Here is a 72089-nt window from a genome sequence, read left to right as displayed (position 1 = left end):
GGAAACAAGCATCCTGGGAATGGTTTCGGGCTCATAACCCTCATCAACCAGACTATCTTAAATTCAGTGGCAAAGTGAGCAAGGGACACACGTCTGGGCGTACCGTTCCAACTTAGGGCGAAGAAAGCAAAACCAAAGGGGATGATGGACGGAGTGCTGAACATTGCAAGCACTCACCCCCAGTCAACCGATCTGGGTTTAATCCATCATCATTCTTTAGCTCACTCCTTTACCCCAGTTCAGTCATGTCCCTATGCAAGTCATTCTGACCCTGTGCCTCTTGGGAACAGTCCAGCCCGAACTGCGAAGCCATGTCTTCCCTTGACCGGAAACAAGCATCCTCGGACCGGTTTCGGGTTCATAACCCTCATCAGCCAGGCTATCTTGAATTCAGTGGCAAAGTGAGCAAGGGACCCACGTCTGGGCATACACTGCCAACTTAGGGCAAACAAAGCAAAACCAAAGGGGATGATGGACGGAGTGTTGAACATTGCAAGCACTCACCCCCAGTCAACCGATCTGGGTTTAATCCATCATCATTCTATAGCTCACTCCGCCACCCCAGTTGAGACATGGCCATATGCAAATTAGTCTGACCCTGTGCCCCTTGGGAACAGTCCAGCCCAAACTGCCTTGCCATGTGTTCCCTGGACCGGAAACAAGCATCCTGGGACCAGTTTCAGGTTCATAACCCTCATCAGCCAGGCTATCTTGAATTCAGTGGCAAAGTGAGCAAGGGAGCCCCGTCTAGGCATACCCTGCCAAAGTAGGGTGAGCAAAGCAAAACCAAAGGGGATGATGGACAAAGTGTTGAACATTGCAAGCACTCACCCCCAGTCAACCGATCTGGGTTTAATCCATCATCATTCTTTATCTCACTCCTCCTCCCCAGTTCAGAAATTGCCATATGCAAATCAGTCTGACCATGTGCCTCTTGGGAACTGTCCAGCCCGAACTGCCAAGCCGTGTTTTCCCTGGACTGGAAACAAGCTTCCTGGGACTGGTTTCGGGTTCATAACCCTCATCAACCAGGCTATCTTGAATTCAGTGGCAAAGTGAGCAAGGGAGCCACGTATAGGCATACCCTGCCAAAGTAGGGCAAACAAAGCAAAACCAAAGGGGATGATGGACGGAGTGTTGAACATTGCAAGCACTCACCCCCAGTCAGCCGATCTTGGTTTAATCCATCATCATTCTTTAGTTCACTCCGCCACCCCAGATAAAACATGGACATATGCAAATCAGTCTGACTATGTGCCTCTTGGGAACAGTCCAACCCGAACTGCCAAGCCATGTCTTCCCTGGACCGGAAACAAGCATCCTGGGACCGGTTTCGGGTTCATAACCCTCATCAGCCAGGCTATCTTAAATTCAGTGGCAAAGTGAGCAAGGGACCAACGTCTGGGCATACCCTGTCAACTTAGGGCAAACAAAGCAAAACCAAAGGGGATGATGGACGGAGTGTTGAACATTGCAAGCACTCACCCCCAGTCAACAGATCTGGGTTTAATCCATCATCATTCTTTAGCTCACTCCGCCACCCCAGTTCAGACATGGCCATATGCAAATCAGTCTGACCATGTGCCTCTTGGGAACTGTCCAGCCCGAACTGCCAAGCCATGTCTTCTCTGGACCGGAAACAAGCATCCTGGGACCGGTTTTGGGTTCATAACCCTCATCAGCCAGGCTATCTTAAATTCAGTGGCAAAGTGAGCAAGGGACCCAAGTCTGGGCGTACCGTGCCAACTTAGGGCGAAGAAAGCAAAACCAAAGGGGATGATGGACGGAGTGTTGAACATTGCAAGCACTCACCCCCAGTCAACCGATCTGGGTTTAATCCATCATCATTCTTTAGCTCACTCCTTTACCCCAGTTCAGACATGGCCATATGCAAGTCATTCTGACCCTGTGCCTCTTGGTAACAGTCCAGCCCGAACTGCCAAGCCATGTCTTCCCTTGACCGGAAACAGCATCCTGGGACCGGTTTCAGGTTCATAACCCTCATCAGCCAGGCTATCTTGAATTCATTGGCAAAGTGAGCAAGGGACCCACGTCTGGGCATACACTGCCAACTTAGGGCAAACTAAGCAAAACCAAAGGGGATGATGGACGGAATGTTGAACATTGCAAGCACTCACCCTCAGTAAACCGATCTGGGTTTAATCCATCAACATTCTTTAGCTCACTCCACCAACCCAGTTCAGACATGGCCATATGCAGATTAGTCTGACCTTGTGCCTCTTGGGAACAGTCCAGCGCGAACTGGCAAGCCATGTCTGTCCTGGACCGGAAACAAGCATCCTGGGACCGGTTTGGGTTCATAACCCTAGTCAGCCAGGCCATCTTGAATTCATTGGCAAAGTGAGCGAGGGACCCACATCTAACCATACCCTGCCAACGTAGGGCAAACAAAGCAAAAGCAAAGGGGATGATGGACGGAGTGTTGAACATTGCAAGCACTCACCCCCAGTCAACCGTTCTGGGTTTAATCCATCATCATTCTTTAGCTCACTCCGCCACCCCATTTCAGACATGGCCATATGCAAATTAGTCCGACCCTGTGCCCCTTGGGAACAGTCCAGCCCAAACTGCCTTGCCATGTGTTCCCTGGACCAGAAACAAGCATCCCGGGACCAGTTTCAGGTTCATAACCCTCATCAGCCAGGCTATCTTGAATTCAGTGGCAAAGTGAGCAAGGGAGCCCCGTCTAGGCATACTCTGCCAAAGTAGGGCAAACAAAGCAAAACCAAAGGGGATGATGGACGGAGTGTTGAGCATTGCAAGCACTCACCCCCAGTCAACCAATCTGGGTTTAATCCATCATCATCCTTTAGCTCACTCCGCCACCCCAGTTCAAACGTAGCCATATGCAAATCAGTCTGACCCTGTGCCTCTTGGGAGCATTCCAGCCCGATCTGCCAAGCCATGTCTTCCCTGGAGAAGAAACAAGCATCCTGGGACCGGTTTCGGGTTCATAACCCTCATCAGCCAGGCTATCTTAAATTCTGTGGCAAAGTGAGCAAGGGACCCACGTCCGGGCGTACCGTGCCAACTTAGGGCGAAGAAAGCAAAACCAAAGGGGATGATGGAGGAAGTGTTGAACATTGCAAGCACTCACCCCCAGTCAACCGATTTGGGTTTAATCCATCATCATTCTTTATCTCACTCCTCCACCCCAGTTCAGACATGGCCATATGCAAATCAGTCTGACTATGTGCCTCTTGGGAACAGTCCAACCCGACCTGCCAAGCCATGTCTTCCCTGGACCGGAAACAAGCATCCTGGGACCGGTTTCGGGCTCATAACCCTCATCAGTCAGGCTATCTTAAATTCTGTGGCAAAGTGAGCAAGGGACCCACGTCTGGGCGTACCGTGCCAACTTAGGGCGAAGAAAGCAAAACGAAAGGGGATGATGAACGGAGTGTTGAACATTGCAAGCACTCACCCCCAGTCAACCGATCTGGGTTTAATCCATCATCATTCTTTAGCTCACTCCTTTACCCCTGTTCAGACATGGCCATATGCAAGTCATTCTGACCCTGTGCCTCTTGGGAACAGTCCAGCCCGAACTGCCAAGCCATGTCTTCCCTTGACCGGAAACAAGCATCCTGGGACCGGTTTCAGGTTCATAACCCTCATCAGCCAGGCTATCTTGAATTCATTGGCAAAGTGAGAAAGGGACCCACATCTGGGCATACACTGCCAACTTAGGGAAAACAAAGCAAAACCAAAGGGGATGATGGACGAAGTGTTGAACATTGCAAGCACTCACCCCCAGTCAACCGATGTGGGTCTAATCCATCATCATTCTTTATCTCACTCCACCACCCCAGTTCAGAGATGGCCATATGCAAATTAGTCTGACCCTGTGCCCCTTGGGAACAATCCAGCCCAAACTGCCTTGCCATGTGCTCCCTGGACCGGAAACAAGCATCCTGGGACCAGTTTCAGATTCATAACCCTCATCAGCGAGGCTATCTTGAATTCAGCGGCAAAGTGAGCAAGGGAGCCCTGTCTAGGCATACCCTGCCAAAGTAGGGCGAACAAAGCAAAACCAAAGGGGATGATGGACGGAGTGTTGAGCATTGCAAGCACTCACCCCCAGTAAACCAATCTGGGTTTAATCCATCATCATTCTTTAGCTCACTCCGCCACCCCAGTTCAAACATAGCCATATGCAAATCAGTCTGACCCTGTGCCTCTTGGGAGCATTCCAGCCCGAACTGCCAAGCCATGTCTTCCCTGGACCAGAAACAAGCATCCTGGGATCGGTTTCGGGTTCATAACCCTCATCAGCCAGGCTATCTTAAATTCAGTGGCAAAGTGAGCAAGGGACCCACATCTGGGCATACCCTGCCAACTTAGGGCAAACAAAGCAAAACCAAAGGGGATGATGGACGAAGTGTTGAACATTGCAAGCACTCACCCCCAGTCAACCAATCTGGGTTTAATCCATCATCATTCTTTATCTCACTCCTCCACCCCAGTTCAGAAATTGCCATATGCAAATCAGTCTGACCATGTGCCTCTTGGGAACTGTCCAGCCCGAACTGCCAAGCCATGTCTTCCCTGGACCGGAAACAAGCATCCTGGGACTGGTTTCGGGTTCATAACCCTCATCAACCAGGCTATCTTGAATTCAGTGGCAAAGTGAGCAAGGGACCCACGTCTGGGCATACCCTGCTAACTTAGGGCGAACAAAGCAAAACCAAAGGGGATGATGGACGGAGTGTTGAACATTGCAAGTACTCACCCCCAGTCAACCGATCTGGGTTTAATCCATCATCATTCTTTATCTCACTCCGCCACCCCAGTTCAGACATGGCCATATGCAAATCAGTCTGACTATGTGCCTCTTGGGAACAGTCCAACCCGACCTGCCAAGCCATGTCTTCCCTGGACCGGAAACAAGCATCCTAAGACCGGTTTCGGGTTCATAACCCTCATCAGCCAGGCTATCTTAAATTCAGTGGCAAAGTGAGCAAGGGACCCACGTCTGGGCGTACCGTGCCAACTTAGGGCGAAGAAAGCAAAACCAAAGGGGATGATGGACGGAGTGTTGAACATTGCAAGCACTCACCCCCAGTCAACCGATCTGGGTTTAATCCATCATCATTCTTTAGCTCACTCCTTTACCCCAGTTCAGACATGGCCATATGCAAGTCATTCTGACCTTGTGCCTCTTGGGAACAGTCCAGCCGAACTGCCAAGCCATGTCTTCCCTTGACCGGAAACAGCATCCTGGGACCGGTTTCAGGTTCATAACCCTCATCAGCCAGGCTATCTTGAATTCATTGGCAAAGTGAGCAAGGGACCCACGTCTGGGCATACACTGCCAACTTAGGGCAAACTAAGCAAAACCAAAGGGGATGATGGACGGAATGTTGAACATTGCAAGCACTCACCCTCAGTAAACCGATCTGGGTTTAATCCATCAACATTCTTTAGCTCACTCCACCACCCCAGTTCAGACATGGCCATATGCAGATTAGTCTGACCTTGTGCCTCTTGGGAACAGTCCAGCGCGAACTGCCAAGCCATGTCTTTCCTGGACCGGAAACAAGCATCCTGGGACCGGTTTGGGTTCATAACCCTCATCAGCCAGGCCATCTTGAATTCATTGGCAAAGTGAGCGAGGGACCCACATCTAACCATACCCTGCCAACGTAGGGCAAACAAAGCAAAAGCAAAGGGGATGATGGACGGAGTGTTGAACATTGCAAGCACTCACCCCCAGTCAACTGATCTGGGTTTAATCCATCATCATTCTTTAGCTCATTTCGCCACCCCAGTTCAAACATGGCCATATGCAAATTAGTCTGACCCTGTGTCTCTTGGGAACAGTCCAGCCCAAATGGCCAAGCCATGTCTTCCCTGGACCGGAAAGAAGCATCCTAGGACCGGTTTCGGGTTTATAACCCTCATCAGCCAGGGTATCTCAAATTCAGTGGCAAAGTGAGCAAGGGACCCATGTCTGGGCATACCCTGCCAACTTGGGGCGAACAAAGCAAAACCAAAGGGGATGATGGACGGAGTGTTGAACATTGCAAGCACTCACCCCCAGTCAACCGTTCTGGGTTTAATCCATCATCATTCTTTATCTCACTCCGCCACCCCAGTTCAGACATGGCCATATGCAAATCAGTCTGATCATGTGCCTCTTGGGAACTGTCCAGCCCGAACTGCCAAGCCATGTCTTCCCTGGACCGGAAACAAGCATCCTGGGACCGGTTTTGGGGTCATAACCCTCATCAGCCAGGCTATCTTAAATTCAGTGGCAAAGTGAGCAAGGGACCCACGTCTGGGCATACCCTGCTAACTTAGGGCGAACAAAGCAAAACCAAAGGGGATGATGGACGGAGTGTTGAACATTGCAAGTACTCACCCCCAGTCAACCGATCTGGGTTTAATCCATCATCATTCTTTATCTCACTCCGCCACCCCAGTTCAGACATGGCCATATGCAAATCAGTCTGACTATGTGCCTCTTGGGAACAGTCCAACCCGACCTGCCAAGCCATGTCTTCCCTGGACCGGAAACAAGCATCCTAAGACCGGTTTCGGGTTCATAACCCTCATCAGCCAGGCTATCTTAAATTCAGTGGCAAAGTGAGCAAGGGACCCACGTCTGGGCGTACCGTGCCAACTTAGGGCGAAGAAAGCAAAACCAAAGGGGATGATGGACGAAGTGTTGAACATTGCAAGCACTCACCCCCAGTCAACCGATTTGGGTTTAATCCATCATCATTCTTTATCTCACTCCTCCACCCCAGTTCAGACATGGCCATATGCAAATCAGTCTGACTATGTGCCTCTTGGGAACAGTCCAACCCGACCTGCCAAGCCATGTCTTCCCTGGACCGGAAACAAGCATCCTGGGACCGGTTTCGGGTTCATAACCCTCATCAGCCAGGCTATCTTAAATTCAGTGGCAAAGTGAGCAAGGGACCCACATCTGGGCATACCCTGCCAACTTAGGGCAAACAAAGCAAAACCAAAGGGGATGATGGACGAAGTGTTGAACATTGCAAGCACTCACCCCCAGTCAACCAATCTGGGTTTAATCCATCATCATTCTTTATCTCACTCCTCCACCCCAGTTCAGAAATTGCCATATGCAAATCAGTCTGACCGTGTGCCTCTTGGGAACTGTCCAGCCCGAACTGCCAAGCCATGTTTTCCCTGGACCGGAAACAAGCATCCTGGGACTGGTTTCGGGTTCATAACCCTCATCAACCAGGCTATCTTGAATTCAGTGGCAAAGTGAGCAAGGGAGCCACGTCTAGGCATACCCTGCCAAAGTAGGGCAATCAAAGCAAAACCAAAGGGGATGATGGACGGAGTGTTGAACATTGCAAGCACTCACCCCCAGTCAGCCGATCTGGGTTTAATCCATCATTATTCTTTAGTTCACTCCGCCACCCCAGATAAAACATGGACATATGCAAATCAGTCTGACTATGTGCCTCTTGGGAACAGTCCAACCCGAACTGCCAAGCCATGTCTTCCCTGGACCGGAAACAAGCATCCTGGGACCGGTTTCGGGTTCAAAACCCTCATCAGCCAGGCTATCATAAAATCAGTGGCAAAGTGAGCAAGGGACCAACGTCTGGGCATACCCTGTCAACTTAGGGCAAACAAAGCAAAACCAAAGGGGATGATGGACGGAGTGTTGAACATTGCAAGCACTCACCCCCAGTCAACAGATCTGGGTTTAATCCATCATCATTCTTTATCTCACTCCGCCACCCCAGTTCAGAGATGGCCATATGCAAATTAGTCTGACCCTGTGCCCATTGGGAACAATCCAGGCCAAACTGCCTTGCCATGTGTTCCCTGGACCGGAAACAAGCATCCTGGGACCGGTTTCAGGTTCATAACCCTCATCAGCCAGGCTATCTTGAATTCAGTGGCAAAGTGAGCAAGGGAGCCCTGTCTAGGCATACCCTGCAAAGTAGGGCGAACAAAGCAAAACCAAAGGGGATGATGGACGGAGTGTTGAGCATTGCAAGCACTCACCCCCAGTAAACCAATCTGGGTTTAATCCATCATCATTCTTTAGCTCACTCCTCTACCCCAGTTCAAACATAGCCATATGCAAATCAGTCTGACCCTGTGCCTTTTGGGAGCATTCCAGCCCGAACTGCCAAGCCATGTCTTCCCTGGACCAGAAACAAGCATCCTGGGATCGGTTTCGGGTTCATAACCCTCATCAGCCAGGCTATCTTAAATTCTGTGGCAAAGTGAGCAAGGGACCCACATCTGGGCATACCCTACCAACTTAGGGCAAACAAAGCAAAACCAAAGGGGATGATGGACGAAGTGTTGAACATTGCAAGCACTCACCCCCAGTCAACCAATCTGGGTTTAATCCATCATCATTGTTTATCTCACTCCTCCACCACAGTTCAGAAATTGCCATATGCAAATCAGTTTGACCATGTGCCTTTTGGGAACTGTCCAGCCCGAACTGCCAAGCCATGTTTTCCCTGGACCGGAAACAAGCATCCTGGGACTGGTTTAGGGTTCATAACCCTCATCAACCAGGCTATCTTGAATTCAGTGGCAAAGTGAGCAAGGGAGCCACGTCTAGGCATACCCTGCCAAAGTAGGGCAAACAAAGCAAAACCAAAGGGGATGATGGACGGAGTGTTGAACATTGCAAGCACTCACCCCCAGTCAGCCGATCTGGGTTTAACCCATCATCATTCTTTAGTTCACTCCGCCACCCCAGATAAAACATGGACATATGCAAATCAGTCTGACTATGTGCCTCTTGGGAACAGTCCAACCCGAACTGCCAAGCCATGTCTTCCCTGGACCGGAAACAAGCATCCTGGGACCGGTTTCGGGTTCATAACCCTCATCAGCCAGGCTATCTTAAAATCAGTGGCAAAGTGAGCAAGGGACCAACGTCTGGGCATACCCTGTCAACTTAGGGCAAACAAAGCAAAACCAAAGGGGATGATGGACGGAGTGTTGAACATTGCAAGCACTCACCCCCAGTCAACAGATCTGGGTTTAATCCATCATCATTCTTTAGCTCACTCCGCCACCCCAGTTCAGACATGGCCATATGCAAATCAGTCTGATCATGTGCCTCTTGGGAACTGTCCAGCCCGAACTGCCAAGCCATGTCTTCCCTGGACCGGAAACAAGCATCCTGGGACCGGTTTTGGGGTCATAACCCTCATCAGCCAGGCTATCTTAAATTCAGTGGCAAAGTGAGCAAGGGACCCACGTCTGGGCATACCCTGCTAACTTAGGGCGAACAAAGCAAAACCAAAGGGGATGATGGACGGAGTGTTGAACATTGCAAGTACTCACCCCCAGTCAACTGATCTGGGTTTAATCCATCATCATTCTTTATCTCACTCTGCCACCCCAGTTCAGACATGGCCATATGCAAATCAGTCTGACTATGTGCCTCTTGGGAACAGTCCAACCCGACCTGCCAAGCCATGTCTTCCCTGGACCGGAAACAAGCATCCTAAGACCGGTTTCGGGTTCATAACCCTCATCAGCCAGGCTATCTTAAATTCAGTGGCAAAGTGAGCAAGGGACCCACGTCTGGGCGTACCGTGCCAACTTAGGGCGAAGAAAGCAAAACCAAAGGGGATGATGGACGGAGTGTTGAACATTGCAAGCACTCACCCCCAGTCAACCGATCTGGGTTTAATCCATCATCATTCTTTAGCTCACTCCTTTACCCCAGTTCAGACATGGCCATATGCAAGTCATTCTGACCCTGTGCCTCTTGGGAACAGTCCAGCCTGAACTGCCAAGCCATGTCTTCCCTTGACCGGAAACAGCATCCTGGGACCGGTTTCAGGTTCATAACCCTCATCAGCCAGGCTATCTTGAATTCATTGGCAAAGTGAGCAAGGGACCCACGTCTGGGCATACACTGCCAACTTAGGGCAAACTAAGCAAAACCAAAGGGGATGATGGACGGAATGTTGAACATTGCAAGCACTCACCCTCAGTAAACCGATCTGGGTTTAATCCATCAACATTCTTTAGCTCACTCCACCACCCCAGTTCAGACATGGCCATATGCACATTAGTCTGACCTTGTGCCTCTTGGGAACAGTCCAGCGCGAACTTCCAAGCCATGTCTTTCCTGGACCGGAAACAAGCATCCTGGGACCGGTTTGGGTTCATAACCCTCATCAGCCAGGCCATCTTGAATTCATTGGCAAAGTGAGCGAGGGACCCACATCTAACCATACCCTGCCAACGTAGGGCAAACAAAGCAAAAGCAAAGGGGATGATGGACGGAGTGTTGAACATTGCAAGCACTCACCCCCAGTCAACTGATCTGGGTTTAATCCATCATCATTCTTTAGCTCATTTCGCCACTCCAGTTCAAACATGGCCATATGCAAATTAGTCTGACCCTGTGTCTCTTGGGAACAGTCCAGCCCAAACGGCCAAGCCATGTCTTCCCTGGACCGGAAAGAAGCATCCTAGGACCGGTTTCGGGTTTATAACCCTCATCAGCCAGGGTATCTCAAATTCAGTGGCAAAGTGAGCAAGGGACCCATGTCTGGGCATACCCTGCCAACTTGGGGCGAACAAAGCAAAACCAAAGGGGATGATGGACGGAGTGTTGAACATTGCAAGCACTCACCCCCAGTCAACCGTTCTGGGTTTAATCCATCATCATTCTTTAGCTCACTCCGCCACCCCAGTTCAGACATGGCCATATGCAAATTAGTCCGACCCTGTGCCCCTTGGGAACAGTCCAGCCCAAACTGCCTTGCCATGTGTTCCCTGGACCAGAAACAAGCATCCCGGGACCAGTTACAGGTTCATAACCCTCATCAGCCAGGCTATCTTGAATTCAGTGGCAAAGTGAGCAAGGGAGCCCCGTCTAGGCATACCCTGCCAAAGTAGGGCAAACAAAGCAAAACCAAAGGGGATGATGGACGGAGTGTTGAGCATTGCAAGCACTCACCCCCAGTCAACCAATCTGGGTTTAATCCATCATCATTCTTTAGCTCACTCCGCCACCCCAGTTCAAACGTAGCCATATGCAAATCAGTCTGACCCTGTGCCTCTTGGGAACATTCCAGCCCGATCTGCCAAGCCATGTCTTCCCTGGAGAAGAAACAAGCATCCTGGGACCGGTTTCGGGTTCATAACCCTCATCAGCCAGGCTATCTTAAATTCTGTGGCAAAGTGAGCAAGGGACCCACGTCTGGGCGTACCGTGCCAACTTAGGGTGAAGAAAGCAAAACCAAAGGGGATGATGGACGAAGTGTTGAACATTGCAAGCACTCACCCCCAGTCAACCGATTTGGGTTTAATCCATCATCATTCTTTATCTCACTCCTCCACCCCAGTTCAGACATGGCCATATGCAAATCAGTCTGACTATGAGCCTCTTGGGAACAGTCCAACCCGACCTGCCAAGCCATGTCCTCCCTGGACCGGAAACAAGCATCCTGGGACCGGTTTCGGGTTCATAACCCTCATCAGCCAGGCTATCTTAAATTCTGTGGCAAAGTGAGCAAGGGACCCAAGTCTGGGCGTACCGTGCCAACTTAGGGCGAAGAAAGCAAAACGAAAGGGGATGATGGACGGAGTGTTGAACATTGCAAGCACTCACCCCCACTCAACCGATCTGGGTTTAATCCATCATCATTCTTTAGCTCACTCCTTTACCCCTGTTCAGACATGGCCATATGCAAGTCATTCTGACCCTGTGCCTCTTGGGAACAGTCCAGCCCGAACTGCCAAGCCATGTCTTCCCTTGACCGGAAACAAGCATCCTGGGACCGGTTTCAGGTTCATAACCCTCATCAGCCAGGCTATCTTGAATTCATTGGCAAAGTGAGAAAGGGACCCACGTCTGGGCATACACTGCCAACTTAGGGAAAACAAAGCAAAACCAAAGGGGATGATGGGCGGAGTGTTGAGCATTGCAAGCACTCACCCCCAGTCAACCAATCTGGGTTTAATCCATCATCATTCTTTAGCTCACTCCGCCACCCCAGTTCAAACGTAGCCATATGCAAATCAGTCTGACCCTGTGCCTCTTGGGAGCATTCCAGCCCGATCTGCCAAGCCATGTCTTCCCTGGAGAAGAAACAAGCATCCTGGGACCGGTTTCGGGTTCATAACCCTCATCAGCCAGGCTATCTTAAATTCTGTGGCAGAGTGAGCAAGGGACCCACGTCCGGGCGTACCGTGCCAACTTAGGGCGAAGAAAGCAAAACCAAAGGGGATGATGGAGGAAGTGTTGAACATTGCAAGCACTCACCCCCAGTCAACCGATTTGGGTTTAATCCATCATCATTCTTTATCTCACTCCTCCACCCCAGTTCAGACATGGCCATATGCAAATCAGTCTGACTATGTGCCTCTTGGGAACAGTCCAACCCGACCTGCCAAGCCATGTCTTCCCTGGACCGGAAACAAGCATCCTGGGACCGGTTTCGGGTTCATAACCCTCATCAGTCAGGCTATCTTAAATTCTGTGGCAAAGTGAGCAAGGGACCCACGTCTGGGCGTACCGTGCCAACTTAGGGCGAAGAAAGCAAAACGAAAGGGGATGATGGACGGAGTGTTGAACATTGCAAGCACTCACCCCCAGTCAACCGATCTGGGTTTAATCCATCATCATTCTTTAGCTCACTCCTTTACCCCTGTTCAGACATGGCCATATGCAAGTCATTCTGACCCTGTGCCTCTTGGGAACAGTCCAGCCCGAACTGCCAAGCCATGTCTTCCCTTGACCGGAAACAAGCATCCTGGGACCGGTTTCAGGTTCATAACCCTCATCAGCCAGGCTATCTTGAATTCATTGGCAAAGTGAGAAAGGGACCCACGTCTGGGCATACACTGCCAACTTAGGGAAAACAAAGCAAAACCAAAGGGGATGATGGACGAAGTGTTGAACATTGCAAGCACTCACCCCCAGTCAACCGATGTGGGTCTAATCCATCATCATTCTTTATCTCACTCCGCCACCCCAGTTCAGAGATGGCCATATGCAAATTAGTCTGACCCTGTGCCCCTTGGGAACAATCCAGCCCAAACTGCCTTGCCATGTGCTCCCTGGACCGGAAACAAGCATCCTGGGACCAGTTTCAGATTCATAACCCTCATCAGCGAGGCTATCTTGAATTCAGCGGCAAAGTGAGCAAGGGAGCCCTGTCTAGGCATACCCTGCCAAAGTAGGGCGAACAAAGCAAAACCAAAGGGGATGATGGACCAAGTGTTGAGCATTGCAAGCACTCACCCCCAGTAAACCAATCTGGGTTTAATCCATCATCATTCTTTAGCTCACTCCGCCACCCCAGTTCAAACATAGCCATATGCAAATCAGTCTGACCCTGTGCCTCTTGGGAGCATTCCAGCCCGAACTGCCAAGCCATGTCTTCCCTGGACCAGAAACAAGCATCCTGGGATCGGTTTCGGGTTCATAACCCTCATCAGCCAGGCTATCTTAAATTCAGTGGCAAAGTGAGCAAGGGACCCACATCTGGGCATACCCTGCCAACTTAGGGCAAACAAAGCAAAACCAAAGGGGATGATGGACGAAGTGTTGAACATTGCAAGCACTCACCCCCAGTCAACCAATCTGGGTTTAATCCATCATCATTCTTTATCTCACTCCTCCACCCCAGTTCAGAAATTGCCATATGCAAATCAGTCTGACCATGTGCCTCTTCGGAACTGTCCAGCCCGAACTGCCAAGCCATGTTTTCCCTGGACTGGAAACAAGCATCCTGGGACTGGTTTCGGGTTCATAACCCTCATCAACCAGGCTATCTTGAATTCAGTGGCAAAGTGAGCAAGGGAGCCACGTCTAGGCATACCCTGCCAAAGTAGTGCAAACAAAGCAAAACCAAAGGGGATGATGGACGGAGTGTTGAACATTGCAAGCACTCACCCCCAGTCAGCCGATCTGGGTTTAATCCATCATCATTCTTTAGTTCACTCCGCCACCCCAGATAAAACATGGACATATGCAAATCAGTCTGACTATGTGCCTCTTGGGAACAGTCCAACCCGAACTGCCAAGCCATGTCGTCCCTGGACCGGAAACAAGCATCCTGGGACCGGTTTCGGGTTCATAACCCTCATCAGCCAGGCTATCATAAAATCAGTGGCAAAGTGAGCAAGGGACCAACGTCTGGGCATACCCTGTCAACTTAGGGCAAACAAAGCAAAACCAAAGGGGATGATGGACGGAGTGTTGAACATTGCAAGCACTCACCCCCAGTCAACAGATCTGGGTTTAATCCATCATCATTCTTTATCTCACTCCGCCACCCCAGTTCAGAGATGGCCGTATGCAAATTAGTCTGACCCTGTGCCCATTGGGAACAATCCAGCCCAAACTGCCTTGCCATGTGTTCCCTGGACCGGAAACAAGCATCCTGGGACCGGTTTCAGGTTCATAACCCTCATCAGCCAGGCTATCTTGAATTCAGTGGCAAAGTGAGCAAGGGAGCCCTGTCTAGGCATACCCTGCCAAAGTAGGGCGAACAAAGCAAAACCAAAGGGGATGATGGACGGAGTGTTGAGCATTGCAAGCACTCACCCCCAGTAAACCAATCTGGGTTTAATCCATCATCATTCTTTAGCTCACTCCTCTACCCCAGTTCAAACATAGCCATATGCAAATCAGTCTGACCCTGTGCCTCTTGGGAGCATTCCAGCCCGAACTGCCAAGCCATGTCTTCCCTGGACCAGAAACAAGCATCCTGGGATCGGTTTCGGGTTCATAACCCTCATCAGCCAGGCTATCTTAAATTCAGTGGCAAAGTGAGCAAGGGACCCACATCTGGGCATACCCTGCCAACTTAGGGCAAACAAAGCAAAACCAAAGGGGATGATGGACGGAGTGTTGAACATTGCAAGCACTCACCCCCAGTCAGCTGATCTGGGTTTAATCCATCATCATTCTTTAGCTCACTCCGCCACCCCAGTTCAGACATGGCCATATGCAAATCAGTCTGATCATGTGCCTCTTGGGAACTGTCCAGCCCGAACTGCCAAGCCATGTCTTCCCTGGACCGGAAACAAGCATCCTGGGACCGGTTTTGGGGTCATAACCCTCATCAGCCAGGCTATCTTAAATTCAGTGGCAAAGTGAGCAAGGGACCCACGTCTGGGCATACCCTGCTAACTTAGGGTGAACAAAGCAAATCCAAAGGGGATGATGGACGGAGTGTTGAACATTGCAAGTACTCACCCCCAGTCAACCGATCTGGGTTTAATCCATCATCATTCTTTATCTCACTCCGCCACCCCAGTTCAGACATGGCCATATGCAAATCAGTCTGACTATGTGCCTCTTGGGAACAGTCCAACCCGACCTGCCAAGCCATGTCTTCCCTGGACCGGAAACAAGCATCCTAAGACCGGTTTCGGGTTCATAACCCTCATCAGCCAGGCTATCTTAAATTCAGTGGCAAAGTGAGCAAGGGACCCACGTCTGGGCGTACCGTGCCAACTTAGGGCGAAGAAAGCAAAACCAAAGGGGATGATGGACGGAGTGTTGAACATTGCAAGCACTCACCCCTAGTCAACCGATCTGGGTTTAATCCATCATCATTCTTTAGCTCACTCCTTTACCCCAGTTCAGACATGGCCATATGGAAGTCATTCTGACCCTGTGCCTCTTGGGAACAGTCCAGCCCGAACTGCCAAGCCATGTCTTCCCTTGAACGGAAACAGCATCCTGGGACCGGTTTCAGGTTCATAACCCTCATCAGCCAGGCTATCTTGAATTCATTGGCAAAGTGAGCAAGGGACCCACGTCTGGGCATACACTGCCAACTTAGGGCAAACTAAGCAAAACCAAAGGGGATGATGGACGGAATGTTGAACATTGCAAGCACTCACCCTCAGTAAACCGATCTGGGTTTAATCCATCAACATTCTTTAGCTCACTCCACCACCCCAGTTCAGACATGGCCATATGCAGATTAGTCTGACCTTGTGCCTCTTGGGAACAGTCCAGCGCGAACTGCCAAGCCATGTCTTTCCTGGACCGGAAACAAGCATCCTGGGACCGGTTTGGGTTCATAACCCTCATCAGCCAGGCCATCTTGAATTCATTGGCAAAGTGAGCGAGGGACCCACATCTAACCATACCCTGCCAACGTAGGGCAAACAAAGCAAAAGCAAAGGGGATGATGGACGGAGTGTTGATCATTGCAAGCACTCACCCCCAGTCAACTGATCTGGGTTTAATCCATCATCATTCTTTAGCTCATTTCGCCACCCCAGTTCAAACATGGCCATATGCAAATTAGTCTGACCCTGTGTCTCTTGGGAACAGTCCAGCCCAAACGGCCAAGCCATGTCTTCCCTGGACCGGAAAGAAGCATCCTAGGACCGGTTTCGGGTTTATAACCCTCATCAGCCAGGGTATCTCAAATTCAGTGGCAAAGTGAGCAAGGGACCCATGTCTGGGCATACCCTGCCAACTTGGGGCGAACAAAGCAAAACCAAAGGGGATGATGGACGGAGTGTTGAACATTGCAAGCACTCACCCCCAGTCAACTGATCTGGGTTTAATCCATCATCATTCTTTAGCTCACTCCGCCACCCCAGTTCAGACATGGCCATATGCAAATCAGTCTGATCATGTGCCTCTTGGGAACTGTCCAGCCCGAACTGCCAAGCCATGTCTTCCCTGGACCGGAAACAAGCATCCTGGGACCGGTTTTGGGGTCATAACCCTCATCAGCCAGGCTATCTTAAATTCAGTGGCAAAGTGAGCAAGGGACCCACGTCTGGGCATACCCTGCTAACTTAGGGCGAACAAAGCAAAACCAAAGGGGATGATGGACGGAGTGTTGAACATTGCAAGTACTCACCCCCAGTCAACTGATCTGGGTTTAAGCCATCATCATTCTTTATCTCACTCCGCCACCCCAGTTCAGACATGGCCATATGCAAATCAGTCTGACTATGTGCCTCTTGGGAACAGTCCAACCCGACCTGCCAAGCCATGTCTTCCCTGGACCGGAAACAAGCATCCTAAGACCGGTTTCGGGTTCATAACCCTCATCAGCCAGGCTATCTTAAATTCAGTGGCAAAGTGAGCAAGGGACCCACGTCTGGGCGTACCGTGCCAACTTAGGGCGAAGAAAGCAAAACCAAAGGGGATGATGGACGGAGTGTTGAACATTGCAAGCACTCACCCCCAGTCAACCGATCTGGGTTTAATCCATCATCATTCTTTAGCTCACTCCTTTACCCCAGTTCAGACATGGCCATATGCAAGTCATTCTGACCCTGTGCCTCTTGGGAACAGTCCAGCCCGAACTGCCAAGCCATGTCGTCCCTTGACCGGAAACAGCATCCTGGTACCGGTTTCAGGTTCATAACCCTCATCAGCCAGGCTATCTTGAATTCATTGGCAAAGTGAGCAAGGGACCCACGTCTGGGCATACACTGCCAACTTAGGGCAAACTAAGCAAAACCAAAGGGGATTATGGACGGAATGTTGAACATTGCAAGCACTCACCCTCAGTAAACCGATCTGGGTTTAATCCATCAACATTCTTTAGCTCACTCCACCACCCCAGTTCAGACATGGCCATATGCAGATTAGTCTGACCTTGTGCCTCTTGGGAACAGTCCAGCGCGAACTGCCAAGCCATGTCTTTCCTGGACCGGAAACAAGCATCCTGGGACCGGTTTGGGTTCATAACCCTCATCAGCCAGGCCATCTTGAATTCATTGGCAAAGTGAGCGAGGGACCCACATCTAACCATACCCTGCCAACGTAGGGCAAACAAAGCAAAAGCAAAGGGGATGATGGACGGAGTGTTGAACATTGCAAGCACTCACCCCCAGTCAACTGATCTGGGTTTAATCCATCATCATTCTTTAGCTCATTTCGCCACCCCAGTTCAAACATGGCCATATGCAAATTAGTCTGACCCTGTGTCTCTTGGGAACAGTCCAGCCCAAACGGCCAAGCCATGTCTTCCCTGGACCGGAAAGAAGCATCCTATGACCGGTTTCGGGTTTATAACCCTCATCAGCCAGGGTATCTCAAATTCAGTGGCAAAGTGAGCAAGGGACCCATGTCTGGGCATACCCTGCCAACTTGGGGCGAACAAAGCAAAACCAAAGGGGATGATGGACGGAGTGTTGAACATTGCAAGCACTCACCCCCAGTCAACCGTTCTGGGTTTAATCCATCATCATTCTTTAGCTCACTCCGCCACCCCAGTTCAGACATGGCCATATGCAAATTAGTCCGACCCTGTGCCCCTTGGGAACAGTCCAGCCCAAACTGCCTTGCCATGTGTTCCCTGGACCAGAAACAAGCATCCCGGGACCAGTTACAGGTTCATAACCCTCATCAGCCAGGCTATCTTGAATTCAGTGGCAAAGTGAGCAAGGGAGCCCCGTCTAGGCATACCCTGCCAAAGTAGGGCAAACAAAGCAAAACCAAAGGGGATGATGGACGGAGTGTTGAGCATTGCAAGCACTCACCCCCAGTCAACCAATCTGGGTTTAATCCATCATCATTCTTTAGCTCACTCCGCCACCCCAGTTCAAACGTAGCCATATGCAAATCAGTCTGACCCTGTGCCTCTTGGGAGCATTCCAGCCCGATCTGCCAAGCCATGTCTTCCCTGGAGAAGAAACAAGCATCCTGGGACCGGTTTCGGGTTCATAACCCTCATCAGCCAGGCTATCTTAAATTCTGTGGCAAAGTGAGCAAGGGACCCACGTCTGGGCATACCGTGCCAACTTAGGGTGAAGAAAGCAAAACCAAAGGGGATGATGGACGAAGTGTTGAACATTGCAAGCACTCACCCCCAGTCAACCGATTTGGGTTTAATCCATCATCATTCTTTATCTCACTCCTCCACCCCAGTTCAGACATGGCCATATGCAAATCAGTCTGACTATGTGCCTCTTGGGAACAGTCCAACCCGACCTGCCAAGCCATGTCTTCCCTGGACCGGAAACAAGCATCCTGGGACCGGTTTCGGGTTCATAACCCTCATCAGCCAGGCTATCTTAAATTCTGTGGCAAAGTGAGCAAGGGACCCAAGTCTGGGCGTACCGTGCCAACTTAGGGCGAAGAAAGCAAAACGAAAGGGGATGATGGACGGAGTGTTGAAGATTGCAAGCACTCACCCCCACTCAACCGATCTGGGTTTAATCCATCATCATTCTTTAGCTCACTCCTTTACCCCTGTTCAGACATGGCCATATGCAAGTCATTCTGACCCTGTGCCTCTTGGGAACAGTACAGCCCGAACTGCCAAGCCATGTCTTCCCTTGACCGGAAACAAGCATCCTGGGACCGGTTTCAGGTTCATAACCCTCATCAGCCAGTCTATCTTGAATTCATTGGCAAAGTGAGAAAGGGACCCACGTCTGGGCATACACTGCCAACTTAGGGAAAACAAAGCAAAACCAAAGGGGATGATGGGCGGAGTGTTGAGCATTGCAAGCACTCACCCCCAGTCAACCAATCTGGGTTTAATCCATCATCATTCTTTAGCTCACTCCGCCACCCCAGTTCAAACGTAGCCATATGCAAATCAGTCTGACCCTGTGCCTCTTGGGAGCATTCCAGCCCGATCTGCCAAGCCATGTCTTCCCTGGAGAAGAAACAAGCATCCTGGGACCGGTTTCGGGTTCATAACCCTCATCAGCCAGGCTATCTTAAATTCTGTGGCAAAGTGAGCAAGGGACCCACGTCCGGGCGTACCGTGCCAACTTAGGGCGAAGAAAGCAAAACCAAAGGGGATGATGGAGGAAGTGTTGAACATTGCAAGCACTCACCCCCAGTCAACCGATTTGGGTTTAATCCATCATCATTCTTTATCTCACTCCTCCACCCCAGTTCAGACATGGCCATATGCAAATCAGTCTGACTATGTGCCTCTTGGGAACAGTCCAACCCGACCTGCCAAGCCATGTCTTCCCTGGACCGGAAACAAGCATCCTGGGACCGGTTTCGGGTTCATAACCCTCATCAGTCAGGCTATCTTAAATTCTGTGGCAAAGTGAGCAAGGGACCCACGTCTGGGCGTACCGTGCCAACTTAGGGCGAAGAAAGCAAAACGAAAGGGGATGATGGACGGAGTGTTGAACATTGCAAGCACTCACCCCCAGTCAACCGATCTGGGTTTAATCCATCATCATTCTTTAGCTCACTCCTTTACCCCTGTTCAGACATGGCCATATGCAAGTCATTCTGACCCTGTGCCTCTTGGGAACAGTCCAGCCCGAACTGCCAAGCCATGTCTTCCCTTGACCGGAAACAAGCATCCTGGGACCGGTTTCAGGTTCATAACCCTCATCAGCCAGTCTATCTTGAATTCATTGGCAAAGTGAGAAAGGGACCCACGTCTGGGCATACACTGCCAACTTAGGGAAAACAAAGCAAAACCAAAGGGGATGATGGGCGGAGTGTTGAGCATTGCAAGCACTCACCCCCAGTCAACCAATCTGGGTTTAATCCATCATCATTCTTTAGCTCACTCCGCCACCCCAGTTCAAACGTAGCCATATGCAAATCAGTCTGACCCTGTGCCTCTTGGGAGCATTCCAGCCCGATCTGCCAAGCCATGTCTTCCCTGGAGAAGAAACAAGCATCCTGGGACCGGTTTCGGGTTCATAACCCTCATCAGCCAGGCTATCTTAAATTCTGTGGCAAAGTGAGCAAGGGACCCACGTCCGGGCGTACCGTGCCAACTTAGGGCGAAGAAAGCAAAACCAAAGGGGATGATGGAGGAAGTGTTGAACATTGCAAGCACTCACCCCCAGTCAACCGATTTGGGTTTAATCCATCATCATTCTTTATCTCACTCCTCCACCCCAGTTCAGACATGGCCATATGCAAATCAGTCTGACCATGTGCCTCTTCGGAACTGTCCAGCCCGAACTGCCAAGCCATGTTTTCCCTGGACTGGAAACAAGCATCCTGGGACTGGTTTCGGGTTCATAACCCTCATCAACCAGGCTATCTTGAATTCAGTGGCAAAGTGAGCAAGGGAGCCACGTCTAGGCATACCCTGCCAAAGTAGGGCAAACAAAGCAAAACCAAAGGGGATGATGGACGGAGTGTTGAACATTGCAAGCACTCACCCCCAGTCAGCCGATCTGGGTTTAATCCATCATCATTCTTTAGTTCACTCCGCCACCCCAGATAAAACATGGACATATGCAAATCAGTCTGACTATGTGCCTCTTGGGAACAGTCCAACCCGAACTGCCAAGCCATGTCGTCCCTGGACCGGAAACAAGCATCCTGGGACCGGTTTCGGGTTCATAACCCTCATCAGCCAGGCTATCATAAAATCAGTGGCAAAGTGAGCAAGGGACCAACGTCTGGGCATACCCTGTCAACTTAGGGCAAACAAAGCAAAACCAAAGGGGATGATGGACGGAGTGTTGAACATTGCAAGCACTCACCCCCAGTCAACAGATCTGGGTTTAATCCATCATCATTCTTTATCTCACTCCGCCACCCCAGTTTAGAGATGGCCATATGCAAATTAGTCTGACCCTGTGCCCATTGGGAACAATCCAGCCCAAACTGCCTTGCCATGTGTTCCCTGGACCGGAAACAAGCATCCTGGGACCGGTTTCAGGTTCATAACCCTCATCAGCCAGGCTGTCTTGAATTCAGTGGCAAAGTGAGCAAGGGAGCCCTGTCTAGGCATACCCTGCCAAAGTAGGGCGAACAAAGCAAAACCAAAGGGGATGATGGACGGAGTATTGAGCATTGCAAGCACTCACCCCCAGTAAACCAATCTGGGTTTAATCCATCATCATTCTTTAGCTCACTCCTCTACCCCAGTTCAAACATAGCCATATGCAAATCAGTCTGACCCTGTGCCTCTTGGGAGCATTCCAGCCCGAACTGCCAAGCCATGTCTTCCCTGGACCAGAAACAAGCATCCTGGGATCGGTTTCGGGTTCATAACCCTCATCAGCCAGGCTATCTTAAATTCAGTGGCAAAGTGAGCAAGGGACCCACATCTGGGCATACCCTGCCAACTTAGGGCAAACAAAGCAAAACCAAAGGGGATGATGGACGAAGTGTTGAACATTGCAAGCACTCACCCCCAGTCAACCAATCTGGGTTTAATCCATCATCATTCTTTATCTCACTCCTCCACCCCAGTTCAGAAATTGCCATATGCAAATCAGTCTGACCATGTGCCTTTTGGGAACTGTCCAGCCCGAACTGCCAAGCCATGTTTTCCCTGGACCGGAAACAAGCATCCTGGGACTGGTTTCGGGTTCATAACCCTCATCAACCAGGCTATCTTGAATTCAGTGGCAAAGTGAGCAAGGGAGCCACGTCTAGGCATACCCTGCCAAAGTAGGGCAAACAAAGCAAAACCAAAGGGGATGATGGACGGAGTGTTGAACATTGCAAGCACTCACCCCCAGTCAGCCGATCTGGGTTTAATCCATCATCATTCTTTAGTTCACTCCGCCACCCCAGATAAAACATGGACATATGCAAATCAGTCTGACTATGTGCCTCTTGGGAACAGTCCAACCTGAACTGCCAAGCCATGTCTTCCCTGGACCGGAAACAAGCATCCTGGGACCGGTTTCGGGTTCATAACCCTCATCAGCCAGGCTATCTTAAAATCAGTGGCAAAGTGAGCAAGGGACCAACGTCTGGGCATACCCTGTCAACTTAGGGCAAACAAAGCAAAACCAAAGGGGATGATGGACGGAGTGTTGAACATTGCAAGCACTCACCCCCAGTCAACAGATCTGGGTTTAATCCATCATCATTCTTTAGCTCACTCCGCCACCCCAGTTCAGACATGGCCATATGCAAATCAGTCTGATCATGTGCCTCTTGGGAACTGTCCAGCCCGAACTGCCAAGCCATGTCTTCCCTGGACCGGAAACAAGCATCCTGGGACCAGTTTTGGGGTCATAACCCTCATCAGCCAGGCTATCTCAAATTCAGTGGCAAAGTGAGCAAGGGACCCACGTCTGGGCATACCCTGCTAACTTAGGGCGAACAAAGCAAATCCAAAGGGGATGATGGACGGAGTGTTGAACATTGCAAGTACTCACCCCCAGTCAACCGATCTGGGTTTAATCCATCATCATTCTTTATCTCACTCCGCCACCCCAGTTCAGACATGGCTATATGCAAATCAGTCTGACTATGTGCCTCTTGGGAACAGTCCAACCCGACCTGCCAAGCCATGTCTTCCCTGGACCGGAAACAAGCATCCTAAGACCGGTTTCGGGTTCATAACCCTCATCAGCCAGGCTATCTTAAATTCAGTGGCAAAGTGAGCAAGGGACCCACGTCTGGGCGTACCGTGCCAACTTAGGGCGAAGAAAGCAAAACCAAAGGGGATGATGGACGGAGTGTTGAACATTGCAAGCACTCACCCCCAGTCAACCGATCTGGGTTTAATCCATCATCATTCTTTAGCTCACTCCTTTACCCCAGTTCAGACATGGCCATATGGAAGTCATTCTGACCCTGTGCCTCTTGGGAACAGTCCAGCCCGAACTGCCAAGCCATGTCTTCCCTTGAACGGAAACAGCATCCTGGGACCGGTTTCAGGTTCATAACCCTCATCAGCCAGGCTATCTTGAATTCATTGGCAAAGTGAGCAAGGGACCCACGTCTGGGCATACACTGCCAACTTAGGGCAAACTAAGCAAAACCAAAGGGGATGATGGACGGAATGTTGAACATTGCAAGCACTCACCCTCAGTAAACCGATCTGGGTTTAATCCATCAACATTCTTTAGCTCACTCCACCACCCCAGTTCAGACATGGCCATATGCAGATTAGTCTGACCTTGTGCCTCTTGGAAACAGTCCAGCGCGAACTGCCAAGCCATGTCTTCCCTGGACCGGAAAGAAGCATCCTAGGACCGGTTTCGGGTTTATAACCCTCATCAGCCAGGGTATCTCAAATTCAGTGGCAAAGTGAGCAAGGGACCCATGTCTGGGCATACCCTGCCAACTTGGGGCGAACAAAGCAAAACCAAAGGGGATGATGGACGGAGTGTTGAACATTGCAAGCACTCACCCCTAGTCAACCGTTCTGGGTTTAATCCATCATCATTCTTTAGCTCACTCCGCCACCCCAGTTCAGACATGGCGAAATGCAAATTAGTCCGACCCTGTGCCCCTTGGGAACAGTCCAGCCCAAACTGCCTTGCCATGTGTTCCCTGGACCAGAAACAAGCATCCCGGGACCAGTTACAGGTTCATAACCCTCATCAGCCAGGCTATCTTGAATTCAGTGGCAAAGTGAGCAAGGGAGCCCCGTCTAGGCATACCCTGCCAAAGTAGGGCAAACAAAGCAAAACCAAAGAGGATGATGGACGGAGTGTTGAGCATTGCAAGCACTCAGCCCCAGTCAACCAATCTGGGTTTAATCCATCATCATTCTTTAGCTCACTCCGCCACCCCAGTTCAAACGTAGCCATATGCAAATCAGTCTGACCCTGTGCCTCTTGGGAGCATTCCAGCCCGATCTGCCAAGCCATGTCTTCCCTGGAGAAGAAACAAGCATCCTGGGACCGGTTTCGGGTTCATAACCCTCATCAGCCAGGCTATCTTAAATTCTGTGGCAAAGTGAGCAAGGGACCCACGTCTGGGCGTACCGTGCCAACTTAGGGTAAAGAAAGCAAAACCAAAGGGGATGATGGACGAAGCGTTGAACATTGCAAGCACTCACCCCCAGTCAACCGATTTGGGTTTAATCCATCATCATTCTTTATCTCATTCCTCCACCCCAGTTCAGACATGGCCATATGCAAATCAGTCTGACTATGTGCCTCTTGGGAACAGTCCAACCCGACCTGCCAAGCCATGTCTTCCCTGGACCGGAAACAAGCATCCTGGGACCGGTTTCGGGTTCATAACCCTCATCAGCCAGGCTATCTTAAATTCTGTGGCAAAGTGAGCAAGGGACCCACGTCTGGGCGTACCGTGCCAACTTAGGGCGAAGAAAGCAAAACGAAAGGGGATGATGGACGGAGTGTTGAACATTGCAAGCACTCACCCCCACTCAACCGATCTGGGTTTAATCCATCATCATTCTTTAGCTCACTCCTTTACCCCTGTTCAGACATGGCCATATGCAAGTCATTCTGACCCTGTGCCTCTTGGGAACAGTCCAGCCCGAACTGTCAAGCCATGTCTTCCCTTGACCGGAAACAAGCATCCTGGGACCGGTTTCAGGTTCATAACCCTTATCAGCCAGGCTATCTTGAATTCATTGGCAAAGTGAGAAAGGGACCCACGTCTGGGCATACACTGCCAACTTAGGGAAAACAAAGCAAAACCAAAGGGGATGATGGACGAAGTGTTGAACATTGCAAGCACTCACCCCCAGTCAACCGATGTGGGTCTAATCCATCATCATTCTTTATCTCACTCCGCCACCCCAGTTCAGAGATGGCCATATGCAAATTAGTCTGACCCTGTGCCCCTTGGGAACAATCCAGCCCAAACTGCCTTGCCATGTGTTCCCTGGACCGGAAACAAGCATCCTGGGACCAGTTTCAGGTTCATAACCCTCATCAGCCAGGCTATCTTGAATTCAGTGGCAAAGTGAGCAAGGGAGCCCTGTCTAGGCATACCCTGCCAAAGTAGGGCGAACAAAGCAAAACCAAAGGGGATGATGGACGGAGTGTTGAGCATTGCAAGCACTCACCCCCAGTCAACCAATCTGGGTTTAATCCATCATCATTCTTTAGCTCACTCCGCCACCCCAGTTCAAACATAGCCATATGCAAATCAGTCTGACCCTGTGCCTCTTGGGAGCATTCCAGCCCGAACTGCCAAGCCATGTCTTCCCTGGACCAGAAACAAGCATCCTGGGATCGGTTTCGGGTTCATAACCCTTATCAGCCAGGCTATCTTAAATTCAGTGGCAAAGTGAGCAAGGGACCCACATCTGGGCATACCCTGCCAACTTAGGGCAAACAAAGCAAAACCAAAGGGGATGATGGACGAAGTGTTGAACATTGCAAGCACTCACCCCCAGTCAACCAATCTGGGTTTAATCCATCATCATTCTTTATCTCACTCCTCCACCCCAGTTCAGAAATTGCCATATGCAAATCAGTCTGACCATGTGCCTTTTGGGAACTGTCCAGCCCGAACTGCCAAGCCATGTTTTCCCTGGACCGGAAACAAGCATCCTGGGACTGGTTTCGGGTTCATAACCCTCATCAACCAGGCTATCTTGAATTCAGTGGCAAAGTGAGCAAGGGAGCCACGTCTAGGCATACCCTGCCAAAGTAGGGCAAACAAAGCAAAACCAAAGGGGATGATGGACGGAGTGTTGAACATTGCAAGCACTCACCCCCAGTCAGCCGATCTGGGTTTAATCCATCATCATTCTTTAGTTCACTCCGCCACCCCAGATAAAACATGGACATATGCAAATCAGTCTGACTATGTGCCTCTTGGGAACAGTCCAACCCGAACTGCCAAGCCATGTCTTCCCTGGACCGGAAACAAACATCCTGGGCCCGGTTTCGGGTTCATAACCCTCATCAGCCAGGCTATCCTAAAATCAGTGGCAAAGTGAGCAAGGGACCAACGTCTGGGCATACCCTGTCAACTTAGGGCAAACAAAGCAAAACCAAAGGGGATGATGGACGGAGTGTTGAACATTGCAAGCACTCACCCCCAGTCAACAGATCTGGGTTTAATCCATCATCATTCTTTAGCTCACTCCGCCACCCCAGTTCAGACATGGCCATATGCAAATCAGTCTGATCATGTGCCTCTTGGGAACTGTCCAGCCCGAACTGCCAAGCCATGTCTTCCCTGGACCGGAAACAAGCATCCTGGGACCGGTTTTGGGGTCATAACCCTCATCAGCCAGGCTATCTTAAATTCAGTGGCAAAATGAGCAAGGGACCCACGTCTGGGCATACCCTGCTAACTTAGGGCGAACAAAGCAAAACCAAAGGGGATGATGGACGGAGTGTTGAACATTGCAAGTACTCACCCCCAGTCAACCGATCTGGGTTTAATCCATCATCATTCTTTATCTCACTCCGCCACCCCAGTTCAGACATGGCCATATGCAAATCAGTTTGACTATGTGCCTCTTGGGAACAGTCCAACCCGACCTGCCAAGCCATGTCTTCCCTGGACCGGAAACAAGCATCCTAAGACCGGTTTCGGGTTCATAACCCTCATCAGCCAGGCTATCTTAAATTCAGTGGCAAAGTGAGCAAGGGACCCACGTCTGGGCGTACCGTGCCAACTTAGGGCGAAGAAAGCAAAACCAAAGGGGATGATGGACGGAGTGTTGAACATTGCAAGCACTCACCCCCAGTCAACCGATCTGGGTTTAATCCATCATCATTCTTTAGCTCACTCCTTTACCCCAGTTCAGACATGGCCATATGCAAGTCATTCTGACCGTGTGCCTCTTGGGAACAGTCCAGCCCAAACGGCCAAGCCATGTCTTCCCTGGACCGGAAAGAAGCATCCTAGGACCGGTTTCGGGTTTATAACCCTCATCAGCCAGGGTATCTCAAATTCAGTGGCAAAGTGAGCAAGGGACCCATGTCTGGGCATACCCTGCCAACTTGGGGTGAACAAAGCAAAACCAAAGGGGATGATGGACGGAGTGTTGAACATTGCAAGCACTCACCCCCAGTCAACCGTTCTGGGTTTAATCCATCATCATTCTTTAGCTCACTCCGCCACCCCAGTTCAGACATGGCCATATGCAAATTAGTCCGACCCTGTGCCCCTTGGGAACAGTCCAGCCCAAACTGCCTTGCCATGTGTTCCCTGGACCAGAAACAAGCATCCCGGGACCAGTTTCAGGTTCATAACCCTCATCAGCCAGGCTATCTTGAATTCAGTGGCAAAGTGAGCAAGGGAGCCCCGTCTAGGCATACCCTGCCAAAGTAGGGCAAACAAAGCAAAACCAAAGGGGATGATGGACGGAGTGTTGAGCATTGCAAGCACTCACCCCCAGTCAACCAATCTGGGTTTAATCCATCATCATTCTTTAGCTCACTCAGCTACCCCAGTTCAAACGTAGCCATATGCAAATCAGTCTGACCCTGTGCCTCTTGGGAGCATTCCAGCCCGATCTGCCAAGCCATGTCTTCCCTGGAGAAGAAACAAGCATCCTGGGACCGGTTTCGGGTTCATAACCCTCATCAGCCAGGCTATCCTAAATTCTGTGGCAAAGTGAGCAAGGGACCCACGTCTGGGCGTACCGTGCCAACTTAGGGTGAAGAAAGCAAAACCAAAGGGGATGATGGACGAAGTGTTGAACATTGCAAGCACTCACCCCCAGTCAACCGATTTGGGTTTAATCCATCATCATTCTTTATCTCACTCCTCCACCCCAGTTCAGACATGGCCATATGCAAATCAGTCTGACTATGTGCCTCTTGGGAACAGTCCAACCCGGCCTGTCAAGCCATGTCTTCCCTGGACCGTAAACAAGCATCCTGGGACCGGTTTCGGGTTCATAACCCTCATCAGCCAGGCTATCTTAAATTCTGTGGCAAAGTGAGCAAGGGACCCACGTCTGGGCGTACCGTGCCAACTTAGGGCGAAGAAAGCAAAACGAAAGGGGATGATGGACAGAGTGTTGAACATTGCAAGCACTCACCCCCACTCAACCGATCTGGGTTTAATCCATCATCATTCTTTAGCTCACTCCTTTACCCCTGTTCAGACATGGCCATATGCAAGTCATTCTGACCCTGTGCCTCTTGGGAACAGTCCAGCCCGAACTGCCAAGCCATGTCTTCCCTTGACCGGAAACAAGAATCCTGGGACCGGTTTCAGGTTCATAACCCTCATCAGCCAGGCTATCTTGAATTCATTGGCAAAGTGAGAAAGGGACCCACGTCTGGGCATACACTGCCAACTTAGGGAAAACAAAGCAAAACCAAAGGGGATGATGGACGCAGTGTTGAACATTGAAAGCACTCACCCCCAGTCAACCGATGTGGGTCTAATCCATCATCATTCTTTATCTCACTCCGCCAACCCCAGTTCAGAGATGGCCATATGCAAATTAGTCTGACCCTGTGCCCCTTGGGAACAATCCAGCCCAAACTGCCTTGCCATGTGTTCCCTGGACCAGAAACAAGCATCCTGGGACCAGTTTCAGGTTCATAACCCTCATCAGCCAGGCTATCTTGAATTCAGTGGCAAAGTGAGCAAGGGAGCCCTGTCTAGGCATACCCTGCCAAAGTAGGGCGAACAAAGCAAAACCAAAGGGGATGATGGACGGAGTGTTGAGCATTGCAAGCACTCACTCCCAGTCAACCAATCTGGGTTTAATCCATCATCATTCTTTAGCTCACTCCGCCACCCCAGTTCAAACATGGCCATATGCAAATCAGTCTGACCCTGTGCCTCTTGGGAGCATTCCAGCCCGAACTGCCAAGCCATGTCTTCCCTGGACCGGAAACAAGCATCCTGGGACCGGTTTCGGGTTCATAACCCTCATCAGCCAGGCTATCTTAAATTCAGTGGCAAAGTGAGCAAGGGACCCACATCTGGGCATACCCTGCCAACTTAGGGCAAACAAAGCAAAACCAAAGGGGATGATGGACGAAGTGTTGAACATTGCAAGCACTCACCCCCAGTCAACCGATCGGGGTTTAATCCTTCATCATTCTTTAGCTCACTCCTTTACCCCAGTTCAGACATGGCCCTATGCAAGTCATTCTGACCCTGTGCCTCTTGGGAACAGTTCAGCCCGAACTGCCAAGCCATGTCTTCCCTTGACCGGAAACAAGCATCCTGGGACCGGTTTCAGGTTCATAACCCTCATCAGCCAGGCTAGCTTGAATTCAGTGGCAAAGTGAGCAAGGGACCCACGTCTAGGCATACCCTGCCAACGTAGGGCGAACAAAGCAAAACCAAAAGGAATGATGGAAGGAGTGTTGAACATTGCAAGCACTCACCCCCAGTAAACCAATCTGGGTTTAATCCATCATCATTCTTTAGCTCACTCCGCCACCCCAGTTCAAACATGACCATATGCAAATCTTTCTGACTCTGTGCCTCTTGGGAACATTCCAGCCCGAACTGCCAAGCCATGTCTTCCCTTGACCGGAAACAAGCATCCTGGGACTGGTTTCGGGTTCATAACCCTCATCAGCCAGGCTATCTTAAATTCAGTGGCAAAGTGAGCAAGGGGCCCACGTCTGGGCATACCCTGTCAACTTAGGGCAAACAAATCAAAACCAAAGGGGATGATGGATGGAGTGTTGAACATTGCAAGCACTCACCCCCAGTCAACTGATCTGGGTTTAATCCATCATCATTCTTTAGCTCACTCCGCCACCCCAGTTCAGATATGGCCATATGCAAATCAGTCTGACCATGTGCCTCTTGGGAACTGTCCAGCCCAAACTGTCTTGCCATGTGTTCCCTGGACCGGAAACAAGCATCCTGGGACCGGTTTCAGGTTCATAACCCTCATCAGCCAGGCTATCTTGAATTCAGTGACAAAGTGAGCAAGGGACCCACATCTGGGCATACCCTGCCAACTTAGGGCAAACAAAGCAAAACCAAAGGGGATGATGGACGAAGTGTTGAACATTTCAAGCACTCACCCCCAGTCAACCAATCTGGGTTTAATCCATCATCATTCTTTATCTCACTCCTCCACCCCAGTTCAGAAATTGCCATATGCAAATCAGTCTGACCATGTGCCTCTTGGGAACTGTCCAGCCCGAACTGCCAAGCCATGTTTTCCCTGGACCGGAAACAAGCATCCTGGGACTGGTTTCGGGTTCATAACCCTCATCAACCAGGCTATCTTGAATTCAGTGGCAAAGTGAGCAAGGGAGCCACGTCTAGGCATACCCTGCCAAAGTAGGGCAAACAAAGCAAAACCAAAGGGGATGATGGACGGAGTGTTGATCATTGCAAGCACTCACCCCCAGTCAGCCGATCTGGGTTTAATCCATCATCATTCTTTAGTTCACTCCGCCACCCCAGATAAAACATGGACATATGCAAATCAGTCTGACTATGTGCCTCTTGGGAACAGTCCAACCCGAACTGCCAAGCCATGTCTTCCCTAGACCGGAAACAAGCATCCTGGGGCCGGTTTCGGGTTCATAACCCTCATCAGCCAGGCTATCTTAAAATCAGTGGCAAAGTGAGCAAGGGACCAACGTCTGGGCATACCCTGTCAACTTAGGGCAAACAAAGCAAAACCAAAGGGGATGATGGACGGAGTGTTGAACATTGCAAGTACTCACCCCCAGTCAACCGATCTGGGTGTAATCCATCATCATTCTTTATCTCACTCCGCCACCCCAGTTCAGACATGGCCATATGCAAATCAGTCTGACTATGTGCCTCTTGGGAACAGTCCAACCCGACCTGCCAAGCCATGTCTTCCCTGGACCAGAAACAAGCATCCTAAGACCGGTTTCGGGATCATAACCCTCATCAGCCAGGCTATCTTAAATTCAGTGGCAAAGTGAGCAAGGGACCCACGTCTGGGCGTACCGTGCCAACTTAGGGCGAAGAAAGCAAAACCAAAGGGGATGATGGACGGAGTGTTGAACATTGCAAGTACTCACCCCCAGTCAACCGATCTGGGTTTAATCCATCTTCATTCTTTAGCTCACTCCACCACCCCAGTTCAGACATGGCCATATGCAAATCGGTCTGACCATGTGCCTCTTGGGATAGGTCCTGCCCGAACTGCCTTGCCATGTGTTCCCAGGACCGGAAACAAGCATCCTGGGACCGGTTTCAGGTTCATAACCCTCATCAGCCAGGCTATCTTGAATTCATTGGCAAAGTGAGAAAGGGACCCACGTCTGGGCATACACTGCCAACTTAGGGAAAACAAAGCAAAACCAAAGGGGATGATGGACGAAGTGTTGAACATTGCAAGCACTCACCCCCAGTCAACCGATGTGGGTCTAATCCATCATCATTCTTTATCTCACTCCGCCACCCCAGTTCAGAGATGGCCATATGCAAATTAGTCTGACCCTGTGCCCCTTGGGAACAATCCAGCCCAAACTGCCTTGCCATGTTTTCCCTGGACCGGAAACAAGCATCCTGTGACCAGTTTCAGGTTCATAACCCTCATCAGCCAGGCTATCTTGAATTCAGTGGCAAAGTGAGCAAGGGAGCCCTGTCTAGGCATACCCTGCCAAAGTAGGGCGAACAAAGCAAAACCAAAGGGGATGATTGACGGAGTGTTGAGCATTGCAAGCACTCACCCCCAGTCAACCAATCTGGGTTTAATCCATCATCATTCTTTAGCTCACTCCGCCACCCCAGTTCAAACATGGCCAATAGCAAATCAGTCTGACCCTGTGCCTCTTGGGAGCATTCCAGCCCGAACTGCCAAGCCATGTCTTCCCTGGACCGGAAACAAGCATCCTGGGACCAGTTTCGGGTTCATAACCCTCATCAGCCAGGCTATCTTAAATTCAGTGGCAAAGTGAGCAAGGGACCCACATCTGGGCATACCCTGCCAACTTAGGGCAAACAAAGCAAAACCAAAGGGGATGATGGATGAAGTGTTGAACATTGCAAGCACTCACCCCCAGTCAACCGATCTGGGTTTAATCCATCATCATTCTTTAGCTCACTCCTTTACCCCAGTTCAGACATGGCCCTCTGCAAGTCATTCTGACCCTGTGCATCTTGGGAACAGTCCAGCCCGAACTGCCAAGCCATGTCTTCCCTTGACCGGAAACAAGCATCCTGGGACCGGTTTCAGGTTCATAACCCTCATCAGCCAGGCTAGCTTGAATTCAGTGGCAATGTGAGCAAGGGACCCACGTCTAGGCATACCCTGCCAACGCAGGGCGAACAAAGCAAAACCAAAGGGAATGATGGACGGAGTGTTGAACATTGCAAGCACTCATCCCCAGTAAACCAATCTGGGTTTAATCCATCATCATTCTTTAGCTCACTCCGCCACCCCAGTTCAAACATGACCATATGCAAATCCGTCTGACTCTGTGCCTCTTGGGAACATTCCAGCCCGAACTGCCAAGCCATGTCTTCCCTTGACCGGAAACAAGCATCCTGGGACTGGTTTCGGGTTCATAACCCTCATCAGCCAGGCTATCTTAAATTCAGTGGCAAAGTGAGCAAGGGGCCCACGTCTGGGCATACCCTGTCAACTTAGGGCAAACAAAGCAAAACCAAAGGGGATGATGGACAGAGTGTTGAACATTGCAAGCACTCACCCCCAGTCAACCGATCTGGGTTTAATCCATCATCATTCTTTAGCTCACTCCTTTACCCCAGTTCAGACATGGCCCTATGCAAGTCATTCTGACCCTGTGCCTCTTGGGAACAGTCCAGCCTGAACTGCCAAGCCATGTCTTCCCTTGACCGGAAACAAGCATCCTGGGACCGGTTTCAGGTTCATAACCCTCATCAGCCAGGCTAGCTTGAATTCAGTGGCAAAGTGAGCAAGGGACCCACGTCTAGGCATACCTTGCCAACGTAGGGCGAACAAAGCAAAACCAAAGGGAATGATGGACGGAGTGTTGAACATTGCAAGCACTCACCCCCAGTCAACTGATCTGGGTTTAATCCATCATCATTCTTTAGCTCACTCCGCCACCCAGTTCAGACATGGCCATATGCAAATCAGTCTGACCATGTGCCTCTTGGGAACTGTCCAGCCCGAACTGCCTTGCCATGTGTTCCCTGGACCGGAAACAAGCATCCTGGGACCGGTTTCAGGTTCATAACCCTCATCAGCCAGGCTATCTTGAATTCAGTGACAAAGTGAGCAAGGGAGCCGCGTCTAGGCATACCCTGCCAAAGTAGGGCAAACAAAGCAAAACAAAATGGGATGATGGACGGAGTGTTGAACATTGCAAGCACTCACCCCCAGTCAGCCGATCTGGGTTTAATCCATCATCATTCTTTAGCTCACTCCGAAACCCCAGTTCAAACATGGACATATGCAAATCAGTCTGACCCTGTGCCTCTTGGGAGCATTCCAGCCCGAACTGCCAAGCCATGTCTTCCCTTGACCGGAAACAAGCATCCTGGGACTGGTTTCGGGTTCATAACCCTCATCAGCCAGGCTATCTTCAATTCAGTGGCAAAGTGAGCAAGGGACCAACGTCTGGGCATACCCTGTCAACTTAGGGCAAACAAAGCAAAACCAAAGAGGATGATGGATGGAGTGTTGAATATTGCAAGTACTCACCCCCAGTCAACCGATCTGGGTTTAATCCATCATCATTCTTTAGCTCACTCCTCCACCCCAGTTCAGAAATTGCCATATGCAAATCAGTCTGACCATGTGCCTCTTGGGAACTGTCCAGCCCGAACTGCCAAGCCATGTTTTCCCTGGACCGGAAACAAGCATCCTGGGACTGGTTTCGGGTTCATAACCCTCATCAACCAGGCTATCTTGAATTCAGTGGCAAAGTGAGCAAGGGAGCCACGTCTAGGCATACCCTGCCAAAGTAGGGCAAACAAAGCAAAACAAAAGGGGATGATGGACGGAGTGTTGAACATTGCAAGCACTCATCCCCAGTCAGCCGATCTGGGTTTAATCCATCATCATTCTCTAGTTCACTCCGCCACCCCAGTTCAAACATGGACATATGCAAATCAGTCTGACCCTGTGCCTCTTTGGAGCATTCCAGCCCGAACTGCCAAGCAATGTCTTCCCTTGACCGGAAACAAGCATCCTGGGACTGGTTTCGGGTTCATAACCCTCATCAGCAAGGCTATCTTAAATTCAGTGGCAAAGTGAGCAAGGGACCAACGTCTGGGCATACCCTGTCAACTTAGGGCAAACAAAGCAAAACCAAAGGGGATGATGGACGGAGTGTTGAACATTGCAAGTACTCACCCCCAGTCAACAGATCTGGGTTTAATCCATCATCATTCTTTAGCTCACTCCGCCACCCCAGTTCAAATATGGCCATATGCAAATCAGTCTGACCCTGTGCCTCTTGGGAGCATTCCAGCCCGAACTGCCAAGCCATGTCTTCCCTTGACCAGAAACAAGCATCCTGGGACTAGTTTCGGGTTCATAACCCTCATCAGCCAGGTTATCTTAAATTCAGTTGCAAAGTGAGCAAGGGACCAACGTCTGGGCATACCCTGTCAACTTAGGGCAAACAAAGCAAAACCAAAGGTGAGGATGGACGGAGTGTTGAACATTGCAAGCACTCACCCCCAGTCAACTGATCTGGGTTTAATCCATCATCATTCTTTAGCTGACTCTGCCACCCCAGTTCAGACATGGCCATATGCAAATCTGTGTGACCATGTGCCTCTTGGGAACTGTCCAGCCCGAACTGCCAAGCCATGTCTTCCCTGGACCGGAAACAAGCATCCTGGGACCGGTTTTGGGGTCATGACCCTCATCAGCCAGGCTATCTTAAATTCAGTGGCAAAGTGAGCAAGGGACCCACGTCTGGGCATACCCTGCTAACTTAGGGCGAACAAAGCAAAACCAAAGGGGATGATGGACGGAGTGTTGAACATTGCAAGTACTCACCCCCAGTCAACCGATCTGGGTTTAATCCATCATCATTCTTTATCTCACTCCGCCACCCCAGTTCAGACATGGCCATATACAAATCAGTCTGACTATGTGCCTCTTGGGAACAGTCCAACCCGACCTGCCAAGCCATGTCTTCCCTGGACCGGAAACAAGCATCCTGGGACCGGTTTCGGGTTCATAACCCTCATCAGACAGGCCATCTTAAATTCAGTGGCAAAGTGAGCAAGGGACCCACGTCTGGGCGTACCATGCCAACTTAGGGCGAAGAAAGCAAAACCAAAGGGGATGATGGACGGAGTGTTGAACATTGCAAGCACTCACCCCCAGTCAACCGATCTGGGTTTAATCCATCATCATTCTTTAGCTCACTCCTTTACCCCAGTTCAGACATGGCCATATGCAAGTCATTCTGACCCTGTGCCTCTTGGGAACAGTCCAGCCCTAACGGCCAAGCCATGTCTTCCCTGGACCGGAAAGAAGCATCCTAGGACCGGTTTCCGGTTCATAACCCTCATCAGCCAGGGTATCTCAAATTCAGTGGCAAAGTGAGCAAGGGACCCACGTCTGGGTGTACCATGCCAACTTAGGGCGAAGAAAGCAAAACCAAAGGGGATGATGGACGGAGTGTTGAACATTGCAAGCACTCACCCCCAGTCAACCAATCTGGGTTTAATCCATCATCATTCTTTAGCTCACTCCTTTACCCCAGTTCAGACATGGCCATATGCAAGTCATTCTGACCCTGTGCCTCTTGGGAACAGTCCAGCCCGAACTGCCAAGCCATGTCTTCCCTTGACCGGAAACAAGCATCCTGGGACCGGTTTCAGGTTCATAACCCTCATCAGCCAGGCTATCTTGAATTCATTGGCAAAGTGAGAAAGGGAGCCCCGTCTAGGCATACCCTGTCAAAGTAGGGCGAACAAAGCAAAACCAAAGGGGATGATGGACGGAGTGTTGAGCATTGCAAGCACTCACCCCCAGTCAACCAATCTGGGTTTAATCCATCATCATTCTTTAGCTCACTCCGCCACCCCAGTTCAAACGTAGCCATATGCAAATCAGTCTGACCCTGTGCCTCTTGGGAGCATTCCAGCCCGATCTGCCAAGCCATGTCTTCCCTGGAGAAGTAACAAGCATCCTGGGACCGGTTTCGGGTTCATAACCCTCATCAGCCAGGCTATCTTAAATTCAGTGGCAAAGTGAGCAAGGGACCAACGTCTGGGCATACCCTGTCAACTTAGGGCAAACAAAGCAAAACCAAAGGGGATGATGGACGGAGTGCTGAACATTGCAAGTACTCACCCCCAGTCAACCGATCTGGGTTTAATCCATCATCATTCTTTAGCTCACTCCGCCACCCCAGTTCAAACATGGCCATATGCAAATCAGTCTGACCCTGTGCCTCTTGGGAGCATTCCAGCCCGAACTGCCAAACCATGTCTTCCCTTGACCGGAAACAAGCATCCTGGGAATAGTTTCGGGTTCATAACCCTCATCAGCCAGGCTATCTTAAATTCAGTGGCAAAGTGAGCAAGGGACCAACGTCTGGGCATACCCTGTCAACTTAGGGCAAACAAAGCAAAACCAAAGGGGATGATGGACGTAGTGCTGAACATTGCAAGTACTCACCCCCAGTCAACCGATCTGGGTTTAATCCATCATCATTCTTTAGCTCACTCCACCACCCCAGTTCAAACATGGCCATATGCATATCAGTCTGACCCTGTGCCTCTTGGGAGCATTCCAGTCCGAACTGCCAAGCCATGTCTTCCCTTGACCGGAAACAAGCATCCTGGGACTGGTTTCGGGTTCATAACCCTCATCAGCCAGGCTATCTTAAATTCAGTGGCAAAGTGAGCAAGGGACCCACGTCTGGGCATACCCTGCTAACTTAGGGCGAACAAAGCAAAACCAAAGGGGATGATGGACGGAGTGTTGAACATTGCAAGTACTCACCCCCAGTCAACCAATCTGGGTTTAATCCATCATCATTCTTTATCTCACTCCGCCACCCCAGTTCAGACATGGCCATATGCAAATCAGTCTGACTATGTGCCTCTTGGGAACAGTCCAACCCGACCTGCCAAGCCATGATTTCCCTGGACCGGAAACAAGCATCCAGGGACCGGTTTCGGGTTCATAACCCTCATCAGCCAGGCTATCTTAAATTCAGTGGCAAAGTGAGCAAGGGACCCACGTCTGGGCGTACCGTGCCAACTTAGGGCGAAGAAAGCAAAACCAAAGGGGATGATGGACGGAGTGTTGAACATTGCAAGCACTCACCCCCAGTTAACTGATCTGGGTTTAATCCATCATCATTCTTTAGCTCACTCGTTTACCCCAGTTCAGACATGGCCATATGCAAGTCATTCTGACCCTGTGCCTCTTGGGAACAGTCCAGCCCGAACTGCCAAGCCATGTCTTCCCTTGACCGGAAATAGCATCCTGGGACCGGTTTCAGGTTCATAACCCTCATCAGCCAGGCTATCTTGAATTCATTGGCAAAGTGAGCAAGGGACCCACGTCTGGGCATACACTGCCAACTTAGGGCAAACTAAGCAAAACCAAAGGGGATGATGGACGGAATGTTGAACATTGCAAGCACTCACCCTCAGTCAACCGATCTGGGTTTAATCCATCATCATTCTTTAGCTCACTCCACCACCCCAGTTCAGACATGGCCATATGCAGATTAGTCTGACCTTGTGCCTCTTGGGAACAGTCCAGCGCGAACTGCCAAGCCATGTCTTTCCTGGACCGGAAACAAGCATCCTGGGACCGGTTTGGGTTCATAACCCTCATCAGCCAGGCCATCTTGAATTCATTGGCAAAGTGAGCAAGGGACCCACGTCTAAGCATACTCTGCCAACGTAGGGCAAACAAAGCAAAAGCAAAGGGGATGATGGATGGAGTGTTGAACATTGCAAGCACTCACCCCCCGTCAACTGATCTGGGTTTAATCCATCATCATTCTATAGCTCACTCCGCCACCCCAGTTCAAACATGGCCATATGCAAATTAGTCTGACCCTGTGCCTCTTGGGAACAGTCCAGCCCAAACGGCCAAGCCATGTCTTCCCTGGACCGGAAGAAGCATCCTAGGACCGGTTTTGGGTTCATAACCCTCATCAGCCAGGGTATCTCAAATTCAGTGGCAAAGTGAGCAAGGGACCCACGTCTGGGCATACCCTGCCAACTTGGGGCGAACAAAGCAAAACCAAAGGGGATTATGGACGGAGTGTTGAACATTGCAAGCACTCACCCCCAGTCAGCCGATCTGGGTTTAATCCATCATCATTCTCTAGTTCACTCCGCCACCCCAGTTCAAACATGGACATATGCAAATCAGTCTGACCCTGTGCCTCTTTGGAGCATTCCAGCCCGAACTGCCAAGCAATGTCTTCCCTTGACCGGAAACAAGCATCCTGGGACTGGTTTCGGGTTCATAACCCTCATCAGCAAGGCTATCTTAAATTCAGTGGCAAAGTGAGCAAGGGACCAACGTCTGGGCATACCCTGTCAACTTAGGGCAAACAAAGCAAAACCAAAGGGGATGATGGACGGAGTGTTAAACATTGCAAGTACTCACCCCCAGTCAACCGATCTGGGTTTAATCCATCATCATTCTTTAGCTCACTCCGCCACCCCAGTTCAAATATGGCCATATGCAAATCAGTCTGACCCTGTGCCTCTTGGGAGCATTCCAGCCCGAACTGCCAAGCCATGTCTTCCCTTGACCAGAAACAAGCATCCTGGGACTAGTTTCGGGTTCATAACCCTCATCAGCCAGGCTATCTTAAATTCAGTTGCAAAGTGAGCAAGGGACCAACGTCTGGGCATACCCTGTCAACTTAGGGCAAACAAAGCAAAACCAAAGGGGATGATGGACGGAGTGCTGAACATTGCAAGTACTCACCCCCAGTCAACCGATCTGGGTTTAATCCATCATCATTCTTTAGCTCACTCCGCCACCCCAGTTCAAACATGGCCATATGCAAATCAGTCTGACCCTGTGCCTCTTGGGAGCATTCCAGTCCGAACTGCCAAGCCATGTCTTCCCTTGACCGGAAACAAGCATCCTGGGACTGGTTTCAGGTTCATAACCCTCATCAGCCAGGCTATCTTGAATTCATTGGCAAAGTGAGCAAGGGACCCACGTCTGGGCATACACTGCCAACTTAGGGCAAACTAAGCAAAACCAAAGGGGATGATGGACGGAATGTTGAACATTGCAAGCACTCACCCTCAGTCAACCGATCTGGGTTTAATCCATCAATATTCTTTAGCTCACTCCACCACCCCAGTTCAGACATGGCCATATGCAGATTAGTCTGACCTTGTGCCTCTTGGGAACAGTCCAGCGCGAACTGCCAAGCCATGTCTTTCCTGGACCGGAAACAAGCATCCTGGGACCGGTTTGGGTTCATAACCCTCATCAGCCAGGCCATCTTGAATTCATTGGCAAAGTGAGCAAGGGATCCACGTCTAAGCATACTCTGCCAACGTAGGGCAAACAAAGCAAAAGCAAAGGGGATGATGGACGGAGTGTTGAACATTGCAAGCACTCACCCCCGTCAACTGATCTGGGTTTAATCCATCATCATTCTATAGCTCACTCCGCCACCCCAGTTCAAACATGGCCATATGCAAATTAGTCTGACCCTGTGCCTCTTGGGAACAGTCCAGCCCAAACGGCCAAGCCATGTCTTCCCTGGATCGGAAGAAGCATCCTGGGACTAGTTTCGGGTTCATAACCCTCATCAGCCAGGTTATCTTAAATTCAGTTGCAAAGTGAGCAAGGGACCAACGTCTGGGCATACCCTGTCAACTTAGGGCAAACAAAGCAAAACCAAAGGGGATGATGGCCGGAGTGTTGAACATTGCAAGCACTCACCCCCAGTCAACTGATCTGGGTTTAATCCATCATCATTCTTTAGCTCACTCTGCCACCCCAGTTCAGACATGGCCATATGCAAATCTGTGTGACCATGTGCCTCTTGGGAACTGTCCAGCCCGAACTGCCAAGCCATGTCTTCCCTGGACCGGAAACAAGCATCCTGGGACCGGATTTGGGGTCATGACCCTCATCAGCCAGGCTATCTTAAATTCAGTGGCAAAGTGAGCAAGGGATCCACGTCTAAGCATACTCTGCCAACGTAGGGCAAACAAAGCAAAAGCAAAGGGGATGATGGACGGAGTGTTGAACATTGCAAGCACTCACCCCCGTCAACTGATCTGGGTTTAATCCATCATCATTCTTTAGCTCACTCCTTTACCCCAGTTCAGACATGGCCATATGCAAGTCATTCTGACCCTGTGCCTCTTGGGAACAGTCCAGCCCTAACGGCCAAGCCATGTCTTCCCTGGACCGGAAAGAAGCATCCTAGGACCGGTTTCCGGTTCATAACCCTCATCAGCCAGGGTATCTCAAATTCAGTGGCAAAGTGAGCAAGGGACCCACGTCTGGGCGTACCATGCCAACTTAGGGCGAAGAAAGCAAAACCAAAGGGGATGATGGACGGAGTGTTGAACATTGCAAGCACTCACCCCCAGTCAACCAATCTGGGTTTAATCCATCATCATTCTCTAGTTCACTCCGCCACCTCAGTTCAAACATGGACATATGCAAATCAGTCTGACCCTGTGCCTCTTTGGAGCATTCCAGCCCGAACTGCCAAGCAATGTCTTCCCTTGACCGGAAACAAGCATCCTGGGACTGGTTTCGGGTTCATAACCCTCATCAGCAAGGCTATCTTAAATTCAGTGGCAAAGTGAGCAAGGGACCAACGTCTGGGCATACCCTGTCAACTTAGGGCAAACAAAGCAAAACCAAAGGGGATGATGGACGGAGTGTTAAACATTGCAAGTACTCACCCCCAGTCAACCGATCTGGGTTTAATCCATCATCATTCTTTAGCTCACTCCGCCACCCCAGTTCAAACATGGCCATATGCAAATCAGTCTGACCCTGTGCCTCTTGGGAGCATTCCAGCCCGAACTGCCAAACCATGTCTTCCCTTTACCGGAAACAAGCATCCTGGGAATAGTTTCGGGTTCATAACCCTCATCAGCCAGGCTATCTTAAATTCAGTGGCAAAGTGAGCAAGGGACCAACGTCTGGGCATACCCTGTCAACTTAGGGCAAACAAAGCAAAACCAAAGGGGATGATGGACGTAGTGCTGAACATTGCAAGTACTCACCCCCAGTCAACCGATCTGGGTTTAATCCATCATCATTCTTTAGCTCACTCCGCCACCCCAGTTCAAACATGGCCATATGCAAATCAGTCTGACCCTGTGCCTCTTGGGAGATTTCCAGTCCGAACTGCCAAGCCATGTCTTCCCTTGACCGGAAACAAGCATCCTGGGACTGGTTTCGGGTTCATAACCCTCATCAGCCAGGCTATCTTAAATTCAGTGGCAAAGTGAGCAAGGGACCCACGTCTGGGCATACCCTGCTAACTTAGGGCGAACAAAGCAAAACCAAAGGGGATGATGGACGGAGTGTTGAACATTGCAAGTACTCACCCCCAGTCAACCAATCTGGGTTTAATCCATCATCATTCTTTATCTCACTCCGCAACCCCAGTTCAGACATGGCCATATGCAAATCAGTCTGACTATGTGCCTCTTGGGAACAGTCCAACCCGACCTGCCAAGCCATGATTTCCCTGGACCGGAAACAAGCATCCAGGGACCAGTTTCGGGTTCATAACCCTCATCAGCCAGGCTATCTTAAATTCAGTGGCAAAGTGAGCAAGGGACCCACGTCTGGGCGTACCGTGCCAACTTAGGGCGAAGAAAGCAAAACCAAAGGGGATGATGGACGGAGTGTTGAACATTGCAAGCACTCACCCCCAGTTAACTGATCTGGGTTTAATCCATCATCATTCTTTAGCTCACTCGTTTACCCCAGTTCAGACATGGCCATATGCAAGTCATTCTGACCCTGTGCCTCTTGGGAACAGTCCAGCCCGAACTGCCAAGCCATGTTTTCCCTTGACCGGAAATAGCATCCTGGGACCGGTTTCAGGTTCATAACCCTCATCAGCCAGGCTATCTTGAATTCATTGGCAAAGTGAGCAAGGGACCCACGTCTGGGCATACACTGCCAACTTAGGGCAAACTAAGCAAAACCAAAGGGGATGATGGACGGAATGTTGAACATTGCAAGCACTCACCCTCAGTCAACCGATCTGGGTTTAATCCATCAACATTCTTTAGCTCACTCCACCACCCCAGTTCAGACATGGCCATATGCAGATTAGTCTGACCTTGTGCCTCTTGGGAACAGTCCAGCGCGAACTGCCAAGCCATGTCTTTCCTGGACCGGAAACAAGCATCCTGGGACCGGTTTGGGTTCATAACCCTCATCAGCCAGGCCATCTTGAATTCATTGGCAAAGTAAGCAAGGGACCCATGTCTAAGCATACTCTGCCAACGTAGGGCAAACAAAGCAAAAGCAAAGGGGATGATGGACGGAGTGTTGAACATTGCAAGCACTCACCCCCCGTCAACTGATCTGGGTTTAATCCATCATCATTCTTTAGCTCACTCCGCCACCCCAGTTCAAACATGGCCATATGCAAATTAGTCTGACCCTGTGCCTCTTGGGAACAGTCCAGCCCAAACGGCCAAGCCATGTCTTCCCTGGACCGGAAGAAGCATCCTAGGACCGGTTTCGGGTTCATAACCCTCATCAGCCAGGGTATCTCAAATTCAGTGGCAAAGTGAGCAAGGGACCCACGTCTGGGCATACCCTGCCAACTTGGGGCGAACAAAGCAAAACCAAAGGGGATGATGGACGGAGTGTTGAACATTGCAAGCACTCACCCCCAGTCAACCGATCTGGGTTTAATCCATCATCATTCTTTAGCTCACTCCACCACCCCAGTTCAGACATGGCCATATGCAAATCGGTCTGACCATGTGCCTCTTGGGATAGGTCCTGCCCGAACTGCCTTGCCATGTGTTCCCAGGACCGGAAACAAGCATCCTGGGACCGGTTTCAGGTTCATAACCCTCATCAGCCAGGCTATCTTGAATTCAGTGACAAAGTGAGCAAGGGAGCCGCGTCTAGGCATACCCTGCCAAAGTAGGGAAAACAAAGCAAAACAAAAGGGGATGATGGACGGAGTGTTGAACATTGCAAGCACTCACCCCCAGTCAGCCGATCTGGGTTTAATCCATCATCATTCTCTAGTTCACTCCGCCACCCCAGTTCAAACATGGACATATGCAAATCAGTCTGACCCTGTGCCTCTTTGGAGCATTCCAGCCCGAACTGCCAAGCAATGTCTTCCCTTGACCGGAAACAAGCATCCTGGGACTGGTTTCGGGTTCATAACCCTCATCAGCAAGGCTATCTTAAATTCAGTGGCAAAGTGAGCAAGGGACCAACGTCTGGGCATACCCTGTCAACTTAGGGCAAATAAAGCAAAACCAAAGGGGATGATGGACGGAGTGTTAAACATTGCAAGTACTCACCCCCAGTCAACCAATCTGGGTTTAATCCATCATCATCCTTTAGCTCACTCCGCCACCCCAGTTCAAATATGGCCATATGCAAATCAGTCTGACCCTGTGCCTCTTGGGAGCATTCCAGCCCGAACTGCCAAGCCATGTCTTCCCTTGACCAGAAACAAGCATCCTGGGACTAGTTTCGGGTTCATAACCCTCATCAGCCAGGCTATCTTAAATTCAGTTGCAAAGTGAGCAAGGGACCAACGTCTGGGCATACCCTGTCAACTTAGGGCAAACAAAGCAAAACCAAAGGGGATGATGGACGGAGTGTTGAACATTGCAAGCACTCACCCCCAGTCAACTGATCTGGGTTTAATCCATCATCATTCTTTAGCTCACTCTGCCACCCCAGTTCAGACATGGCCATATGCAAATCTGTGTGACCATGTGCATCTTGGGAACTGTCCAGCCCGAACTGCCAAGCCATGTCTTCCCTGGACCGGAAACAAGCATCCTGGGACCGGTTTTGGGGTCATGACCCTCATCAGCCAGGCTATCTTAAATTCAGTGGCAAAGTGAGCAAGGGACCCACGTCTGGGCATACCTTGCTAACTTAGGGCGAACAAAGCAAAACCAAAGGGGATGATGGACGGAGTGTTGAACATTGCAAGCACTCACCCCCAGTTAACTGATCTGGGTTTAATCCATCATCATTCTTTAGCTCACTCGTTTACCCCAGTTCAGACATGGCCATATGCAAGTCATTCTGACCCTGTGCCTCTTGGGAACAGTCCAGCCCGAACTGCCAAGCCATGTCTTCCCTTGACCGGAAATAGCATCCTGGGACCGGTTTCAGGTTCATAACCCTCATCAGCCAGGCTATCTTGAATTCATTGGCAAAGTGAGCAAGGGACCCACGTCTGGGCATACACTGCCAACGTAGGGCAAACAAAGCAAAAGCAAAGGGGATGATGGACGGAGTGTTGAACATTGCAAGCACTCACCCCCGTCAACTGATCTGGGTTTAATCCATCATCATTCTATAGCTCACTCCGCCACCCCAGTTCAAACATGGCCATATGCAAATTAGTCTGACCCTGTGCCTCTTGGGAACAGTCCAGCCCAAACGGCCAAGCCATGTCTTCCCTGGATCGGAAGAAGCATCCTAGGACCGGTTTTGGGTTCATAACCCTCATCAGCCAGGGTATCTCAAATTCAGTGGCAAAGTGAGCAAGGGACCCACGTCTGGGCATACCCTGCCAACTTGGGGCGAACAAAGCAAAACCAAAGGGGATGATGGACGGAGTGTTGAACATTGCAACCACTCACCCCCAGTCAACCGATCTGGGTTTAATCCATCATCATTCTTTAGCTCACTCCACCACCCCAGTTCATACATGGCCATATGCAAATCGGTCTGACCATGTGCCTCTTGGGATAGGTCCTGCCCGAACTACCTTGCCATGTGTTCCCAGGACCGGAAACAAGCATCCTGGGACCGGTTTCAGGTTCATAACCCTCATCAGCCAGGCTATCTTGAATTCAGTGACAAAGTGAGCAAGGGAGCCGCGTCTAGGCATACCCTGCCAAAGTAGGGAAAACAAAGCAAAACAAAAGGGGATGATGGACGGAGTGTTGAACATTGCAAGCACTCATCCCCAGTCAGCCGATCTGGGTTTAATCCATCATCATTCTCTAGTTCACTCCGCCACCCCAGTTCAAACATGGACATATGCAAATCAGTCTGACCCTGTGCCTCTTTGGAGCATTCCAGCCCGAACTGCCAAGCAATGTCTTCCCTTGACCGGAAACAAGCATCCTGGGACTGGTTTCGGGTTCATAACCCTCATCAGCAAGGCTATCTTAAATTCAGTGGCAAAGTGAGCAAGGGACCAACGTCCGGGCATACCCTGTCAACTTAGGGCAAACAAAGCAAAACCAAAGGGGATGATGGACGGAGTGTTGAACATTGCAAGTACTCACCCCCAGTCAACAGATCTGGGTTTAATCCATCATCATTCTTTAGCTCACTCCGCCACCCCAGTTCAAATATGGCCATATGCAAATCAGTCTGACCCTGTGCCTCTTGGGAGCATTCCAGCCCGAACTGCCAAGCCATGTCTTCCCTTGACCAGAAACAAGCATCCTGGGACTAGTTTCGGGTTCATAACCCTCATCAGCCAGGCTATCTTAAATTCAGTTGCAAAGTGAGCAAGGGACCAACGTCTGGGCATACCCTGTCAACTTAGGGCAAACAAAGCAAAACCAAAGGTGAGGATGGACGGAGTGTTGAACATTGCAAGCACTCACCCCCAGTCAACTGATCTGGGTTTAATCCATCATCATTCTTTAGCTGACTCTGCCACCCCAGTTCAGACATGGCCATATGCAAATCTGTGTGACCATGTGCCTCTTGGGAACTGTCCAGCCCGAACTGCCAAGCCATGTCTTCCCTGGACCGGAAACAAGCATCCTGGGACCGGTTTTGGGGTCATGACCCTCATCAGCCAGGCTATCTTAAATTCAGTGGCAAAGTGAGCAAGGGACCCACGTCTGGGCATACCCTGCTAACTTAGGGCGAACAAAGCAAAACCAAAGGGGATGATGGACGGAGTGTTGAACATTGCAAGTACTCACCCCCAGTCAACCGATCTGGGTTTAATCCATCATCATTCTTTATCTCACTCCGCCACCCCAGTTCAGACATGGCCATATACAAATCAGTCTGACTATGTGCCTCTTGGGAACAGTCCAACCCGACCTGCCAAGCCATGTCTTCCCTGGACCGGAAACAAGCATCCTGGGACCGGTTTCGGGTTCATAACCCTCATCAGACAGGCCATCTTAAATTCAGTGGCAAAGTGAGCAAGGGACCCACGTCTGGGCGTACCATGCCAACTTAGGGCGAAGAAAGCAAAACCAAAGGGGATGATGGACGGAGTGTTGAACATTGCAAGCACTCACCCCCAGTCAACCGATCTGGGTTTAATCCATCATCATTCTTTAGCTCACTCCTTTACCCCAGTTCAGACATGGCCATATGCAAGTCATTCTGACCCTGTGCCTCTTGGGAACAGTCCAGCCCTAACGGCCAAGCCATGTCTTCCCTGGACCGGAAAGAAGCATCCTAGGACCGGTTTCCGGTTCATAACCCTCATCAGCCAGGGTATCTCAAATTCAGTGGCAAAGTGAGCAAGGGACCCACGTCTGGGTGTACCATGCCAACTTAGGGCGAAGAAAGCAAAACCAAAGGGGATGATGGACGGAGTGTTGAACATTGCAAGCACTCACCCCCAGTCAACCAATCTGGGTTTAATCCATCATCATTCTTTAGCTCACTCCTTTACCCCAGTTCAGACATGGCCATATGCAAGTCATTCTGACCCTGTGCCTCTTGGGAACAGTCCAGCCCGAACTGCCAAGCCATGTCTTCCCTTGACCGGAAACAAGCATCCTGGGACCGGTTTCAGGTTCATAACCCTCATCAGCCAGGCTATCTTGAATTCATTGGCAAAGTGAGAAAGGGAGCCCCGTCTAGGCATACCCTGTCAAAGTAGGGCGAACAAAGCAAAACCAAAGGGGATGATGGACGGAGTGTTGAGCATTGCAAGCACTCACCCCCAGTCAACCAATCTGGGTTTAATCCATCATCATTCTTTAGCTCACTCCGCCACCCCAGTTCAAACGTAGCCATATGCAAATCAGTCTGACCCTGTGCCTCTTGGGAGCATTCCAGCCCGATCTGCCAAGCCATGTCTTCCCTGGAGAAGTAACAAGCATCCTGGGACCGGTTTCGGGTTCATAACCCTCATCAGCCAGGCTATCTTAAATTCAGTGGCAAAGTGAGCAAGGGACCAACGTCTGGGCATACCCTGTCAACTTAGGGCAAACAAAGCAAAACCAAAGGGGATGATGGACGGAGTGCTGAACATTGCAAGTACTCACCCCCAGTCAACCGATCTGGGTTTAATCCATCATCATTCTTTAGCTCACTCCGCCACCCCAGTTCAAACATGGCCATATGCAAATCAGTCTGACCCTGTGCCTCTTGGGAGCATTCCAGCCCGAACTGCCAAACCATGTCTTCCCTTGACCGGAAACAAGCATCCTGGGAATAGTTTCGGGTTCATAACCCTCATCAGCCAGGCTATCTTAAATTCAGTGGCAAAGTGAGCAAGGGACCAACGTCTGGGCATACCCTGTCAACTTAGGGCAAACAAAGCAAAACCAAAGGGGATGATGGACGTAGTGCTGAACATTGCAAGTACTCACCCCCAGTCAACCGATCTGGGTTTAATCCATCATCATTCTTTAGCTCACTCCACCACCCCAGTTCAAACATGGCCATATGCATATCAGTCTGACCCTGTGCCTCTTGGGAGCATTCCAGTCCGAACTGCCAAGCCATGTCTTCCCTTGACCGGAAACAAGCATCCTGGGACTGGTTTCGGGTTCATAACCCTCATCAGCCAGGCTATCTTAAATTCAGTGGCAAAGTGAGCAAGGGACCCACGTCTGGGCATACCCTGCTAACTTAGGGCGAACAAAGCAAAACCAAAGGGGATGATGGACGGAGTGTTGAACATTGCAAGTACTCACCCCCAGTCAACCAATCTGGGTTTAATCCATCATCATTCTTTATCTCACTCCGCCACCCCAGTTCAGACATGGCCATATGCAAATCAGTCTGACTATGTGCCTCTTGGGAACAGTCCAACCCGACCTGCCAAGCCATGATTTCCCTGGACCGGAAACAAGCATCCAGGGACCGGTTTCGGGTTCATAACCCTCATCAGCCAGGCTATCTTAAATTCAGTGGCAAAGTGAGCAAGGGACCCACGTCTGGGCGTACCGTGCCAACTTAGGGCGAAGAAAGCAAAACCAAAGGGGATGATGGACGGAGTGTTGAACATTGCAAGCACTCACCCCCAGTTAACTGATCTGGGTTTAATCCATCATCATTCTTTAGCTCACTCGTTTACCCCAGTTCAGACATGGCCATATGCAAGTCATTCTGACCCTGTGCCTCTTGGGAACAGTCCAGCCCGAACTGCCAAGCCATGTCTTCCCTTGACCGGAAATAGCATCCTGGGACCGGTTTCAGGTTCATAACCCTCATCAGCCAGGCTATCTTGAATTCATTGGCAAAGTGAGCAAGGGACCCACGTCTGGGCATACACTGCCAACTTAGGGCAAACTAAGCAAAACCAAAGGGGATGATGGACGGAATGTTGAACATTGCAAGCACTCACCCTCAGTCAACCGATCTGGGTTTAATCCATCATCATTCTTTAGCTCACTCCACCACCCCAGTTCAGACATGGCCATATGCAGATTAGTCTGACCTTGTGTCTCTTGGGAACAGTCCAGCGCGAACTGCCAAGCCATGTCTTTCCTGGACCGGAAACAAGCATCCTGGGACCGGTTTGGGTTCATAACCCTCATCAGCCAGGCCATCTTGAATTCATTGGCAAAGTGAGCAAGGGACCCACGTCTAAGCATACTCTGCCAACGTAGGGCAAACAAAGCAAAAGCAAAGGGGATGATGGATGGAGTGTTGAACATTGCAAGCACTCACCCCCCGTCAACTGATCTGGGTTTAATCCATCATCATTCTATAGCTCACTCCGCCACCCCAGTTCAAACATGGCCATATGCAAATTAGTCTGACCCTGTGCCTCTTGGGAACAGTCCAGCCCAAACGGCCAAGCCATGTCTTCCCTGGACCGGAAGAAGCATCCTAGGACCGGTTTTGGGTTCATAACCCTCATCAGCCAGGGTATCTCAAATTCAGTGGCAAAGTGAGCAAGGGACCCACGTCTGGGCATACCCTGCCAACTTGGGGCGAACAAAGCAAAACCAAAGGGGATTATGGACGGAGTGTTGAACATTGCAAGCACTCACCCCCAGTCAGCCGATCTGGGTTTAATCCATCATCATTCTCTAGTTCACTCCGCCACCCCAGTTCAAACATGGACATATGCAAATCAGTCTGACCCTGTGCCTCTTTGGAGCATTCCAGCCCGAACTGCCAAGCAATGTCTTCCCTTGACCGGAAACAAGCATCCTGGGACTGGTTTCGGGTTCATAACCCTCATCAGCAAGGCTATCTTAAATTCAGTGGCAAAGTGAGCAAGGGACCAACGTCTGGGCATACCCTGTCAACTTAGGGCAAACAAAGCAAAACCAAAGGGGATGATGGACGGAGTGTTAAACATTGCAAGTACTCACCCCCAGTCAACCGATCTGGGTTTAATCCATCATCATTCTTTAGCTCACTCCGCCACCCCAGTTCAAATATGGCCATATGCAAATCAGTCTGACCCTGTGCCTCTTGGGAGCATTCCAGCCCGAACTGCCAAGCCATGTCTTCCCTTGACCAGAAACAAGCATCCTGGGACTAGTTTCGGGTTCATAACCCTCATCAGCCAGGCTATCTTAAATTCAGTTGCAAAGTGAGCAAGGGACCAACGTCTGGGCATACCCTGTCAACTTAGGGCAAACAAAGCAAAACCAAAGGGGATGATGGACGGAGTGCTGAACATTGCAAGTACTCACCCCCAGTCAACCGATCTGGGTTTAATCCATCATCATTCTTTAGCTCACTCCGCCACCCCAGTTCAAACATGGCCATATGCAAATCAGTCTGACCCTGTGCCTCTTGGGAGCATTCCAGTCCGAACTGCCAAGCCATGTCTTCCCTTGACCGGAAACAAGCATCCTGGGACTGGTTTCAGGTTCATAACCCTCATCAGCCAGGCTATCTTGAATTCATTGGCAAAGTGAGCAAGGGACCCACGTCTGGGCATACACTGCCAACTTAGGGCAAACTAAGCAAAACCAAAGGGGATGATGGACGGAATGTTGAACATTGCAAGCACTCACCCTCAGTCAACCGATCTGGGTTTAATCCATCAATATTCTTTAGCTCACTCCACCACCCCAGTTCAGACATGGCCATATGCAGATTAGTCTGACCTTGTGCCTCTTGGGAACAGTCCAGCGCGAACTGCCAAGCCATGTCTTTCCTGGACCGGAAACAAGCATCCTGGGACCGGTTTGGGTTCATAACCCTCATCAGCCAGGCCATCTTGAATTCATTGGCAAAGTGAGCAAGGGATCCACGTCTAAGCATACTCTGCCAACGTAGGGCAAACAAAGCAAAAGCAAAGGGGATGATGGACGGAGTGTTGAACATTGCAAGCACTCACCCCCGTCAACTGATCTGGGTTTAATCCATCATCATTCTATAGCTCACTCCGCCACCCCAGTTCAAACATGGCCATATGCAAATTAGTCTGACCCTGTGCCTCTTGGGAACAGTCCAGCCCAAACGGCCAAGCCATGTCTTCCCTGGATCGGAAGAAGCATCCTGGGACTAGTTTCGGGTTCATAACCCTCATCAGCCAGGTTATCTTAAATTCAGTTGCAAAGTGAGCAAGGGACCAACGTCTGGGCATACCCTGTCAACTTAGGGCAAACAAAGCAAAACCAAAGGGGATGATGGACGGAGTGTTGAACATTGCAAGCACTCACCCCCAGTCAACTGATCTGGGTTTAATCCATCATCATTCTTTAGCTGACTCTGCCACCCCAGTTCAGACATGGCCATATGCAAATCTGTGTGACCATGTGCCTCTTGGGAACTGTCCAGCCCGAACTGCCAAGCCATGTCTTCCCTGGACCGGAAACAAGCATCCTGGGACCGGTTTTGGGGTCATGACCCTCATCAGCCAGGCTATCTTAAATTCAGTGGCAATGTGAGCAAGGGATCCACGTCTAAGCATACTCTGCCAACGTAGGGCAAACAAAGCAAAAGCAAAGGGGATGATGGACGGAGTGTTGAACATTGCAAGCACTCACCCCCGTCAACTGATCTGGGTTTAATCCATCATCATTCTTTAGCTCACTCCTTTACCCCAGTTCAGACATGGCCATATGCAAGTCATTCTGACCCTGTGCCTCTTGGGAACAGTCCAGCCCTAACGGCCAAGCCATGTCTTCCCTGGACCGGAAAGAAGCATCCTAGGACCGGTTTCCGGTTCATAACCCTCATCAGCCAGGGTATCTCAAATTCAGTGGCAAAGTGAGCAAGGGACCCACGTCTGGGCGTACCATGCCAACTTAGGGCGAAGAAAGCAAAACCAAAGGGGATGATGGACGGAGTGTTGAACATTGCAAGCACTCACCCCCAGTCAACCAATCTGGGTTTAATCCATCATCATTCTCTAGTTCACTCCGCCACCTCAGTTCAAACATGGACATATGCAAATCAGTCTGACCCTGTGCCTCTTTGGAGCATTCCAGCCCGAACTGCCAAGCAATGTCTTCCCTTGACCGGAAACAAGCATCCTGGGACTGGTTTCGGGTTCATAACCCTCATCAGCAAGGCTATCTTAAATTCAGTGGCAAAGTGAGCAAGGGACCAATGTCTGGGCATACCCTGTCAACTTAGGGCAAACAAAGCAAAACCAAAGGGGATGATGGACGGAGTGTTAAACATTGCAAGTACTCACCCCCAGTCAACCGATCTGGGTTTAATCCATCATCATTCTTTAGCTCACTCCGCCACCCCAGTTCAAATATGGCCATATGCAAATCAGTCTGACCCTGTGCCTCTTGGGAGCATTTCAGCCCGAACTGCCAAGCCATGTCTTCCCTTGACCAGAAACAAGCATCCTTGGACTAGTTTCGGGTTCATAACCCTCATCAGCCAGGCTATCTTAAATTCAGTTGCAAAGTGAGCAAGGGACCAACGTCTGGGCATACCCTGTCAACTTAGGGCAAACAAAGCAAAGCCAAAGGGGATGATGGACGGAGTGTTGAACATTGCAAGCACTCACCCCCAGTCAACTGATCTGGGTTTAATCCATCATCATTCTTTAGCTCACTCTGCCACCCCAGTTCGGACATGGCCATATGCAAATCTGTGTGACCATGTGCCTCTTGGGAACTGTCCAGCCCGAACTGCCAAGCCATGTCTTCCCTGGACCGGAAACAAGCATCCTGGGACCGGTTTTGGGGTCATGACCCTCGTCAGGCAGGCTATCTTAAATTCAGTGGCAAAGTGAGCAAGGGACCCACGTCTGGGCATACCCTGCTAACTTAGGGCGAACAAAGCAAAACCAAAGGGGATGATGGACGGAGTGTTGAACATTGCAAGCACTCACCCCCAGTTAACTGATCTGGGTTTAATCCATCATCATTCTTTAGCTCACTCGTTTACCCCAGTTCAGACATGGCCATATGCAAGTCATTCTGACCCTGTGCCTCTTGGGAACAGTCCAGCCCGAACTGCCAAGCCATGTCTTCCCTTGACCGGAAATAGCATCCTGGGACCGGTTTCAGGTTCATAACCCTCATCAGCCAGGCTATCTTGAATTCATTGGCAAAGTGAGCAAGGGACCCACGTCTGGGCATACACTGCCAACTTAGGGCAAACTAAGCAAAACCAAAGGGGATGATGGACGGAATGTTGAACATTGCAAGCACTCACCCTCAGTCAACCGATCTGGGTTTAATCCATCAATATTCTTTAGCTCACTCCACCACCCCAGTTCAGACATGGCCATATGCAGATTAGTCTGACCTTGTGCCTCTTGGGAACAGTCCAGCGCGAACTGCCAAGCCATGTCTTTCCTGGACCGGAAACAAGCATCCTGGGACCGGTTTGGGTTCATAACCCTCATCAGCCAGGCCATCTTGAATTCATTGGCAAAGTGAGCAAGGGACCCACGTCTAAGCATACTCTGCCAACGTAGGGCAAACAAAGCAAAAGCAAAGGGGATGATGGACGGAGTGTTGAACATTGCAAGCACTCACCCCCGTCAACTGATCTGGGTTTAATCCATCATCATTCTATAGCTCACTCCGCCACCCCAGTTCAAACATGGCCATATGCAAATTAGTCTGACCCTGTGCCTCTTGGGAACAGTCCAGCCCAAACGGCCAAGCCATGTCTTCCCTGGATCGGAAGAAGCATCCTAGGACCGGTTTCGGGTTCATAACCCTCATCAGCCAGGGTATCTCAAATTCAGTGGCAAAGTGAGCAAGGGACCCACGTCTGGGCATACCCTGCCAACTTGGGGCGAACAAAGCAAAACCAAAGGGGATGATGGACGGAGTGTTGAACATTGCAAGCACTCACCCCCAGTCAACCGATCTGGGTTTAATCCATCATCATTCTTTAGCTCACTCCACCACCCCAGTTCAGACATGGCCATATGCAAATCGGTCTGACCATGTGCCTCTTGGGATAGGTCCTGCCCGAACTGCCTTGCCATGTGTTCCCAGGACCGGAAACAAGCATCCTGGGACCGGTTTCAGGTTCATAACCCTCATCAGCCAGGCTATCTTGAATTCAGTGACAAAGTGAGCAAGGGAGCCACGTCTAGGCATACCCTGCCAAAGTAGGGAAAACAAAGCAAAACAAAAGGGGATGATGGACGGAGTGTTGAACATTGCAAGCACTCACCCCCAGTCAGCCGATCTGGGTTTAATCCATCATCATTCTCTAGTTCACTCCGCCACCCCAGTTCAAACATGGACATATGCAAATCAGTCTGACCCTGTGCCTCTTTGGACCATTCCAGCCCGAACTGCCAAGCAATGTCTTCCCTTGACCGGAAACAAGCATCCTGGGACTGGTTTCGGGTTCATAACCCTCATCAGCAAGGCTATCTTAAATTCAGTGGCAAAGTGAGCAAGGGACCAACGTCTGGGCATACCCTGTCAACTTAGGGCAAACAAAGCAAAACCAAAGGGGATGATGGACGGAGTGTTGAACATTGCAAGTACTCACCCCCAGTCAACCGATCTGGGTTTAATCCATCATCATTCTTTAGCTCACTCCGCCACCCCAGTTCAAATATGGCCATATGCAAATCAGTCTGACCCTGTGCCTCTTGGGAGCATTCCAGCCCGAACTGCCAAGCCATGTCTTCCCTTGACCAGAAACAAGCATCCTGGGACTAGTTTCGGGTTCATAACCCTCATCAGCCAGGTTATCTTAAATTCAGTTGCAAAGTGAGCAAGGGACCAACGTCTGGGCATACCCTGTCAACTTAGGGCAAACAAAGCAAAACCAAAGGGGATGATGGACGGAGTGTTGAAAATTGCAAGCACTCACCCCCAGTCAACTGATCTGGGTTTAATCCATCATCATTCTTTAGCTCACTCTGCCACCCCAGTTCAGACATGGCCATATGCAAATCTGTGTGACCATGTGCCTCTTGGGAACTGTCCAGCCCGAACTGCCAAGCCATGTCTTCCCTGGACCGGAAACAAGCATCCTGGGACCGGTTTTGGGGTCATGACCCTCATCAGCCAGGCTATCTTAAATTCAGTGGCAAAGTGAGCAAGGGACCCACGTCTGGACATACCCTGCTAACTTAGGGCGAACAAAGCAAAACCAAAGGGGATGATGGACGGAGTGTTGAACATTGCAAGTACTCACCCCCAGTCAACCGATCTGGGTTTAATCCATCATCATTCTTTATCTCACTCCGCCACCCCAGTTCAGACATGGCCATATACAAATCAGTCTGACTATGTGCCTCTTGGGAACAGTCCAACCCGACCTGCCAAGCCATGTCTTCCCTGGACCGGAAACAAGCATCCTGGGAACGGTTTCGGGTTCATAACCCTCATCAGACAGGCCATCTTAAATTCAGTGGCAAAGTGAGCAAGGGACCCACGTCTGGGCGTACCATGCCAACTTAGGGCGAAGAAAGCAAAACCAAAGGGGATGATGGACGGAGTGTTGAACATTGCAAGCACTCACCCCCAGTCAACCAATCTGGGTTTAATCCATCATCATTCTTTAGCTCACTCCTTTACCCCAGTTCAGACATGGCCATATGCAAGTCATTCTGACCCTGTGCCTCTTGGGAACAGTCCAGCCCGAACTGCCAAGCCATGTCTTCCCTTGACCGGAAACAAGCATCCTGGGACCGGTTTCAGGTTCATAACCCTCATCAGCCAGGCTATCTTGAATTCATTGGCAAAGTGAGAAAGGGAGCCCCGTCTAGGCATACCCTGTCAAAGTAGGGCGAACAAAGCAAAACCAAAGGGGATGATGGACGGAGTGTTGAGCATTGCAAGCACTCACCCCCAGTCAACCAATCTGGGTTTAATCCATCATCATTCTTTAGCTCACTCCGCCACCCCAGTTCAAACGTAGCCATATGCAAATCAGTCTGACCCTGTGCCTCTTGGGAGCATTCCAGCCCGATCTGCCAAGCCATGTCTTCCCTGGAGAAGAAACAAGCATCCTGGGACCGGTTTCGGGTTCATAACCCTCATCAGCCAGGCTATCTTAAATTCAGTGGCAAAGTGAGCAAGGGACCAACGTCTGGGCATACCCTGTCAACTTAGGGCAAACAAAGCAAAACCAAAGGGGATGATGGACGGAGTGCTGAACATTGCAAGTACTCACCCCCAGTCAACCGATCTGGGTTTAATCCATCATCATTCTTTAGCTCACTCCGCCACCCCAGTTCAAACATGGCCATATGCAAATCAGTCTGACCCTGTGCCTCTTGGGAGCATTCCAGCCCGAACTGCCAAACCATGTCTTCCCTTTACCGGAAACAAGCATCCTGGGAATAGTTTCGGGTTCATAACCCTCATCAGCCAGGCTATCTTAAATTCAGTGGCAAAGTGAGCAAGGGACCAACGTCTGGGCATACCCTGTCAACTTAGGGCAAACAAAGCAAAACCAAAGGGGATGATGGACGTAGTGCTGAACATTGCAAGTGCTCACCCCCAGTCAACCGATCTGGGTTTAATCCATCATCATTCTTTAGCTCACTCCACCACCCCAGTTCAAACATGGCCATATGCAAATCAGTCTGACCCTGTGCCTCTTGGGAGCATTCCAGTCCGGACTGCCAAGCCATGTCTTCCCTTGACCGGAAACAAGCATCCTGGGACTGGTTTCGGGTTCAAAACCCTCATCAGCCAGGCTATCTTAAATTCAGTGGCAAAGTGAGCAAGGGACCCACGTCTGGGCATACCCTGCTAACTTAGGGCGAACAAAGCAAAACCAAAGGGGATGATGGACGGAGTGTTGAACATTGCAAGTACTCACACCCAGTCAACCAATCTGGGTTTAATCAATCATCAATCTTTATCTCACTCCGCCACCCCAGTTCTGACATGGCCATATGCAAATCAGTCTGACTATGTGCCTCTTGGGAACAGTCCAACCTGACCTGCCAAGCCATGATTTCGCTGGACCGGAAACAAGCATCCAGGGACCGGTTTCGGGTTCATAACCCTCATCAGCCAGGCTATCTTAAATTCAGTGGCAAAGTGAGCAAGGGACCCACGTCTGGGCGTACCGTGCCAACTTAGGGCGAAGAAAGCAAAACCAAAGGGGATGATGGACGGAGTGTTGAACATTGCAAGCACTCACCCCCAGTTAACTGATCTGGGTTTAATCCATCATCATTCTTTAGCTCACTCGTTTACCCCATTTCAGACATGGCCATATGCAAGTCATTCTGACCCTGTGCCTCTTGGGAACAGTCCAGCCCGAACTGCCAAGCCATGTCTTCCCTTGACCGGAAATAGCATCCTGGGACCGGTTTCAGGATCATAACCCTCATCAGCCAGGCTATCTTGAATTCATTGGCAAAGTGAGCAAGGGACCCACGTCTGGGCATACACTGCCAACTTAGGGCAAATTAAGCAAAACCAAAGGGGATGATGGACGGAATGTTGAACATTGCAAGCACTCACCCTCAGTCAACCGATCTGGGTTTAATCCATCAACATTCTTTAGCTCACTCCACCACCCCAGTTCAGACATGGCCATATGCAGATTAGTCTGACCTTGTGCCTCTTGGGAACAGTCCAGCGCGAACTGCCAAGCCATGTCTTTCCTGGACCGGAAACAAGCATCCTGGGACCGGTTTGGGTTCATAACCCTCATCAGCCAGGCCATCTTGAATTCATTGGCAAAGTGAGCAAGGGACCCACGTCTAAGCATACTCTGCCAACGTAGGGCAAACAAAGCAAAAGCAAAGGGGATGATGGATGGAGTGTTGAACATTGCAAGCACTCACCCCCCGTCAACTGATCTGGGTTTAATCCATCATCATTCTATAGCTCACTCCGCCACCCCAGTTCAAACATGGCCATATGCAAATTAGTCTGACCCTGTGCCTCTTGGGAACAGTCCAGCCCAAACGGCCAAGCCATGTCCTCCCTGGACCGGAAGAAGCATCCTAGGACCGGTTTCGGGTTCATAACCCTCATCAGCCAGGGTATCTCAAATTCAGTGGCAAAGTGAGCAAGGGACCCACGTCTGGGCATACCCTGCCAACTTGGGGCGAACAAAGCAAAACCAAAGGGGATGATGGACGGAGTGTTGAACATTGCAAGCACTCACCCCCAGTCAACCAATCTGGGTTTAATCCATCATCATTCTTTAGCTCACTCCTTTACCCCAGTTCAGACATGGCCATATGCAAGTCATTCTGACCCTGTGCCTCTTGGGAACAGTCCAGCCCGAACTGCCAAGCCATGTCTTCCCTTGACCGGAAACAAGCATCCTGGGACCGGTTTCAGGTTCATAACCCTCATCAGCCAGGCTATCTTGAATTCATTGGCAAAGTGAGAAAGGGAGCCCCGTCTAGGCATACCCTGTCAAAGTAGGGCGAACAAAGCAAAACCAAAGGGGATGATGGACGGAGTGTTGAGCATTGAAAGCACTCACCCCCAGTCAACCAATCTGGGTTTAATCCATCATCATTCTTTAGCTCACTCCGCCACCCCAGTTCAAACGTAGCCATATGCAAATCAGTCTGACCCTGTGCCTCTTGGGAGCATTCCAGCCCGATCTGCCAAGCCATGTCTTCCCTGGAGAAGAAACAAGCATCCTGGGACCGGTTTCGGGTTCATAACCCTCATCAGCCAGGCTATCTTAAATTCAGTGGCAAAGTGAGCAAGGGACCAACGTCTGGGCATACCCTGTCAACTTAGGGCAAACAAAGCAAAACCAAAGGGGATGATGGACGGAGTGCTGAACATTGCAAGTACTCACCCTCAGTCAACCGATCTGGGTTTAATCCATCATCGTTCTTTAGCTCACTCCGCCACCCCAGTTCAAACATGGCCATATGCAAATCAGTCTGACCCTGTGCCTCTTGGGAGCATTCCAGCCCGAACTGCCAAACCATGTCTTCCCTTTACTGGAAACAAGCATCCTGGGAATAGTTTCGGGTTCATAACCCTCATCAGCCAGGCTATCTTAAATTCAGTGGCAAAGTGAGCAAGGGACCAACGTCTGGGCATACCCTGTCAACTTAGGGCAAACAAAGCAAAACCAAATGGGATGATGGACGTAGTGCTGAACATTGCAAGTACTCACCCCCAGTCAACCGATCTGGGTTTAATCCATCATCATTCTTTAGCTCACTCCGCCACCCCAGTTCAAACATGGCCATATGCAAATCAGTCTGACCCTGTGCCTCTTGGGAGCATTCCAGTCCGAACTGCCAAGCCATGTCTTCCCTTGACCGGAAACAAGCATCCTGGGACTGGTTTCGGGTTCATAACCCTCATCAGCCAGGCTATCTTAAATTCAGTGGCAAAGTGAGCAAGGGACCCACGTCTGGGCATACCCTGCTAACTTAGGGCGAACAAAGCAAAACCAAAGGGGATGATGGACGGAGTGTTGAACATTGCAAGTACTCACCCCCAGTCAACCAATCTGGGTTTAATCCATCATCATTCTTTATCTCACTCCGCCACCCCAGTTCAGACATGGCCATATGCAAATCAGTCTGACTATGTGCCTCTTGGGAACAGTCCAACCCGACCTGCCAAGCCATGATTTCCCTGGACCGGAAACAAGCATCCAGGGACCGGTTTCGGGTTCATAACCCTCATCAGCCAGGCTATCTTAAATTCAGTGGCAAAGTGAGCAAGGGACCCACGTCTGGGCGTACCGTGCCAACTTAGGGCGAAGAAAGCAAAACCAAAGGGGATGATGGACGGAGTGTTGAACATTGCAAGCACTCACCCCCAGTTAACTGATCTGGGTTTAATCCATCATCATTCTTTAGCTCACTCGTTTACCCCAGTTCAGACATGGCCATATGCAAGTCATTCTGACCCTGTGCCTCTTGGGAACAGTCCAGCACGAACTGCCAAGCCATGTCTTCCCTTGACCGGAAATAGCATCCTGGGACCGGTTTCAGGTTCATAACCCTCATCAGCCAGGCTATCTTGAATTCATTGGCAAAGTGAGCAAGGGACCCACGTCTGGGCATACACTGCCAACTTAGGGCAAACTAAGCAAAACCAAAGGGGATGATGGACGGAATGTTGAACATTGCAAGCACTCACCCTCAGTCAACCGATCTGGGTTTAATCCATCAACATTCTTTAGCTCACTCCACCACCCCAGTTCAGACATGGCCATATGCAGATTAGTCTGACCTTGTGCCTCTTGGGAACAGTCCAGCGCGAACTGCCAAGCCATGTCTTTCCTGGACCGGAAACAAGCATCCTGGGACCGGTTTGGGTTCATAACCCTCATCAGCCAGGCCATCTTGAATTCAATGGCAAAGTGAGCAAGGGACCCATGTCTAAGCATACTCTGCCAACGTAGGGCAAACAAAGCAAAAGCAAAGGGGATGATGGACGGAGTGTTGAACATTGCAAGCACTCACCCCCCGTCAACTGATCTGGGTTTAATCCATCATCATTCTATAGCTCACTCCGCCACCCCAGTTCAAACATGGCCATATGCAAATTAGTCTGACCCTGTGCCTCTTGGGAACAGTCCAGCCCAAACGGCCAAGCCATGTCTTCCCTGGACCGGAAGAAGCATCCTAGGACCGGTTTCGGGTTCATAACCCTCATCAGCCAGGGTATCTCAAATTCAGTGGCAAAGTGAGCAAGGGACCCACGTCTGGGCATACCCTGCCAACTTGGGGCGAACAAAGCAAAACCAAAAGGGATGATGGACGGAGTGTTGAACATTGCAAGCACTCACCCCCAGTCAACCGATCTGGGTTTAATCCATCATCATTCTTTAGCTCACTCCACCACCCCAGTTCAGACATGGCCATATGCAAATCGGTCTGACCATGTGCCTCTTGGGATAGGTCCTGCCCGAACTGCCTTGCCATGTGTTCCCAGGACCGGAAACAAGCATCCTGGGACCGGTTTCAGGTTCATAACCCTCATCAGCCAGGCTATCTTGAATTCAGTGACAAAGTGAGCAAGGGAGCCGCGTCTAGGCATACCCTGCCAAAGTAGGGAAAACAAAGCAAAACAAAAGGGGATGATGGACGGAGTGTTGAACATTGCAAGCACTCACCCCCAGTCAACTGATCTGGGTTTAATCCATCATCATTCTTTAGCTCACTCCGCCACCCAGTTCAGACATGGCCATATGCAAATCATTCTGACCCTGTGCCTCTTGGGACCAGTCCAGCCCGAACTCCCAAGCCATGTCTTCCCTTGACCGGAAACAAGCATCCTTGGACTGGTTTCGGGTTCATAACCCTCATCAGCCAGGCTATCTTAAATTCAGTGGCAAAGTGAGCAAGGGACCCACGTCTGGGCATACCCTGTCAACTTAGGGAAACAAAGCAAAACCAAAGGGGATGATGGACGGAGTGTTGAACATTGCAAGCACTCACCCCCAGTCAACTGATCTGGGTTTAATCCATCATCATTCTATAGCTCACTCCGCCACCCCAGTTCAAACATGGCCATATGCAAATTAGTCTGACCCTGTGCCTCTTGGGAACAGTCCAGCCCAAACGGCCAAGCCATGTCTTCCCTGGACCGGAAGAAGCATCCTAGGACCGGTTTCGGGTTCATAACCCTCATCAGCCAGGGTATCTCAAATTCAGTGGCAAAGTGAGGAAGGGACCCACGTCTGGGCATACCCTGCCAACTTGGGGCGAACAAAGCAAAACCATAGGGGATGATCGACGGAGTGTTGAACATTGCAAGCACTCACCCCCAGTCAACCGATCTGGGTTTAATCCATCTTCATTCTTTAGCTCACTCCACCACCCCAGTTCAGACATGGCCATATGCAAATCGGTCTGACCATGTGCCTCTTGGGATAGGTCCTGCCCGAACTGCCTTGCCATGTGTTCCCAGGACCGGAAACAAGCATCCTGGGACCGGTTTCAGGTTCATAACCCTCATCAGCCAGGCTATCTTGAATTCAGTGACAAAGTGAGCAAGGGAGCCGCGTCTAGGCATACCCTGCCAAAGTAGGGAAAACAAAGCAAAACAAAAGGGGATGATGGACGGAGTGTTGAACATTGCAAGCACTCACCCCCAGTCAGCCGATCTGGGTTTAATCCATCATCATTCTCTAGTTCACTCCGCCACCCCAGTTCAAACATGGACATATGCAAATCAGTCTGACCCTGTGCCTCTTTGGAGCATTCCAGCCCGAACTGCCAAGCCATGTCTTCCCTTGACCGGAAACAAGCATCCTGGGACTGGTTTCGGGTTCATAACCCTCATCAGCAAGGCTATCTTAAATTCAGTGGCAAAGTGAGCAAGGGACCAACGTCTGGGCATACCCTGTCAACTTAGGGCAAACAAAGCAAAACCAAAGGGGATGATGGACGGAGTGTTGAACATTGCAAGTACTCACCCCCAGTCAACCGATCTGGGTTTAATCCATCATCATTCTTTAGCTCACTCTGCCACCCCAGTTCAGACATGGCCATATGCAAATCAGTGTGACCATGTGCCTCTTGGAAACTGTCCAGCCCGAACTGCCAAGCCATGTCTTCCCTGGACCGGAAACAAGCATCCTGGGACCGGTTTTGGGGTCATGACCCTCATCAGCCAGGCTATCTTAAATTCAGTGGCAAAGTGAGCAAGGGACCCACATCTGGGCATACCCTGCTAACTTAGGGCGAACAAAGCAAAACCAAAGGGGATGATGGACGGAGTGTTGAACATTGCAAGTACTCACCCCCAGTCAACCGATCTGGGTTTAATCCATCATCATTCTTTATCTCACTCCGCCACCCCAGTTCAGACATGGCCATATACAAATCAGTCTGACTATGTGCCTCTTGGGAACAGTCCAACCCGACCTGCCAAGCCATGTCTTCCCTGGACCGGAAACAAGCATCCTGGGACCAGTTTCGGGTTCATAACCCTCATCAGACAGGCCATCTTAAATTCAGTGGCAAAGTGAGCAAGGGACCCACGTCTGGGCGTACCATGCCAACTTAGGGCGAAGAAAGCAAAACCAAAGGGGATGATGGACGGAGTGTTGAACATTGCAAGCACTCACCCCCAGTCAACCGATCTGGGTTTAATCCATCATCATTCTTTAGCTCACTCCTTTACCCCAGTTCAGACATGGCCATATGCAAGTCATTCTGACCCTGTGCCTCTTGGGAACAGTCCAGCCCTAACGGCCAAGCCATGTCTTCCCTGGACCGGAAAGAAGCATCCTAGGACCGGTTTCCGGTTCATAACCCTCATCAGCCAGGGTATCTCAAATTCAGTGGCAAAGTGAGCAAGGGACCCACGTCTGGGCGTACCATGCCAACTTAGGGCGAAGAAAGCAAAACCAAAGGGGATGATGGACGGAGTGTTGAACATTGCAAGCACTCACCCCCAGTCAACCAATCTGGGTTTAATCCATCATCATTCTTTAGCTCACTCCTTTACCCCAGTTCAGACATGGCCATATGCAAGTCATTCTGACCCTGTGCCTCTTGGGAACAGTCCAGCCCGAACTGCCAAGCCATGTCTTCCCTTGACCGGAAACAAGCATCCTGGGACCGGTTTCAGGTTCATAACCCTCATCAGCCAGGCTATCTTGTATTCATTGGCAAAGTGAGAAAGGGAGCCCCGTCTAGGCATACCCTGTCAAAGTAGGGCGAACAAAGCAAAACCAAAGGGGATGATGGACGGAGTGTTGAGCATTGCAAGCACTCACCCCCAGTCAACCAATCTGGGTTTAATCCATCATCATTCTTTAGCTCACTCCGCCACCCCAGTTCAAACGTAGCCATATGCAAATCAGTCTGACCCTGTGCCTCTTGGGAGCATTCCAGCCCGATCTGCCAAGCCATGTCTTCCCTTGACCGGAAACAAGCATCCTGGGACTGGTTTCGGGTTCATAACCCTCATCAGCCAGGCTATCTTAAATTCAGTGGCAAAGTGAGCAAGGGACCCACGTCTGGGCATACCCTGTCAACTTAGGGCAAACAAAGCAAAACCAAAGGGGATGATGGACGGAGTGTTGAACATTGCAAGCACTCACCCCTAGTCAACTGATCTGGGTTAAATCCATCATCATTCTTTAGCTCACTCCGCCACCCAGTTCAGACATGGCCATATGCAAATAATTCTGACCCTGTGCCTCTTGGGAACATTCCAGCCAGAACTGCCAAGCCATGTCTTCCCTTGACCGGAAACAAGCATCCTGGGACTGGTTTCGGGTTCATAACCCTCATCAGCCAGGCTATCTTAAATTCAGTGGCAAAGTGAGCAAGGGACCCACGTCTGGGCATACCCTGTCAACTTAGGGAAACAAAGCAAAACCAAAGGGGATGATGGACGGAGTGTTGAACATTGCAAGCACTCACCCCCAGTCAACTGATCTGGGTTTAATCCATCATCATTCTATAGCTCACTCCGCCACCACAGTTCAAACATGGCTATATGCAAATTAGTCTGACCCTGTGCCTCTTGGGAACAGTCCAGCCCAAACGGCCAAGCCATGTCTTCCCTGGACCGGAAGAAGCATCCTAGGACCGGTTTCGGGTTCATAACCCTCATCAGCCAGGGCATCTCAAATTCAGTGGCAAAGTGAGCAAGGGACCCACGTCTGGGCATACCCTGCCAACTTGGGGTGAACAAAGCAAAACCAAAGGGGATGATCGACGGAGTGTTGAACATTGCAAGCACTCACCCCCAGTCAACCGATCTGGGTTTAATCCATCTTCATTCTTTAGCTCACTCCACCACCCCAGTTCAGACATGGCCATATGCAAATCGGTCTGACCATGTGCCTCTTGGGATAGGTCCTGCCCGAACTGCCTTGCCATGTGTTCCCAGGACCGGAAACAAGCATCCTGGGACCGGTTTCAGGTTCATAACCCTCATCAGCCAGGCTATCTTGAATTCAGTGACAAAGTGAGCAAGGGAGCCGCGTCTAGGCATACCCTGCCAAAGTAGGGAATACAAAGCAAAACAAAAGGGGATGATGGACGGAGTGTTGAACATTGCAAGCACTTACCCCCAGTCAGCCGATCTGGGTTTAATCCATCATCATTCTCTAGTTCACTCCGCCACCCCAGTTCAAACATGGACATATGCAAATCAGTCTGACCCTGTGCCTCTTTGGAGCATTCCAGCCCGAACTGCCAAGCCATGTCTTCCCTTGACCGGAAACAAGCATCCTGGGACTGGTTTCGGGTTCATAACCCTCATCAGCAAGGCTATCTTAAATTCAGTGGCAAAGTGAGCAAGGGACCAACGTCTGGGCATACCCTGTCAACTTAGGGCAAACAAAGCAAAACCAAAGGGGATGATGGACGGAGTGTTGAACATTGCAAGTACTCACCCCCAGTCAACCGATCTGGGTTTAATCCATCATCATTCTTTAGCTCACTCCGCCACCCCAGTTCAAATATGGCCATATGCAAATCAGTCTGACCCTGTGCCTCTTGGGAGCATTCCAGCCCGAACTGCCAAGCCATGTCTTCCCTTGACCAGAAACAAGCATCCTGGGACTAGTTTCGGGTTCATAACCCTCATCAGCCAGGCTATCTTAAATTCAGTTGCAAAGTGAGCAAGGCACCAACGTCTGGGTATACCCTGTCAACTTATGGCAAACAAAGCAAAACCAAAGGGGATGATGGACGGAGTGTTGAACATTGCAAGCACTCACCCCCAGTCAACTGATCTTGGTTTAATCCATCATCATTCTTTAGCTCACTCTGCCACCCCAGTTCAGACATGGCCATATGCAAATCAGTGTGACCATGTGCCTCTTGGAAACTGTCCAGCCCGAACTGCCAAGCCATGTCTTCCCTGGACCGGAAACAAGCATCCTGGGACCGGTTTTGGGGTCATGACCCTCATCAGCCAGGCTATCTTAAATTCAGTGGCAAAGTGAGCAAGGGACCCACATCTGGGCATACCCTGCTAACTTAGGGCGAACAAAGCAAAACCAAAGGGGATGATGGACGGAGTGTTGAACATTGCAAGTACTCACCCCCAGTCAACCGATCTGGGTTTAATCCATCATCATTCTTTATCTCACTCCGCCACCCCAGTTCAGACATGGCCATATACAAATCAGTCTGACTATGTGCCTCTTGGGAACAGTCCAACCCGACCTGCCAAGCCATGTCTTCCCTGGACCGGAAACAAGCATCCTGGGACCAGTTTCGGGTTCATAACCCTCATCAGACAGGCCATCTTAAATTCAGTGGCAAAGTGAGCAAGGGACCCACGTCTGGGCGTACCATGCCAACTTAGGGCGAAGAAAGCAAAACCAAAGGGGATGATGGACGGAGTGTTGAACATTGCAAGCACTCACCCCCAGTCAACCGATCTGGGTTTAATCCATCATCATTCTTTAGCTCACTCCTTTACCCCAGTTCAGACATGGCCATATGCAAGTCATTCTGACCCTGTGCCTCTTGGGAACAGTCCAGCCCTAACGGCCAAGCCATGTCTTCCCTGGACCGGAAAGAAGCATCCTAGGACCGGTTTCCGGTTCATAACCCTCATCAGCCAGGGTATCTCAAATTCAGTGGCAAAGTGAGCAAGGGACCCACGTCTGGGCGTACCATGCCAACTTAGGGCGAAGAAAGCAAAACCAAAGGGGATGATGGACGGAGTGTTGAACATTGCAAGCACTCACCCCCAGTCAACCAATCTGGGTTTAATCCATCATCATTCTTTAGCTCACTCCTTTACCCCAGTTCAGACATGGCCATATGCAAGTCATTCTGACCCTGTGCCTCTTGGGAACAGTCCAGCCCGAACTGCCAAGCCATGTCTTCCCTTGACCGGAAACAAGCATCCTGGGACCGGTTTCAGGTTCATAACCCTCATCAGCCAGGCTATCTTGAATTCATTGGCAAAGTGAGAAAGGGAGCCCCGTCTAGGCATACCCTGTCAAAGTAGGGCGAACAAAGCAAAACCAAAGGGGATGATGGACGGAGTGTTGAGCATTGCAAGCACTCACCCCCAGTCAACCAATCTGGGTTTAATCCATCATCATTCTTTAGCTCACTCCGCCACCCCAGTTCAAACGTAGCCATATGCAAATCAGTCTGACCCTGTGCCTCTTGGGAGCATTCCAGCCCGATCTGCCAAGCCATGTCTTCCCTTGACCGGAAACAAGCATCCTGGGACTGGTTTCGGGTTCATAACCCTCATCAGCCAGGCTATCTTAAATTCAGTGGCAAAGTGAGCAAGGGACCCACGCCTGGGCATACCCTGCTAACTTAGGGCGAACAAAGTAAAACCAAAGGGAATGATGGACGGAGTGTTGAACATTGCAAGTACTCACCCCCAGTCAACCGATCTGGGTTTAATCCATCATCATTCTTTATCTCACTCCGCCACCCCAGTTCAGACATGGCCATATACAAATCAGTCTGACTCTGCCTCTTGGGAACATTCCAGCCTGAACTGCCAAGCCATGTCTTCCCTTGACCGGAAACAAGCATCCTGGGACTGGTTTCGGGTTCATAACCCTCATCAGCCAGGCTATCTTAAATTCAGTGGCAAAGTGAGCAAGGGACCCATGTCTGGGCATACCCTGTCAACTTAGGGCAAACAAAGCAAAACCAAAGGGGATGATGGACGGAGTGTTGAACATTGCAAGCACTCACCCCTAGTCAACTGATCTGGGTTAAATCCATCATCATTCTTTAGCTCACTCCGCCACCCAGTTCAGACATGGCCATATGCAAATAATTCTGACCCTGTGCCTCTTGGGAACATTCCAGCCAGAACTGCCAAGCCATGTCTTCCCTTGACCGGAAACAAGCATCCTGGGACTGGTTTCGGGTTCATAACCCTCATCAGCCAGGCTATCTTAAATTCAGTGGCAAAGTGAGCAAGGGACCCACGTCTGGGCATACCCTGTCAACTTAGGGAAACAAAGCAAAACCAAAGGGGATGATGGACGGAGTGTTGAACATTGCAAGCACTCACCCCCAGTCAACTAATCTGGGTTTAATCCATCATCATTCTATAGCTCACTCCGCCACCCCAGTTCAAACATGGCTATATGCAAATTAGTCTGACCCTGTGCCTCTTGGGAACAGTCCAGCCCAAACGGCCAAGCCATGTCTTCCCTGGACCGGAAGAAGCATCCTAGGACCGGTTTCGGGTTCATAACCCTCATCAGCCAGGGTATCTCAAATTCAGTGGCAAAGTGAGCAAGGGACCCACGTCTGGGCATACCCTGCCAACTTGGGGTGAACAAAGCAAAACCAAAGGGGATGATCGACGGAGTGTTGAACATTGCAAGCACTCACCCCCAGTCAACCGATCTGGGTTTAATCCATCTTCATTCTTTAGCTCACTCCACCACCCCAGTTCAGACATGGCCATATGCAAATCGGTCTGACCATGTGCCTCTTGGGATAGGTCCTGCCCGAACTGCCTTGCCATGTGTTCCCAGGACCGGAAACAAGCATCCTGGGACCGGTTTCAGGTTCATAACCCTCATCAGCCAGGCTATCTTGAATTCAGTGACAAAGTGAGCAAGGGAGCCGCGTCTAGGCATACCCTGCCAAAGTAGGGAATACAAAGCAAAACAAAAGGGGATGATGGACGGAGTGTTGAACATTGCAAGCACTTACCCCCAGTCAGCCGATCTGGGTTTAATCCATCATCATTCTCTAGTTCACTCCGCCACCCCAGTTCAAACATGGACATATGCAAATCAGTCTGACCCTGTGGCTCTTTGGAGCATTCCAGCCCGAACTGCCAAGCCATGTCTTCCCTTGACCGGAAACAAGCATCCTGGGACTGGTTTCGGGTTCATAACCCTCATATGCAAGGCTATCTTAAATTCAGTGGCAAAGTGAGCAAGGGACCAACGTCTGGGCATACCCTGTCAACTTAGGGCAAACAAAGCAAAACCAAAGGGGATGATGGACGGAGTGTTGAACATTGCAAGTACTCACCCCCAGTCAACCGATCTGGGTTTAATCCATCATCATTCTTTAGCTCACTCCGCCACCCCAGTTCAAATATGGCCATATGCAAATCAGTCTGACCCTGTGCCTCTTGGGAGCATTCCAGCCCGAACTGCTAAGCCATGTCTTCCCTTGACCAGAAACAAGCATCCTGGGACTAGTTTCGGGTTCATAACCCTCATCAGCCAGGCTATCTTAAATTCAGTTGCAAAGTGAGCAAGGGACCAATGTCTGGGCATACCCTGTCAACTTAGGGCAAACAAAGCAAAACCAAAGGGGATGATGGACGGAGTGTTGAACATTGCAAGCACTCACCCCCAGTCAACTGATCTGGGTTTAATCCATCATCATTCTTTAGCTCACTCTGCCACCCCAGTTCAGACATGGCCATATGCAAATCAGTGTGACCATGTGCCTCTTGGGAACTGTCCAGCCCGAACTGCCAAGCCATGTCTTCCCTGGACCGGAAACAAGCATCCTGGGACCGGTTTTGGGGTCATGACCCTCATCAGCCAGGCTATCTTAAATTCAGTGGCAAAGTGAGCAAGGGACCCACGCCTGGGCATACCCTGCTAACTTAGGGCGAACAAAGTAAAACCAAAGGGAATGATGGACGGAGTGTTGAACATTGCAAGTACTCACCCCCAGTCAACCGATCTGGGTTTAATCCATCATCATTCTTTATCTCACTCCGCCACCCCAGTTCAGACATGGCCATATACAAATCAGTCTGACTCTGCCTCTTGGGAACATTCCAGCCTGAACTGCCAAGCCATGTCTTCCCTTGACCGGAAACAAGCATCCTGGGACTGGTTTCGGGTTCATAACCCTCATCAGCCAGGCTATCTTAAATTCAGTGTCAAAGTGAGCAAGGGACCCACGCCTGGGCATACCCTGCTAACTTAGGGCGAACAAAGTAAAACCAAAGGGAATGATGGACGGAGTGTTGAACATTGCAAGTACTCACCCCCAGTCAACCGATCTGGGTTTAATCCATCATCATTCTTTATCTCACTCCGCCACCCCAGTTCAGACATGGCCATATACAAATCAGTCTGACTATGTGCCTCTTGGGAACAGTCCAACCCGACCTGCCAAGCCATGTCTTCCCTGGACCGGAAACAAGCATCCTGGGACCGGTTTCGGGTTCATAACCCTCATCAGACAGGCCATCTTAAATTCAGTGGCAAAGTGAGCAAGGGACCCACGTCTGGGCGTACCATGCCAACTTAGGGCGAAGAAAGCAAAACCAAAGGGGATGATGGACGGAGTGTTGAACATTGCAAGCACTCACCCCCAGTCAACCGATCTGGGTTTAATCCATCATCATTCTTTAGCTCACTCCTTTACCCCAGTTCAGACATGGCCATATGCAAGTCATTCTGACCCTGTGCCTCTTGGGAACAGTCCAGCCCTAACGGCCAAGCCATGTCTTCCCTGGACCGGAAAGAAGCATCCTAGGACCGGTTTCCGGTTCATAACCCTCATCAGCCAGGGTATCTCAAATTCAGTGGCAAAGTGAGCAAGGGACCCACGTCTGGGCGTACCATGCCAACTTAGGGCGAAGAAAGCAAAACCAAAGGGGATGATGGACGGAGTGTTGAACATTGCAAGCACTCACCCCCAGTCAACCAATCTGGGTTTAATCCATCATCATTCTTTAGCTCACTCCTTTACCCCAGTTTAGACATGGCCATATGCAAGTCATTCTGACCCTGTGCCTCTTGGGAACAGTCCAGCCCGAAATGCCAAGCCATGTCTTCCCTTGACCGGAAACAAGCATCCTGGGACCGGTTTCAGGTTCATAACCCTCATCAGCCAGGCTATCTTGAATTCATTGGCAAAGTGAGAAAGGGAGCCCCGTCTAGGCATACCCTGTCAAAGTAGGGCGAACAAAGCAAAACCAAAGGGGATGATGGACGGAGTGTTGAGCATTGCAAGCACTCACCCCCAGTCAACCAATCTGGGTTTAATCCATCATCATTCTTTAGCTCACTCCGCCACCCCAGTTCAAACGTAGCCATATGCAAATCAGTCTGACCCTGTGCCTCTTGGGAGCATTCCAGCCCGATCTTTCAAGCCATGTCTTCCCTGGAGAAGAAACAAGCATCCTGGGACCGGTTTCGGGTTCATAACCCTCATCAGCCAGGCTATCTTAAATTCAGTGGCAAAGTGAGCAAGGGACCCACATCTGGGCATACCCTGCCAACTTAGGGCAAACAAAGCAAAAACAGAGGGGATGATGGACGAAGTGTTGAACATTGCAAGCACTCACCCCCAGTCAACCGATTTGGGTTTAATCCATCATCATTCTTTATCTCACTCCTCCACCCCAGTTCAGACATTGCCATATGCAAATCAGTCTGACTATGTGCCTCTTGGGAACAGTCCAACCCGACCTGCCAAGCCATGCCTTCCCTGGACCGGAAACAAGCATCCTGGGACCGGTTTCGGGTTCATAACCCTCATCAGCCAGGCTATCTTAAATTCTGTGGCAAAGTGGGCAAGGGACCCACGTCTGGGCGTACCGTGCCAACTTAGGGCGAAGAAAGCAAAACGAAAGGGGATGATGGACGGAGTGTTGAACATTGCAAGCACTCACCCCCAGTCCACCTATCTGGGTTTAATCCATCATCATTCTTTAGCTCACTCCTTTACCCCTGTTCAGACATGGCCATATGCAAGTCATTCTGACCCTGTGCCTCTTGGGAACAGTCCAGCCCGAACTGCCAAGCCATGTCTTCCCTTGACTGGAAACAAGCATCCTGGGACCGGTTTCAGGTTCATAACCCTCATCAGCCAGGCTATCTTGAATTCATTGGCAAAGTGAGAAAGGGAGCCCCGTCTAGGCATACCCTGTCAAAGTAGGGCGAACAAAGCAAAACCAAAGGGGATGATGGACGGAGTGTTGAGCATTGCAAGCACTCACCCCCAGTCAACCAATCTGGGTTTAATCC

Source organism: Triturus cristatus, chromosome 1_1, assembly GCF_964204655.1.
Source record: "Triturus cristatus chromosome 1_1, aTriCri1.1, whole genome shotgun sequence".
Lineage (NCBI taxonomy): Eukaryota > Metazoa > Chordata > Amphibia > Caudata > Salamandridae > Triturus > Triturus cristatus.
Note: the sequence above shows the minus strand (reverse complement) of the source record.